Genomic DNA, 72,089 nt, shown 5'->3' with positions numbered 1-72,089 from the left:
GGAACACATGGGACTGAAGGAGAGTGGACAAATTAACATGAGAATAATAATAAAGAATATAAACAAATAAATAAGCACTAACAGGTGACCTCACCCGTCTCAGCCACAGGCCCCAGCGTCCTCGGGCTGGCACATTCGTCGTCATAAGCTGTGATGTAGACGGTCAAGTGCTGTCCACACTGGACGCCCTTTATAGCGCAGCTGTTGGACATGGAGCTGCAGTTGTAGTAGCTGTTGTTCCCCATGTTGCCGAACGCCTCCACAGTGTAACGTAGAGCCCCCTCGGCGAGGTCCCACTTGCTGAGCAGAACATCGGAGTTGCAGTCGGCTGAAGTTTGCAAATTCTGGGGAATACAGGGTGCTGGAGGCAGGCAAAGGCATATTTTAGTCTTATTTATAATTCATAAAAGACAACTGAAAAATACAAGCTAAGATTGCTGAAATAATGTTGTCATTCTGAAATAGTACAGCATATGGAAAAGAGGCCACCAGAGGGCACTCACAAGATAACAAACAACTGTGAGTCTGTGTTTTAAACTGTTATACAAACGTTGCAGCCATTTAAAAAAAAAAAAAAATTATTTCTCTTTGCTTGTTTTATTTTAACACTTTTTGAGGGCTTGAAATAAAATGATAAAATAACTCCAGATAAAACAAAATTTTATTTAAATAGAAAAACTCTGAGTGAGTGGCTGAGTGGTTGAAGCAGTCGCCCCATGTAAAGAGGCTGGGGGTCCTTCAGGCAGCAGCCGCAGGTTCAACTCTGACCTGCGGCCTCCCTCTTTCCCCATCTCTCTCTCACCCCATTTCCTGTCTGTCCCATGTAATAAAGGCTTGGAAAAGTGCCAAAAAAACAACTTGTATTGTTTTATATAAACTGATATTTGTTTGTGTGTGCTGTAGAGATAATGTAGCCACACCTGTGCGGATGTCAACCGTAGAGCTAATCTGGCTCTTGCACTGCCCTGCGATGGAGTAGACTGTGAAGGAATAGTGTCGTCCGCACACTGTTTGTGTGAAATAACAGTTGTTGTCTTCAGTCAGACACTCGTGGACCAAGCCCTGCAGAGAAATCATTATTACAGACTGGTCATACCTCTTTAAAGTATAATTCAACATTTTGAGACATGTGCTTATTTGCCAACAGTTGGATGAAGTGTAGCTGAGTAGCTTAATATGTAAAATACAAACAGTAGATTGGTATCAATCATCTCATCTAACTCTCAGTAAGAAATTGCCAAAATTACATGTTGAAAATATTTTCTTTCATATAATTGACTTTACATAGCAAATTGTTCCTGCAAACATCTTTAGTCATGTACAGTACCTGAGAGTCCACAGCCCGGGCCATGTAGTGGTCTGTGTTGTTTGTGTGCTCCCAGGAAAAGACGACGACTTCACTGGAACAATCTCGCAACAACTCCAGGTTCTTGGGAGGACAGGGGACTTGAAGGAAATACATATTTGTACAGTTATTAAAACTGTAAATGATAGATGGATGGATGGATGGATTACATTATAAAGGACAAGTTAGGTAAAGAGTAAATGAGGTAAATGTCAACATCAAAGGCGAGCGTCTTAAATCCCAGGATAAAACGCCCTGATATTGAATATTATTCTCCAGTGTTGCTTTTCACTGTAAGAGGTTTCATGTTTAACGCGAACACAGGCTCATTCTTAGCAGCATGAAGACGACACAATATGATAGAGACAGCGGAGCTCAATGGGAGACCCAGTTTTCAAAGGAGATGCACACAAATAAACGTGTGAATTAAGACACCAAACAGAACTAGGAGGGTTGAGTTGTCAACAGCTATTCCCAAATGACCCCTGACTGAAATGACCTCCATAATCCTTATTCTGAGGTTAAACAAATAGGTGAAAGGTGTAGTGTTATTGTAAACAGTTGTAAAGAAGAAACATCCAGAACTTTCCAATATAATCTTGAACCAGTTCAGTGTCATTTAAGTTAATCAGAATTCAACTATTCAATCTTTGTGTCATATCCTGTGAATCAAAATGAATTAACTATTAAAGCCCAATAATTGTTGTATTACTACAAAACAAAGTCAAAATGTTAAGATGACGCCGTTTCCTTTCGCTTGTGCCTTTAGGCGTTTTCCAAAAAAAGGGTTTCATGTCACCGGATTAAGTTTTTTAATCTTTTCTCTCAAGTACTAAATGCCCGTATACTTGTAACAATTAACTGTCATAAAATCATATTCAGCGTCATCCAAGTCACAACAGTTTAGCAGCGCACAATGTGGCTCCAGGGGTGGGGTCAGATTGGACGGAGTAGTGAAATGTGAGATGACAGGATTAAATGCCTGCGACAAAATAGACGGCAGGGTGGAGTTGTAATAAATGTGCGTCAGCCCCAATAATTGAATAGACGCAGAGCCATTCAGTCGGTTGACTGGATCTGACGGGTTGGTTACTGTTTTGTTTGGAGCTGAGTTTCGTCAGTGCACCTGTTTTGGGGGCGGCAGTAGCTCAGTACATAGGTGACTTGGCTGGGAGCCGTAGGGTTGCTGGTTCAAGTCCCTGTGTGGACCATGAATGGAGCGTGGACTGGTGGCTGGAGAGGTGCCAGTTCATCTCCTGGGCACTGCCGAGGTGCTGTTGAGCAAGGCCCCGAACCCCCAACTGCTCGGGGCGCCAGTCACTGGCAGCACCCTCGCTCTAACATCTCTCCTTAATTGCATGTATAGGTCCTGTTTGTGCATGTGTGTGTATTTTGGGCCTGTGTGTGTAACATGATTAATAATAAGTGAAAAAATTAAATTTCCCCGTTGCGGGATAAATAAAGTAATTCTTCTTCTTCTTTTGCACATTATCACCTTTATTGGTTCTGTCCAAGAACCTGGATTTTTCCGCAATAACTTTATCCACCACTTAAACACAATAATTTAATCTTACTGCTCATTTCTGTCATATACAGTCAAACATATTTTATCTGATACATTTCCTCTACATTAAACTTATCTGATTTAACTTTCTGTGAATTTTATTTTACCTGTATTCTTACATCTACAGTACCTCATTTATATTTGACTAAGAGTTTATTGCTTCTGTATTTATTTAGCTAAGAGTTTATTAGTCTAGGTCTAAGTCTCTAAGTCTTATTTGCTCTTTTCTCTGCTCCATATTGAATGACATGCTGTTCATTTCAATTTGTAACCTACATTGCTATAAATTTGTCTTTTGGTAAACAGAGATGAACCAATAATAACAATCGTTTTAAGGGGATAGAGATGAAACCGTACGTTAAAGTCACCTGAATTATCACGGTTATCAGCATCATCATTATTGAAATGTGTTGAAATTGTTCGAAAACTACTGAGATGCACCAAGTTTTAGATTGAAAACCTCCAATAAAATTAGCAGCACTATAGTCTTTTTGTTTACATAAACATTAAAAAAATCGTCCAACAGCACATTGAAAAACTAAATACGACCACGCTTCAGACTTGAACTCTCTGATCAGACAGTGTGATGCCAGCTGCGTTTTTTTGATATTCTTCCTACTTGACAACCACTAAAATGAGTTAAAGCTTTTTAACTTCAGGTGTCCAGGGCGCTCCTGCAAAAGCCCCAGGTGCTCAGCAACGCAAAACAGGCGCGCAAAACGCTTCACTCTCATTAAACTAAATTACAAAAAGTTTGCCACAGTTTTGTTAAAACGCGTTGTGTCTGTAAAAGGCTAAACGATGTCTGGAGTCCTCCATTATGTTTTCATTTAAGCAAAACAAACCCACGTTGCTCCACCTGCGTCTGGGAGACTGTTGCCAACTTTGGTTGATGCTGGACCGTAGTAACCGTGAGTTTTTCAAAGTACTTTAATCAAACATGGTTTTAATAAATACAATTTAAAACAGTAATACTAACTAATTTAGCATCGAAAGGGTAATCGTTTCATTCCTGCAAAGGTACTGCAGATCGTACAGGTAACACTGCTGTGTATCAATCAGCTATAAACTTAAAACTCTTTTTCAGATGTCAGGCTGATAGTTTGAACATCTCATAATTAAAGAGCCACTGCTTTTGGGGAGCGGCTGGTGGCTGGGTGGTTGGGTTCGACTCCGGCCCGCGGCCCTTACTGCGTGTCTCCCCCTCTCAACCTGTTTCCTGTCTGCCCTGTATAATAGAGGCTTGGAAAACTTCCAAAAAATAATCTTAAAAGAAAAAAAGAGCCATTGCTTTTGCACATAGGGTTGAGTTTACTTGTAGTGAGGAGAGTTCTGCCTATAAAACTGTTTAACATCCTCTGTTTACTTGCAGAGGAAGCCGAATTCTCGCCACAACACAAGATCACGTCCACGAAAATCCTTCCTGTCAGGGTCCAAGTAATGCGTTTGTGTTTTGGATAGAATTTATCCAACCAATCAGCATCCTGAAAGGAGCTACTGGCAGTTGAGGGGTGAGCAGGGGATGACGACCGCTCGCCAAAACAACAATGGTGGACCCTCAAGAGGTTAGCTTAGATGCTATAATAACATCAGTTTGTATCAGAACTGGAGTTTTTCTTCATTGAGAGAGGAGAACGGCACAGGATGCGTTCTTCTCCTAATTGACTTTAGTAAGAATTTGATTGACAGATGTTTCATCCAATCACCTGCCAGGTATGTTTTTGAAATCTCAAGGTTTTCTCAGGGTTTGGGCTGGGTGTTTATCAGACAGTGAGGGTTTAATGAAAAACGCAATTTCTTAAAATCCTTTTTAGAGTATTCAACAATTGTCTGTCCCAATTTTCCCAGTTTTGTGGAAGCACAGTACTGAACTACTGGAGTACCACTTTAAAGCAACTTTACCCAGATGGTTGGAACTTTTTTTTGTCTCTTTTTCTTTGACTCAGTTCAAAAATAAATGGCAGATCATCATCTTGCTGGTACAAACATTTCAATACTGACATGAGTATGATGCCTCGATTGAACATAACATACTTTGGACTTTACTTTTAAAGTCTTCTGGAATAATATGCCGCTGGTTGTTGTTGAATACCTAATCTTATTATTCTGACTCTTGTGATTTTTTGCTCAGATATAGCCGAGTCACTGTAGGAGAAGGCAAACACACCTGTATGAAGGAACAAAGGCTAAGCTGAGATATTATGAGAGGGTCACGAACTTTCTATTGAACGAATTTCAACAAAACGGACTTGAAGATGTGTTTTTGTCTCGTCCAGTTTTTGTATGAGGTGTTTATGTCTGAGTAAGTCAAGTGATCCTTGTTGTTTTCTCACCAGTCTGAAAAGTAGCCGAGGTGGTGTTGATCATGTGACGGCAGTTCTCTGACATCGGCGTTACATTAACCACGTAGCTCTGGCCGCAGGTCAGTCCGCTGATCTGACAGCTGGTGCTCTGGCTGGTGCACATCAGCTGCGTCCCATTATCGGCCATCGCCGTCGCTTTGTAGGACTCGGCCCCAAACACGGTCGACCAGCGCACCATGGCAGAGTTGGTGGCACAGGTGTAGTCCACGGAGACGGATGAAACCGGTCTCAGCTCTGAAAGTTACAAAGGACATTATCTTTTTGTTTTATCGTGAGAAAACAACGTGGCAAAAAAAGAAAGTTCAAAGTAGTGGATATGGATATGGATATGGATATATAGTGGATTACGAGTAAAGGTGTTGTTTTAATCACCTCATCTGTGATAGGGGAAATTGATTGTTAAAGTTGTACATAGCATGTCTAATCTTCTGTAAGACTAAAACACTTTAAGTTTCTGTTTTTCTTAGCGTCACAAGTAGGTTTTCAGGGCATCCGAATCCCCTTTCCCCTGAGGATCATATTCTGTATGTCTGAAAGGAACGCCTCAGAGAGAATAGCTGACCTAGATCATAATCACAGAGTTATTGATATTGGTTTCGGCTCTGTCGACTCACTGTTGGTGGTGTAGGTGTACTCTGTGGGCTCGCTCGGCACCAGAAATGTGTTGTACGAGTGCACTGATATCAGATAGGTGGAACACGGGAGGATGTCTTTAACATTGAGCTGAGTTTCTGAGATGTTGTACACAGAGGGCGGGCTGTCGGGTTCATCGATGTCCTGGATGGTGACTTTGTATAACAGAACGTCCTCCACGGCCTGCCACGTCACCCTCGCCATGTCCCGGCCGGTTTGTACTGCAGTTACGTCTATCGGAGGCTGTTTCACTACAGACAGACAGAAGCATATCGTTCAAACTGAATTATTTTTGATGCATTAGTTTAAACAACTTCTTTAAACTTAAGAACAAAACAGGGGTCACTGTTACCGTTTTACTTATGAATTCATATTACAGCCAGTGACAAGTTCAGATTCCAGAACTTTAAGCACTAAAATCAAACTAAATCCAATCAAGGTGGACTGTATTGAGCTGAAGGAAAAAGTCTCTGAGACAGAAATCTCAAAACCTAAAGGAAATAAACTATTTTTATTTATATTTATTTTGATTTAGGTGTACTGGACCTTAAGCTAACATGAACTATGTAACTTTTACTAAATTAAGAAACAGAAACTTGAATGTTTTACCCACAAATTCATCTATCATATCATATTTGTGATTTTCGGATATATGAATAAAGTTGTCTTTTTTTGGCTGTATTTGAAAATGTACTCCCACCTTTTGAGAAACCTTATTTAACAGTCAATTCAATCAACATGACTAAATGGAGAGTTTTGGCACTTTGAGTACTTGTTACTTTGGCTAGACGTGTAGCTTCATTCAGTTTAAAGAAAACATAGGAATAATAATAATAATAATAAAATCATGTGAATGACAACTTTGGATGCTTATATGTTCTCTTGGTCAATATCCACAAGTGCACATTATCAAGGTTATAGGTTCTTCATGTCTACATGCAGAGACATGTCTTCAGATCAACTGACTCTGTATAAACATCCACATTTCCTTTTAAAGAAGCTTTTCTAGGCTCCAAATGCACAAAAACTGGTCACTCACAGGTCGCGATGGTCCTCACTTTGCTCCTGCTCCCCTCGCCGGCCTCGTTAGCTGTAACGACGTAGTAGTCGTAGTTGTTGGAGGGCTGCAGGTTTTCCACCACAGCGGAGGAGCCTGTGTAGGTCAGGTTGAGCATCTGTCCGGTGGCCTGAGAATACACCAGCAGGTAGTAGTGCGTCGCCGAGGGTACCTCAGTCCACTTTACCATAACTGAAGTACTCGACAGTCCACGACCAACGACTATCTGCGATGTATCGGGGACTAGGAGGAAAGAGAAGGGGAGAAAGCGTCAATTAGGATGCTACGAGGCTGCGCTGTACCTGTGCGTAATGGCGCGTTTTTGAGCGTAAAGATGCAGTCTGCATTTACTATCATTTGACACAGCTCATATTATACTTTTCATTTTTGATGTATTTATAGTTTGGGAGATAATTTTATACCTATTCTTGAATAAATATGTATATTTATGTATAACTGTATGTCACAATTGAACAAAAATAACAACATTCTCAATAACTATCACATTTTTAAGTGTTACAACTATTCGTAAATAGTCATAAGTAATTTCTTTACCTGTGAAGGCCACATCTGTAGTCACACACACCACATAGTAGAACTCAAAGACTTTGAGAGTCACAATGTACTCGGTTCCTGGTCTCAGACCCCTGACATCCTTCTTTGTGGAGGATGCCGGCAGAGTCACCACCACCGGTGCAAACTTTGTACTGTTTTTCACCCGTAGGTCCAAAAAATAGTTTGTTGCCCCAGTATATTTTTCCCATTTTACAAAAATCGATGAGGGGCCCGAAGACGTTACCGATGAGATGGTGCACCCTGGAAGAGACGGAAATACAGGAGCTTGGTTACTGAGCAACAGCATCACAAATACACACAGTTACAGTTATCCATTAAGTTACATATTGATAATAAAGTGCTGATATGTATTTTAAAAAAGTGTTTCTTTGTTACTTACCTTCACCTGCACTGAATGGTACCTGTAAATAACACAAATAATGCAATCAGTAACTGGCTTTAAAATACTTGAACACTAAATTAAATCCATCCTGTCGAGTTTCACAGGTATTAAAAATTATATTTACCTGAGTTAGAGATACCACTGCTAAAGAAAACACTATGGCTCCCAACAATCCCATCTTTGACTTTGAGCGTGGGATTACAATTAGTTTAGTATTCAAGGGAGTCAAACACAAAAGGTGTTCTCGATTCTTTTGAGCTTCAGCCCAGCGTGTGTGGGAGCCAATCAGGTGGCCCCGAATGGGGACAGGCTGTCCCACCAACAGCCCCGGGCAGTCAGGAGGGAGGGATGGATGAGAGTTTGGGGAAGATACCTGAATTCATGAGAAGAAGCTCTGCCCTCCACACACACTGTCTCTCACGCATCTATCAGTTTGCATAACCTCCATCAACTCTCATAACTGATCAGTCAGTGTTTAGTTGGATGTAAATTTCCAGCAGCACTAATTTGTTCAGGAGTGTTACTCTTATATCTGAAATTAGTAAACTTGAACGAGTCTCGCCTTTGTTTTTGTTTTTTCCCACAGTAGTCTTAGACGTCTCTAATGAGACTAAAGTCTTCACACTTTCATGTGTTTTTACTGATGCTGTGTGGGTTCAGGGGATCCTATCCCTTTTAATAGCTCAAGAAAAACATTGTTTTATTGGCTTGACACTTCATGACCGTTTTTTAGTTTCATGAGAATGTTTCATAAACTGGCGACAGAAAAAGTACATGTTTGTTCTATTTGGGGTCTTTGAGAGTAAAACTGTGGATTTTCACATTCTCCAGATCAGCGATTGGGTGTTTACATACCTTGTTATTCAGCAGCACTGTAGGTAAAAGAAAAAACATGTACACTGTAGTTTATTTGGATTTCTGTTGGAGTTTTATAACAGTTTTTTCTAAAAAAAAAGTCTGTTTTTGGCTCCAGTTGACCCCAAACATAAGTAGTTTAATTTAATGATTATTTGATTTTATCCACAGAGAAGACAAACAGTCCAAGAGATAACATGTCAAATGAAAAAACGTATTTCCAATGTGGTCCCTGAAAACAGGACAACACACGTAACGCGCACAAAACCCATGAAACACTGAGCAAACCAAGCCCAACCATGAAATGTCAAAACTTGGTCCTAGCATCGTCCTTTTCTTTCAGTCTATTTGTCCTAAAAATATTTACAAACACCTAAAGGCACTAAAATAGAACCACTAAAAGTGTACAATTAAAGGGAAAATACACAATGATGTCCATAAATGACCTCTTGGCAAACAGAAAGAATACATATTTGTTGATGTGCGGCCCAAATAGCCTAGAACATGTGAATATTTTCTTTTTTTGGTGTAGTATCAGTGCTTTATGGTAATTTCTCCATTTTGTCTCCATCAAATGTGACAAAAGGAAGGGTTACTGTTGTGATGCTTTTCTATATATTGGATTCAGTAAGGTCAGAACAATATTATATTTTTCAATTGTTATTACCTTTAAACAGATTCTGTATAGGAATGTAGTATTTGTAGGCAAAGGGACAATATTTGGTTTGTGGGAGTGTTTGAAAGTCTGTTTGTAGTCTTGAGTTGTTTTTACTTATCATGTTTGAGAACGCTCTGGTAAAAGGAAGGAGCAGTGTGTAGGATTTAGAGGGATCTATTGGCAGAAATATAATATAATATTCATAGTTATGTTTTCGTTAATCACCTGAAACTAAGCATCAGGGAGCACGTCGTCTTCCACAGAGCCCACCATTTTGCACCGTGTTTCTACAGGAGCCCTGAACGGACAAACCAAACACTCGCTCTAGACGGCTTTTCATATTTTTACGTTCACTGAATGTCGCTGTATCTCGACACGCTTGGAAAGAAGGGTTTGAGGGAAGGGGGTATTCAGTTGGCTGCAATCTGCAACCTCACTGTAGATGCCACTAAGTCCCCTTACTGGCTTTTAATCCGGCTTTCAACCTTCATCCGCTAGTTAAGGCTGAAATAAAGTACATGTATTACATATTGACGACGCTGTCGTTTGGGGTACAGTTCTCCCTGTAGGTATATGAGCAGTAAATAAAACAGTTTGACATCTTGATTTCAACAAAGTGTGTTGAGTTAAGAATAATTGTCATTAATTTACTGGTCACGATGAAAATTCATGTGACCTATCAATCCAGACTCCAGTTCTATAAACTAATGATTAATGAATGCAACAGCAGCGACAACAACAAGAGGACTCAAGGGAACAAATAATGAGGTGATCCACTTTAAAGTTAAGTGAGTCAGTTTAATCTGACCAACTTTGATCTTATCGCAGCAATGTCGTAACTTTTGTTTTCAGAGGTCGCACTTTACGTGAACATTCATGACCTACTGACACAGCCCAGCCCCTTTGAATAGAAACAAGCTATCACTCATAACATCAACCCAAGCAAGAGAGTGTTGTATAAAAGCTCCACAGCCATTATACGTATAAACATATATATATATATATATATATACTGTCTCTCTGTGTCTCTCAGTCTGAGGTCTACATTTTGTTTGTCTCTTTCCGTCCTTCCCTGCCTCCAAGTTACAGTAAATGTATTGAATCTGAAGGCATGCTGTGACTTCACACATAGCCATGTTTCTGTGTTAAGTGCTTTATTTTCTTCATCCCTGTGAACAATCCATGAGAACACAGTGAATGACCTGAAGCAGAGAGATAAAGGCTTGGGAGGGGCCGTCGAGCAAAGGAGACAAGTGCCACTGAAACCGAAGTCAAGAATGCAAACTTGGGAAGTGGGACTCCATCGAAATGGGATGTGCCGACAAAACACACCATGCAGGGAACTGTGCCTAAGTCGTGTCTTTCTTATACTGATAGCTTTTGATGGTTTTGAGGCGTTTAGTAATGGATTTAAATGAAAAATCAAGTTGATTTCCTTCGAGATGGTCTAATCCCTGAACTAACTTTATGTAGGCTACATGCCAGGCTGAAAAGGATCTTTTATCACAGGAGAATAAAGGGCCGTCGCCTCCTAGTTGCTCTTCGTGTATTAGAAAAAAAAGGAAGTCAACATGAAAGTGGATACGGGCCATAAACACGCCAGGAAACTTTAGCTGCCCCGCTTAAACAATAGCGCAATCTTGAAGGATGCTGAAAAGGAATAAGTGCTGTGAACAACCTTGATATTTCTTTGTTTTTTTATGACTGTGATATTGTCCTGAAGTAGACACTGTTACAGGTCACAGGTGTTGAGCATCTTACAATGCAACTTAACACAAAGTCTAAAGAGTTATTATGAATCAAATAGAGTCAGTCGGGTGTTCAGTCAGCTGCACATATTAAAGTGCTCTTGAGGATTAAAAAAAAGAACGTTTGCCACTGACGTTTGACTCAAAGAAGAGAAAAACACTGATTTGGTGTTCCGCACATAAAAAGAAGTGTTTTTGGTCCTGTTTGTTGCTGTGGCCTCTCAGGTCTTAAGGCCTATGTGGCACTTTTTGGGGTTTGTCTTGATGTGGTCCTTGTTCCTTTTCCTTTGGCCCCCTCAGGCACGCTTTTCTAGAACAAGCTGTGGGTAGAGGACTTGCTTGGGAAGGCGAGAGTCAGGCATCTGAATCACGTGCTCAGTGCATCTGGGCTGGTGTTGGGCAACGATGGCAGTGATGGAGGAGATGCCAGCCTCCTCCAGGACACTGGTAGTATAGTTGTGATGTCATAACCGTGCAGACCTTGTTTAAAGACACACTTTCTGAATATGGGCTATGTGAATTTCTCTGTGGATTGAGCCTTTCAAACTCTCACACTATTTATATAGCACCTCGACCTGCTTTATAATAAAAAAAGACAAGGAAATCTCACTTTTTACAATAGGGGACCCACTTTTGGAAGCCTTTACTCCATTAGATAGCCATAACCAGCGGTTATAAGCCTCATAGTTATCGGTTAAAATGTGCCTGCTACAATTGTCTGTAGGTTCAGAAGTCTGTTTTCATCTGTTCACACTTACTTGTTTAAGTTAAGGCAATAAAACTATGTGGTGAAGGTTTAGGAAAAGATCACGGTTTGGATGAAAATGCTAAAAAACAAAAGTTAACTTAAAAAGTTGCAGTTTCAGATGAGATGCAAACTCTTGCAAATGTCAGCTGATCCATCCACCACCCCAAACTTTCTTCTTATATGGAATTTTTGGTCTTTTAATATTTTCTACTATCATGGTGGGTGATCCAGCAACTAAGGTAACTAAGAGGTAAAGTAAGACCATACCGCCTCATATCTATGGGAGTGATAAGCAACTGATAACACACATTCACTTGTCTGTCAACAGTCAAATTGGCTGAATATGGGACCTTTAGAGAATCTCACCTGATAGTGTTTCGGACAGTGGGGTGTTACGTAAGCTGCTAAAAGTCACAAAGAAGTGTCGCCTCTTTGGCTGAGTCATGTTGCCTGTTTTCACCGTAAATGGCAACTGCTCCCCACTGAGAGCCAACACAGTATCATTATTGATTCCTTTTGTGTTTTGAAGGACAACTCAAACTTGTGCATTGAAAAGGGGGCAGGGCTGCACATGTTTCTGGGATGAGTGCCATGTGAAGCTGGGTGTGTTTATAAAGGAGAAATCCGTGGAGGAAGAAGTACTCGGATCATTTACTTGAGTAAAAGTATCAATACCATAGAAATACTCTGTTACAAGTAAACATCCTACATTTAAATAAAAGTATTAACTATCTTATGCAGAATGAATACTTGTACAGTGTTACAGTATAATCACGATGGTGTGCATTCATTAGAGGTACTGTAAAAGTCAACCTGTATGCTGATGATCTTCAGCTGTTCACTGTGCACACGATTGCTGATTTATACTTTATATAATAACTATAATAGTCATTACTACTGTTTTAAAGATAGTGCTACTTGTTGCTGCTCATGGAGGAATTGTTGGGTCTCTGTAAATCATGAATAAGAGTGTGATCTTGACCTACTTTATATGTAAAGTGTCTTGAGGTATCCCTTGCGATTTGGCACTGTAAATACAATTTAATTGAATTGGTAGCTATCACTTTAATTTGTTTTATTGATCATTAAATCTGTAGAGATCGCAAACATTTCTGCTTATTTAGAAACTGGTAAATGGCTCTTAAAGAAACAACAAAGAAAAATAAACTTTATTATATTGCTGTTATTACTGAAGCCAGATTCGTCTCCTCTTCCATGTTTGAACAGTTGTTTATCATTCCAGGAGTAGTGATGAATTATAGGATTTACTTTTCCCCTTAAATCAGAAAGTTAAAGTGTTTAAACATCAAGTAAATACCAGAGTGTGTGTCAGGTGATAGAGACTATACAACTACAGTACCTCATGTTTTTCTTTTGAATCATTTGTTAGTTGGTTGTTCTTTTACATAAATAAGACAGAAGTGTGTAAATGTATTCAGTCTCATCAATCCAGTGTATTAAAAATATTGTCACCATCTCAACACAGAATAACAATCAAACAATACAAGGGACATCAATTAAATCAGCTGTACAGCAGTACAGTAACACTGTACCTGAACCAAGATCTAATCAAGAAAATCTGGCTAATTTTAAATTCATTTAAGAACACACACACACACACACACACACACACACACACACACACACACACACACACACACACACACACACACACACACACACACACACACACGTGCATAGCTAAATACACCACAGAACTTTAAATCATGAAATTTGTACCTAATGAATCTGAAAGTTTCATGGGTCTCTTGTCTCTAAAGTACAGGTTTATTATCTTTGTTAGGTTTTCATTTTTTATTTTAGCCTTTTTCTCATCACTTTATTTATTTATGTTATCTCATTCATATAGGACTCAGTTATGACATCAGTACACCCACTTCCATCTCTTCAGTGACATATATCCTGAACTGTTAGCACTGGTGGTTTAACCAAATCAGGATAATGAATAATGATGACCTTTTTTTCACTTAGGTGTCTGAGCGTACAGGCACCTTATGAAGCAGCTATAACAGTGCTGAACACCGCAAACACCTTTACCTATGATGGTACATGATGATCAGGGTCTCTGCAATCTACTGTTTTTTGTTTTGTCTCCTTAAGCTGCTACTGTGTGTGCGTGTGTGTGTGCGTGTGTGTTTGTAAGCTTGTCGTTTTGAATGTGTCTTTTAAAGGTCAAGCCTTTTCTTTTTGATGCTTTTATTTTAAATTATTTCTGCACTTTAAAGGATTGTACTGTACATTTTGCTGTACTGGTACAATGACAATAAAGACAATTAAATTCAAGGAAAGACTAAACACACAGGCACCAAAGGTCCGTCCAGGTGTCTTTCTTTGTAGCAGTAAAATATGTGGTAAGAAAGAAAGAAGGAAGGTTTAAAGAAAGAAAGAAATTTAACAGTATTTCAAATGAGATCTTTGTAAATACCAGCTGATCATAAACAAGGTTGTCCTTTTATTACTGTACTGTATAATTTTCATGGCTAGAGAAGAGAATTTCAGTAGCAAACAAACACATGATAGTCAAGACTTTGGTGAATTAGCATCCTGAACGATGACAAAATGTAACCTTTATTAAGTACACAAGTATTAAGTAATATTGTTAAGTACACATCTATGTACAAAACAAACCACAAAACACAAAATATTGATGATGGGATTTCTTTATTAACTGACATGCGTCTGTTTTTCACAACTGACACATTTTTAAAACAGTTAAATACATCCTGAGAACAAACGGCACAGATCAGCGTCTGCCTCACATCCTCAGGAGGCTTCGTACTTGGGACTGGACCTACGATTTTTTAATTTGGTCAATTCTCCAATTAATAATCCTCAAAGTGAAGGGGCAAAATTGTTTCAAATGCCTGTTGGAGCACTGTTACTGTTTTGTGTGTTATTTTAGGTCAATTAGATCAATTTGGAGTCGTATTTAATGCAAGAACTCAGGGATAGACATGAAATTAATTTGTAATTACCCAAATTAAATCTTTCTTTATACAGCATATTAATTTAGTTCTGGTTGTCTGTGGATCAAATAATTCATCATGAGAATGTATTTTACATTCAACAAATTCCTGCAATGATTTTACTGCATGATTTTGATAATTATGATTGTTTTTTGTCAAATTTAAGCGCTTTGTTGTGTTCGTTGAGGTCACTGGTTTAGTTTGGCTTTGAAACATGAACATCATTTTAAGGCATGCTATCTAAACATTTGTTTCTCTGCATGTTATCACTTAGGTTTCATGGCCTACAGACAAGCATGTTTATAGCTGGTTAATGCGTCTATTGAGCTGTGAGCGAGGCTTTATTCCAGTGGGGCAGGAGTGATGCAGGAGGAAGAGGAGGATGAAGAAGATGGAGGAGTTTGTTGCATCTGTGGAGAAGAGAGAAAGTCACATTCATTTTGCAGGAAATTTATTTGTATTATAGGTCATTTATAGACATCTTGTTATGAAGTTGGACTTTTGTTGCAGAATAGTGTAAATTGCAGGTGATGTTGCATTTTGACCAGCAGGGGGAGACGTTAATACACCTGAACTTATGTAATGGATAATTATTCAATGTATCTTCTCACAGTGGTTCGTATGAAATCTTACGAAAAGTTATGCATTATTATTTGTGCATCGTTCAACAACAAAACTTTATTTGTATGTTTTTAATAATGTTCATACATGCATGGCGTTGGTGAAGTTCATAAGTTACATAACAAGAAAAGTTAAAATGAGACAACGTTGACTTTTCTTTCACACGGGACACGACCAGCCGCCTCTTGGGGGAAAGTCTCGACCCATCCATCGATCCCGACCTCCTCCCTACGCTGACTTTGTCGCTCTTTATGTCACATGACTTCCTCACCTGCACGTCCTGGCTCAGGACTGCATGGGTCATTATTTAAATAGTGCATTACCTGTCGTAGGCATAAGTACGAACAGTGAATGAAACTGAATTATTATCTCTTTAGAAATTAATGCACTTTAGAGTTTGTAGTGGACCTCCCTTCTCACATAATTGTCTTGTCTGTGTTGCTTTAACATTTGTGCTTTTATAAAAGATCGTCTTTGAGCTTGAAAATTGCCTCTCTAGTGAACTGCAATGCTTCAGAATAAGTATGGAAATTATATAAAACAATGGGAGCAAACTTCATACTTTATACTTTCTCTCAGTCACTCACTTTGTGATTAGCATTTTCTGCTAAATCCAGCTTTCACTTCTGTACAGGTCAGACATAATACATTATAATTATTATACATTTACTTACCGTGTGCTAGTCCACACTTCTCTTCCCTCTGTAAATCACTGCAGAGGAACAGGTTAAAGGGACATTAGAGAAGTCATTTTAAATATGTTGCTCGACTTTTTTACCTGTTATTGTTGGGGTGGTTTCAGTGATTTTGACTGAATATTTATGCAGATTAACAGACTCACCTGTGCCAACGTTGCTCCCTGAGCAAGTGACTGAGAGAGCAGAGACAAAAAAAAGAGTACAATTTAGTAAAAATGTTCATTTTTTCATCCTGGAGTCCCTAAAATATCTAGAAAATATAAATTGTTTTACTGCTCTTGTGCTATGTTCTCATCCCAAGTAAAGCTGATATTAAAAATTCCTTAAAATGACTGAAGTAGTGTGTGTTCATGCTGTTCATTTACGTTATAAAACAGCAGGGTTAACTATTATAATGACAAACAAAAGAAGGAAACATTCACTTCTAAACAAAATTCTAATATGTTTCATCCCAGATGTTACAGTGTGATCCTCCCCTACCTGAGTACAGTCTCTGGGGGCAGAACGAGGCTTTGCTGCCCTCTGGTGTGAGCGGAGCCACCACTACTTTATAGACCTCCCCACACTGGATGTTGTCAACATCACAGCTGCTTTCCCCGGGGCCGGCCGTGCAGTTGTAGTTGTTGCTGCTGCCCAACATGTCTGTGATGTAGCTGTGGCTGCTGCCGGCGTTGCGCCAGTGCACCCGTAGAGAGTTCCCAGCATGCCTGTAGAGCCTGACACCTGACGGACAACAGGCACCTGAGAGATAGAGAGAGAGAGAGACAGTGTGTATAGTGTTATAACATATCACCATGAACTGTTTTTCTGTGATTTTTGTATTTAAAGTGAGCACAAAAGCCCATCTTTGCTAGTTTTCTATCTCAGGGATTTCTTTGGTAAATGGACTTGTACTCATATAGCGCCTTTTTAGTCTTCTGACTACTCAAGGCGCTGTCACAGTGTTTGTCACATTCACCCGTTCACACAGACATTCACACTGATGGCAGTGGACATCTACATACCATCTAATCTAACCATTCACACCACATTTACACACCCATGCGCTGCACGGGGAGCTATTCGGGGGTTCAGTGTCTTGCTCAAGGACACTTTGACATGAGGATCGGGGGAGCTTGGGATCGAACTGCTGATCTCTCATATTGGGGATAGCAACTTTAAGTTTAAAGCATAAAAGTGTTACTTTCCTGGTACAGTCTCACTTAAATGGGGAGCTCTTAAATCACTTATATATAATGATTGCTTCCATGTTTTGCAAAGCATACTGTAAAGCTGCAGGAATAAAATGCACATCATTTGGGTCTGAATATCATTTATATTTTATTTCTGTGTGTGTTAAAGCCTCTTTAATGTAGTTCTGAAAGGATTTTTAAGATTTTTGAGGTGAAAGTTAAAAAGTTAACCACTCAAAATAAATGTTTTGGGTGCAGATACTCTTTCTTTCTTTCTGCTAGAAAACATCATCACTCACTGGACGAGAAGCCCTTAAAGGTGCAGTTGGAGCTGAGCCCGCTGTGGCTGAACGCCTCCATGGTGACGGTGTAGTTGGTCCCACAGGTGATGCATCCCATGAGGCAGTGGGAGTCCTGCGTGTGGCAGCGGGCGTGACCACGCGTCGATGTCAGGGAAGAGATGAACGAATGTGCCCCTTTGGCGTGAGACCATGAAACGTTGGTCATTGCCTGCGTCACTTGGTCCACTGTTAGATTCACTGGGCAACAGGGTTCTGTGAGAGAAGAGGAAATATGTAGTAATAATGTCTGTATTTACATCTTTGTCACATTAATATCTATTTACATCTGTTTGTCACATTTTTATCTGTATTTGTATCCATTTATGTCACAATAATATCTGTATTTATATCTGTCACATTAATAACTGTATTTATATCTGTTTATGTTACATTAATAACTGTATTTGTATCCATTTATGTCACAATATCTGTATTTGTGTCTGTTTATGTCGCAATAATATCTGTATTTGTGTCTGTTTATGTCGCAATAATATCTGTATTTGTGTCTTTATGTCACAATAATATCTGTATTTGTGTCTTTATGTCACAATATTATCTGTATTTGGGTCTTTATGTCAGAATAATATCTGTATTTGGGTCTTTATGTCACAATATTATCTGTATTTGTGTCTTTATGTCACAATATTATCTGTATTTGGGTCTTTATGTCAGAATAATATCTGTATTTGTGTCTTTATGTCACAATAATATCTGTATTTGTGTCTTTATGTCACAATATTATCTGTATTTGGGTCTGTTTATGTCACCATAACATCTGTATTTGGGTCTTTATGTCACAATAATATCTGTATTTGTGTCTTTATGTCACAATATTATCTGTATTTGGGTCTTTATGTCAGAATAATATCTGTATTTGTGTCTTTATGTCAGAATAATATCTGTATTTGGGTCTTTATGTCACAATATTATCTGTATTTGTGTCTTTATGTCACAATATTATCTGTATTTGGGTCTTTATGTCAGAATAATATCTGTATTTGTGTCTTTATGTCACAATAATATCTGTATTTGTGTCTTTATGTCACAATATTATCTGTATTTGGGTCTTTATGTCAGAATAATATCTGTATTTGGGTCTTTATGTCACAATATTATCTGTATTTGTGTCTTTATGTCAGAATATTATCTGTATTTGTGTCTTTATGTCAGAATAATATCTGTATTTGGGTCTTTATGTCACAATATTATCTGTATTTGTGTCTGATTATGTCACAATAATATCTGTATTTGTGTCTGTTTATGTCACCATAACATCTGTATTTATATCCGTTTATGTCATAATAATATCTGTATTTATATCTGTCGCATTAATAACTGTATATCTGTTCATGTCACATTAATATCTGTATTTATATCTGTAACATTAATAACTGTATTTGTATCCATTTATCTCACAATATCTGTATTTATATCCATTTAAGTCTCAATAATATCTGTATTTGAGAGGCTCGTGCTGGCCCAACACGTCACTAACATGCTTTTATATTGTTGACAGGTGTCTGTACGTTATGATTGAATGGATCAGTCCAAACCTGTTTCCAGAGACTGAGAGAAGCTGGTTAAACTCTGGCCGAAGGGGCTGTGTGCCGTGGCGCTGACTTCATAGGTGGAGCCGCAGGGAAGGTCAGTGATGACACAGCTGGTTCCGATGGAGGAGCACACGTGTGTGCCGTCGTCTCCGGACGCACTCACATGATAAGTAGCAGCTCTGTTATTTGCTGTCCAGCTCACATTGACGCTGGAGGAGTCTTTCATACTCAGCATCAGGTTCATCGGCGTACAGGGAGCTGATGGGGAAAGAAGGGTTTAAAAGGGTGTTTTTATACCTTTGAGGGTCCTATAACAATTTTTAGATGTGTTACATATTCATCTACATTCCACAACTTGTTATAAACATTCAAAACTGGTGATTTCTGATCATTTTAAGAGGAAATCTGTCGTTAAAACAAAATACAAGCTTTCTTTATCCATGTTTTTTGTTTGTTTCATTACACACTCACCGGCCACTTTAGAAGGTACTGAACGTTATAAGAGTTCTCCCCATTCATTTATGCAAATTAGATGGACAAAATTTTATTATAACAACTTTTTAATATAATGAAGCTATGACCGCAATAACGAGCACAATGTAAAATAATAACTTTTCTGTTTAAACTTGGTAAAAGTAGAATTCACTAAAATACTTCATTGATTTATAACCATTATGTGTCATACTGTCACTGTGGAGCTCAAAAGGCTTAAGGATGGGGTCAAATATAAAGTATTTTATGAGTATTTCTATATAGTATTTTGTGATTTACCACAAATAATTATACGTGCCATTTCAGTCTGCCAGGAAAAAGATTTTACTACTGTTTAACGTCAAATTTATTGATATTTGCTGTGTATAGACTTATCTCTGAAGTTTTCTACCTGTGTTTTTGGTGTGAGCTTTGCATGCACGGTTACAGCCGCTGATGTCGTTGCAGGGCGTCACCACCACACTGTAGGGGCTGTCGCAGCTGAGGTCAGAGAGGGCGCACACCGGTGCCGTGTCGTTACACAGGATGACCTCTGAACCGTCCGCGGCCCGAGTCTCGTACAGCTCTGCTCCCCGTGAGGCCGTCCACGTGATCTCCAGAGTGTCAGTGCTCACCGTCGACAGCGACACGCCCTCTGGACAACAGGGCACTGAGAGACACAGGTGACACACAAGTTTACATTCACATATACAGGAAGAGTATCTTAAAACATGCCGCCAACAGCTGCTACTTACAGGTGGTGTAGTTGAGAATCGGTCCTTGAGGGCTGCTGCCAGCATCATTGATTGCAAACACAGATATCAGGTATGTGTAGCCACACTTGCAGTGGTAGGTACAGTTGTTGCTGGTGGTGTTGCAGGTCTCCTCGGCGCCGTCAGCTGTCTTGATATAGGTCACGTAGCTGTCAGCATGAGGCACCTTGTCCCACGTCAGCATGCAGTTTTCTTCTGTGGGCTCCACAAGAGCCAGAGACTCTGGGGGGCAGGGGACTGAAGGGACAGGACACACAGCAGACTCAGTCACTCTTATCCATAACTACCACTCATGTGTTTGTGTAGTGTCCATTGGCTCCATGGACAAAGATAAAGGAGTTCAACGGCATTAAAACGCAGGCAGAAATGGCTACGTTTCTTTTTGATCGCTAAGCTAACTTTCCTGTTTACTTAGCTGTAACGGCTAACGCTAACTGTCAGTCAAACTCCTCTGCAATACTTGTTTTCATGGTGTGATTTACCGGAGGGAAGGGTTCAAACAGGCTCAAACTGACTCCGGTCTCCTGTAGGCTACTGGACCAGACCTGCCAGACATGGCAACCCGAGTGATGGAATTATCTTTTGTTGTTGCGACTACGATCTTGAGACAAAAGATGGCAGTGTTCTGCTCATTCTCCATATTCAACCTTTAAATAGTCTCCTTAATTTTTGGTGTTTGGTTCCTACATAGACAGAGCAGGGGACCTCTTATAATCTATAATCTGTGCCCTGGGACCCATTGTTTCATCATCCGTTCATGCTTATTGGTTACCCATAATGACAATCAGATAGTATGTATATGTATATGTTTATCTGTTTTTATGTGTTTAAAGTCAAAATCGAGAAGAACAAAACTAGCTAATATAAGTGTGTAGCTCTGATCCCAATCAAATCTCTAATACTCACAGGAAACGAACACCACAGGGCTGGATGGGTGGCTGGGCCCGGCCTGGTTGGAGGCGGTGACCTGGATGGTGTGAACTTCTCCGCAGCCCACTGGCCACAGGGTGCAGGAGCTGGAGGTGGAGTTACAGGTGAGGTTCTGGTCACTTGTCACAACGTACTGGCTGGATCCGTGGAGATCCCAGGACACAGAGAGGCCGGCCACACCGTTACTCTTCACCATAGACACATTGACAGAAGATGGCGATGGTGGTCCTGTAAAACAAAGGAAGAAAACGTAAGATTTCTTTGACACTACTCTGAAGTTCAACACAGTAATAGAGTTATAGATGTCCAAAAATGTTACTGAGTGATGTATCAATGCATCTCCAGCAAATATTAAAATAATAATAGTCTTAATGACATTGTCACATGACTGTTTACTTCCTGGTTGTACCATGAGAAGGAGCAAGCTGGTGGCAACATCACAGCTCCCAAACAAAATGTTTGCAACACAAAGATAGGGAAATTATTTTTGGTACACATCATTTTTAAGGTGTCTGGTAATGAGGTGAGCATTTGCAATCACTCAACTTTGTTCAGTGTGGTCAAAGAATGAGTTGAACATGTTGATCTGCTGAAGTTTAAACGTGGAAAGGTGGTTTAAGTGCATTTCTGAGGAAAATAAAGTAGTCTTAATTCCACTGTCTTCATCAAATAGCTGTAGTTTAGTTTTTAGATTAAGGTTTTATAGAAAATAAGTTGATAAAATATGATAGGCCACATTTCTGTTGTTTTTTTAGGGACTCTAAGGAGGTAGAGTGGGTCGGCGGTTCCTCATGTCCATGTGTCGAAGTGTCCTTTGGTAAGACACTGGACCCCAAATTGTTCCTGATGGTTGGCCAGAGCCTTGAGTGGTACGATGGCCATCGTTGTGTGTGTGTGTGTAGCTATTTTTTGAAAAAAGCATGGTATCCATTTATTGTTGAGATGCACTTTACTGATAAGTAGATAGATAGCTAGAGAGTTGGATGGATAGATGGATGGATGGATGGATGGATGGATGGATGGACGGATGATGGATGGATAGATAGATAGATAGATAGATAGATGGACAGGTACATAGATAGATGGATAGATAGATAGATAGACAGGTAGATAGATAGATGGACAGGTAAATAGATAGATAGACACATAGATACATAGATACATAGATAACTGCATGAAATACATCCATATTTGTATCTATATACGATGTATCATTATATAGAGCAAGTATTTGTAGTCAAATGAAACTGTCTTGGCAAAACTGTAACAACACATTTGTTGCTATCAGCAAATTCGCCAAAAGTTGCGTCCTCATCCTCTGAGGTCATAGTTTAGGTCTCTTTCCATTATGACTACTGGATTGGGATTGTTCTCTAGGACGGGGAACAATGTTGAGGAAGCAAACGAGCCACTTGACACACTTATCCAGTATCACACAAATAAGAGTTCTTAGGCGTTATCATTTTTTTTTATCTGTAAATGTAAAATATTTCTCAGGTATTGGTATAAAGGCATGCGGACTCCTGTTAGAGGATAAAAACACACAGAGAAGTGTCTCACTGCCTCCTCACTTGTTATCTGGGAGTTGTTCCTGCTGCCCTCTCCCTCTCGCCCCTCGACGTCCCAGGCAGACACCTTGATGGTGTAGAGTGCGCCGGCGTTCAGACCAGAGACGCTCATGTTGGTGTTGGTGGTGTTGAGCGTCTCGTAAGTCGTCGCATGAGCGTCTTCCACGTACAGGGAGTAGCGGACAGCGTGAGCGACGGGGGCCCAGGATACAAAGATGCTGTCGTTGGTGGGAGAGGAGGTGGAGATCTGAAGAGGAGGAGGCAAAACTGTGGAGGAGAAGAAAGTCCGACCAGCTTTACATGTGTGATGTTTTAGGGGATGGAGACTTTACTTCAATACTTTGGTTGTTGCTGATTCAGCCATTCATATTTAATGTTTTAAGTCTTTAGTAAGTTGTGATTCTAGTAAGTCAAGTTTCACTTAAGTCCAAGTCTCATGACCTAATTTTTGTGACTTGAGATCTGAAATTTGAGTTCGACTTGAGTTGTCATTTATAGTCGTCACAGATGCCACTGGTGATGTCACAATTTGACCTCTACTGTATGAAAACCACAGTTTTAATGTTGTTTTCTGACTAAAGCTGAGCAGTTTATCTCAGATATGTGAACTTTAATTCACTCAAATTCAGACGTGAAAGCTTTTTAGGCTGTTTATTGTCACGTTCTTTTGATTTCATGTTTATTTTTTTGCCAACAAGTGACTGAGAAGTCTGTTTTTAGATTTTGAACATCTAAGGATATATGAATAAATCCATGTTTAGTTGTATGGTTGATTTAAATGTAACATATTAAGTCTACATTTGTGAAATTACCTTGTTATTATTATTATTATTGTTATTATTATTATAACCTTTACTTAAACTTGGAAATAAATTAAGGAGCAACCTCATTTACAATATAGCCGAGACAAAACACAAAACATTTGAAATATGCTTAAGCAAAACCAAAAATACCAAAAAGCAAAGTGACAAAAATAAATTGCAAACAGAGTCTGGTTAAAACCAGGATCAGTTGGAAGTGAAATAAGATGCAGTTATGGATTGAAATTGTCCTGATGATAAAAGTGTGGTAGGTTTCACATGGTTCTGCAGAGTGTCCCAGGTTGCAGGTGCACAGTAAGCCATGAAATCGAGATGAACACAAAAACATGTTGAAACTGCTTGAAGCATGTTCTTTTTGGCTCATGTGGGTCAGATTTTTCCCTGCAGGATGGAGGTGAGAGGAGACAGCTACACTCTCAGGAAGAGGTCAACCCTTTGTGTTTGACACTGAACAGCCAGGTACAGTTTCCACCGATACAGGAGAGGCCCTGAGGGGGCGCTGATGCATTTGTTGGGTAAGAAAAACCTGGATCTGCACAAACAGCGAAGATGCTGTTTGTATACATTCACTTACAGATATAGTGGCTCCGCTATGGGACAATGAGGCAGATCAAGTGACTTCTGCAGGGCACGGGGGTTGATGAGAACAGTACACATTGTTTCTCAATGAATGTGACTCATTTGGACTCATAAACCAGCCCTTGGGTGCTATTTTTCTTTTTTTACCGGATACATTTACAAGGCTTTTTTTCCCCAGCTGTGGAAGTGGAAAACATAAAAATCTAACAGTCTGCACACAAGTAAAAAATAATGTGACAAAGCTACCTGTCTTTGCAGTCACAGGAGAAGACGGCTGGCTGCGACCTCCACTGTTTGCAGCCATGACGCTGAGCGTGTACTCTGTGTATGGTGCGAGGGATGTGATCACGGCGGGGGAGGACGACACGGTGTCTTCCCTGAAGAAGCCGTTGGCGTTCTGGATCCGTACGATGTAGTGAGTCGCCCCGGTCTTCGAGCTGAAGCTGGCCGTCAAGGTGGTGCTATCCTGGGCCTTCACTGTCTGGATGGGATCCATCATCTCAGGGGCTGAAATAGTCACAGTTCAGATCCGAGATGGGGTTTAAGAATAGGATGCTGACTGTAAAACTTCAAACTTCACTTCAAAAAGAGAGATTTTGGTTGTGAGACATGAGGGAGGGCTTCTGAGAAATAGCTGGCGGGGGGAATTGACATGTTAACCTAAACATTTCAGGGATTGAGTGAGGGGAAACAACACTTAATTTTGTCCCATCTCCCTGTGTACAACGACAACAAAAATCCTGGAAAGATATTTTCATCGCAATTCTGAGGTCACTGTCAGCTGCCGATCATCAAAGTAACATTTAGGTGTTTACATTTACGATGTAATAGCTGTTATACTGGATCCACTCTTTCTTCAGACTGTTTTCTATGTTGACAGATAATCAGTGTGTCTGAATATGGCAGAATAAAGCTGCGCTATACACATTTTAAAAGGTATTTTCAGACAAAGACACACATGCAACACCAGAAAATGCACTAAAACAGCTTTTTTCATGTAAAATTAAACAGCAGAAAAGCGCTAAATAGTATATTTTGATATTAATTGCTCAAACATCACAGGTATGGGCAGACGTGTACCTCACCTGTGGATGAGTCAATAGTTGCGGTGCTAAGTACTTGGGAATTATCCAGGGCTTCAACTGTGAATGTGTACAGGATGTTGGAGGACAGAGAGTTGACGGAGCCCAGCACCGTGTTTGGACCAAACGTGGCAAAAGCGATGGGGTTGCTTGGTGAGTCCTTGGGGGCGACGGTGATCTTGTATGAGCTGGCTCCGGAGTACCTGGTCCATTTGAGAATGGCGTTCTTGGATGATATTGAGAACACGGATACTTGTATATCTGATGAGAGGGATGAAAGAAGAGGTGATCACTACAGCTAGTGTTTAGCACCCTGAGACGTGGATTATTTTACGCGTAAATGCGTGATATAATCAAGGCTTTGTGGCTTATATATCAAAATGATATGAAAATCAAAAGTGGATTTAACGGAGACCATACATTACCTTGAGCTGCAGCCTGGAAATTAAAATGGGAAAAAAATATTAATAGCAATAGTTTCATGTAATCATTTAAAGTGGTGACATAGCGCTGTGCTCCTCAAACAAATGTTATTCCATCACTGTACCTGTGAGCATATGCACAGCAAAAAAGAAGCCCCCAGCCACCTCATCGCGCCCATTCTTCACGTCTGTCTCTTAAAAACACTTCTTTTTTAATGTAAATGCTTCACTCTTAACTGTTTTGTCTTTTCTGAAACACACCTGGGGTCCGTGCTGGTTGAAATACCTGCACCTGGTCCCTCCCACTGAAGGCAAACGTCCACTCGTAGTGCAGCAGAGAGACGCACCTCTGGGGCAGGTGCAGGTTCAGGAGCACGACAAGGAAACACCTTTGTAGCTACAGGCGCGATATTCTATATCCAAGGATGCAGTCAAGACAACACCAAACGTGGCATGATAGAGGTCTGACAAAGTAATAGGACGACCGTAGCTTAAGGTCTCAGGTCACTCCCTTTTACACTGAGGTGGGAAAGATTTTCTAAATATATGATTTGACTTCACAACCATAGAAGTTTATTTCAGCCAGAGAATGGAAAATAGATGACATTCAGAATAAAGACGGTTAACATTATGATATAGTCAAAACATCAGACTCTATTAGACATTATTATAAGATTGTCAAACTCAAATCCACACAGCTGTGACTCAATATGTAATAAGTATGACTTAATATTTCATCATTTTGGATTTAGTAAATCAGAGATTGACTTATTCTTTCATACTTATTTTCTAATTATTTAAATATTTTGACATAGAATCTCATAATTTTGATTTAAAATGTCAAAAAAAACTTTTTATGTCATATTTACAACTTTAAAACTTTGTTTAATTGAACTTAATATACTTTTTTAATTATCACAAGTACATTCATTGTTGCCTTTCAGTTTCCCCTGGTTCCCATAAATTGTAAACAAAAATACAAAACTTTTTGCAGATTTCGATTATAAATCCTGAATAGAAGTGTAATATAATAGTATAGTATAATATAAATATATTGGTGTATGTCAATGCAGTTTATTAAGTACTTAAAATGAGCTCCACCTTTACCAGCTCCAACATTATTGCATCACTGATTATAATACAATAATGTAATATAATTCTGAAATGGGTCACTCTGCATAATGAGTACTTAGCAAATACTTTTGCACTGATACTTAAGTATCCATAGTTTTGAATGCAGGACTTTTACATGTAACCAGTTATTTTTAAATTGTTTCTACTTTAGTAAAAGGTCTGAGTCCGTTACTTCTTTCACATCTGCTCTGTTTTCTCTTATCTTTGCATCAGACCAGTAGGAACAGGTGCACACCATTTATGGCAATGAATGAATACATGAATGTGTCTTCTTTGCAGATCCTACACCCAGGTTCCACTTTTTTACTTTTGATTTGTGTGGGTTTATACAAAATTTTTCCAAGAATAGTAATGTGTAGCTTAACAGGAAACAAGGTAAGTTTAAAAACAAACAAACTGGGTCTTTACAGGTAGTTTTACACAGTAGGTCAGTCCAAACAATGCAACAATACTAGACAGGGAGCAGGTGAAGACACCGGGAAACGAGGCATAAAGTCCAAAAAAGAGAGACCCACACAAACGACTTGGGACTTGATCCAGTGATTCTCTGGTTCCCATGCCAGGTCCCTGCAGACTGAGCTACTGCCAAAGGATGAATCTCATTTTCTTTTTGTGAAGCGAACCAGGGCGATGCTAACTTCTAGGTCGGCCTACAAAAATATGTCATGTGGGTATCGGCAAACAAACAAGGACAGGAACTGATACAACAAGAACGTTACACAATGTTATCCAGAAAATCCTCTTCTATTCTCCATGACCGGTCCATGAACCATTTCAAATGACGATCTGATGCAAAGCCAAATATCCAGCCATAAAAGCTCCAGAATACAAAGGCTACCCTGCAAAAAAGGCCAGTATCATTATCGAGTACACAATCACAGTGACATGCACAGACTTTTTGAAAGGCAGGGGTGAAAAGGGAAAAAGGGCACATAAAGCGCGTTCTAGCCACTGAAGAGGGCACTTTAGCACATACGTTTTGGCTCCAAGAGGGCACTTTAGCATGCGTTTTGGCTCCAGAGCGCACATTAGTACACGTTTTTGGCTCCTGGAGGACACTTTAGCACATGTGTTGGCTTATAGAGGGCGCTTTAGCACACATTTTGGCTTCTAGGGGGCACTTTAGCACACGTTTTGGCACCCAAGAGGGCACTTTAGTGCACGTTTTGGCTCCTAGAGGGCACTTTAGCGCACGTTTTGGCTCCAGAGAGCACTTTAGCACACGTTTAGACTCCTAGAGACCACTTTAGCAAGTGTTTTGGCTCCAGAGGACACTTAAGCACATGTTTTGGCTCCTAGATGACACATTAGCACACATTTTGGCTTCTAGAGGGCACATTAGCATGTGTTTTGGGTCTCAGAGGGCACATTACCACACATTTTGGCTCCTAGAGGGCACATTAGCACACGTTTTGGCTCCTAGAGGGCACATTAGCACACGTTTTGGCTCCTAGAGGGCACATTAGCACACGTTTTGGCTCCTAGAGGGCACTTTGGCATGTGTTTTGGAACCCAAAAGTGCACTTTAGCACACATATTTCTGATTGTTTAGTTTGGGATGTTGACTTTATTACTTTAATTAGGCGTATACCAAACCCATTCTAATTGTGTCCCAGTTTATTGTTTAATTTGTTTCAGTGTGTGTATGAGAATGACATCTGCTGACAGGAAGTACACAACAACCCAGGCTGTTGCCTAGCAATGGAATTCCATTGAAAAGGTTGATGAATGCCAGTTGACCCAATATATTTATTATTTTATTTTATAATAATTATTAAAACCTGTTTGATTGAATCATAAGGCAGACATTCTCATATAACAGGATTATATATTTATACAGAGATGACACAGCCAAAGTCAGCTGTATGCGGTAGCAGTTTATGGCGGTAATCGGTGGTAATAGATAAAAACTACAGCCGCGCTCCGTCGCACACTTATTGACGCAGATGACGTCAGAGTGCGCGGACACGGGACAGGAAGAGGCGCAGAGGAATTAAAAAAAACAAAAAAAAACAAGATGGCAGCGGGCTCGGACCACGGGCTAAAGAGAATAGTTTGGAAAAGTAAGTTCGCCTCAAAGTGTGGAGAGTGTTTTCGTTGTACGTGTGAAACAGACTAACACTTTGTGTCTTTAACTGTGAACGCGGTTAAAGTACCTGCTGTTTTTACTAACTGCTTCTTCCTTTGCGTCTCGGAGGAATGACAGTTGAGTTTCCTTTCTGCTGTTTTATCCCAACGGAAGTTGACAAACTTGAACCTAACAGCGAAGTGCCCTTGTGTTAACACTTGTTTTAGCACAACGTTACTATGACGACGACTCTTTATTAACTTTGGGAGAGAGTCTGGTCGGACTGAGGTCACTGTCTGTCGCATGTAGCCCCACCTCACATCAACAGGCTGAAGTTAGCAAACACAACACTTCAGCTAATGTTAACGGGCACTACATTTTCAAAGGTGTTGTGGGTAAATATGTGTCTCACCCACCACCCCCAAAAACCAACAATAAGGTGTGTTTCCTGTCCGCGCTGCCCTCCTTGGTTGTGTTAGGTCACGGATAAGATGTCGCAGGGGTGAGTGTTTGTGTTTGGGGGTAAATAAGGGAAATCATAACGTTACACTTAGTTGTCGGGTTGGGGGGCAACGTTAAATGTAATATGAGCTAAAACGGGTCTAATATAACGATAAACAGCTAAGCTAGCAGTACTGATGCTCAGTTAATATTCAGTTACTGTTGATGTTGAAGTGTTGATTCATCTTTATACAAATCACAGTCACTGAAATTACCATAAAGTTGAATTAACATCTTTCTAGAATAAATTGAATATTATATACTGTCACTAGTCTTATACATTATAAAATGTGTAGCCATAAAAACACCATCAGTGGTGTGTCTAGCTGTACCATAGCTGCTATTGTCCCTACTCATCATTGATCATGTTTGTCATAATTATTATTATTTTCATATTCTGTCACCTTAGATGTGCTTGTTCCTACTATTCTGCTGTATTAACCGATATAACATATACGTCATATTCACATTACTATAGATATTATTATAGTTACTGTTACAGTTTGTTTGCTTGCATCTCTGGAAGTGTGTCTGTCTCTCTGTCTTTGTCTTTCTCTCTCATTTTCTTCCTCCCCAACCGGTGCAGACAGATGTTCGTCCTCCACAGAGCTGGGTCTGTCTGACGTTCCTGTCTGTTATAGTGAAGGTTTTCGTCTCCACCGTACTCTACTGGGGAATTGTTGGGTCTCTGTAAATCATAAATAAGTCATAGAGTGTGGTCTTTACCTACTCTGTAAAGTGTCCTGAGATAACTTTTGTTATGATTTGGCACTATAGATAAAATTGAATAGAATTGAAAATTAAAGCCTTCATGAAGGAAACTTGAGGATTCAATTAAATTTAATTTATAATGCCTTATCAATAGTTATCTTAAGACACTTCACACAAAGACCTTTTCAAAGATGTAAACATAAACAATCTAAATGTGTCCATGTTTGATTCCTGTTCGAGTGAATGTGAATGACATCTAGTCCAGCTATTTCAAGACAAAATAGGGGTCAACGTTGTACACATTGCGACAGAGGCAAACTCAACTGATTTTGTATCCTCAGTATGTGCTGAGTAAGGAAAAAAGCTCAGAAGAATCCCAATAGGGGAAAGTTTCAGGGAAAAGACCCAAATATTCACTGTGCATTCTCACACAAATCGGAAAATAAATGACCTTCAGATATCACCATTAAAATGACTGAGTTGATTACTTACATCAAGACAAACAAAGAATGTATTACAAGATTGTTTTTTAAATTCTTTGTTCACATGAGCAAATGGGGCATAATCTAATTACATATGTGCTGATTTTCATAACTAACACAACGGATTTAAACACTGGGTAAAGCCAGGTGGAAAAGTCTTGTTGACATAAAACAGTAAGAGCGCACTCACACTGTCCTTCCGCACCGCGCCCCGGGCTTTAGGGTACTTGTCCCCCCTCCCTCTCCCCCCGCGCCCCAGGCCCGTTTGTACTCACACTGCCTGGGCCTCGCACAAATGCTTCCCGCTGTCCATACGTCATCACGCCGTAACACGTCACACGCATTGATTGACATCATGGCGATGCGTCTCTTTGTTTACAAATCTTTCCATAGACCTCCGTAGACTTGGTGTTAAGGTGTGAAAACAACCTATTTAGTCTACTCATTTTTAATGAATGGAGACAGGAAGAAGTCCTTTTTTATTAATCATTATAGCAGATATGGGTTTTGGGGCTGGGTCTGTGGGACTGTTTACTGGGGATGAGTCTGAGATAAAAACAGGAGAATGCAGAAGACAAAGGGAGCTAAAACAGTTTCTGTGTTTATTGTGTAATTTTGTATCTTTTGCAGGATCCAGTTCTAGTTCTCAGTCGTCTACAGGAGTGAAATCCATTCAGCAGTGACTGAGTCCCTGCTTTAAAGTCCTTCTTACTGCCTCCATTAATCAATGCTCATGGGTCGACTAAATGGGTTCATTCAGACCTGAACATTAAGTATTTTACTGTTATATGAGATTCAACAAGACATTTTTACCCGGCTTTACCCAATGTTTGGATCTGTTCTGGTACGCTGTTCGATTCTGTCCCGTTTGCACATGTGAACAAACTATTTTTAAAAAACTGGTAATACATTTTTTGTTTGTCTTGATGTAAGTAATCCACTCAGAAGTTGTCATCTATCTTGGGTCTTTTTCAAAACTTTCCCCCTCTGGGCTTTTTTCCCCTTACTCAGGACGCAGTGAGGATACAAAATCAGTTGAGTTTGCTTCTGTTGCAATTTGTTCAACTTTTTCTCATAAAATGACTAGACTAATCAGCTGACAGGAAGTCAACAAGGACCCAGGCTGTTGCCTAGCAATGGAATTCTGTTGAAAAGGTCTATAGATTAGGTCTAGACCACTGTGACTTATTTATGATTTACAGAGACCCAACAATTCCTCCATGAGCAGCAACAAGTCGCGATATCGATAATATCTATATGACCTTTTTAAAGATGTAAACAAAAACATTCTAAATGTGTCTCAGTTCATTTCCTGTTGCAGTGAACGTGAATAACATCCACTGACAGGAAGTTAACAAGGACCAAGGCTGTTGCCTAGCAATCAAATTCCATTAAAAAGGCCTATACAGCATTTAAACAGCATCTTGTGCAAACAGTGGGAACAAAACCCTTCCTTTAGGTAGGAACGTTGAGACGGACGGACGTATTACAGTGTAGTTTTAATAGCTAACTGCCTTGTTTTTATACTCTTTTATTTCATAAACTAAACACTAACTAGAATGACTTTTTTGAGTTTTTGCACACGCACACATATCTCTAACATGGTAGACATATCATACACGTCTCGTGAGTTTCCATTCATGCTGTGGACCGATTTTTCATCATACCAAAAAAATGGCCACAACACATTTGAAGAGCAAGAGCAAGTTCTGTAAACAGGCTGTTTATTTGAGCAACGACTGATGTATGTAATGGATTATTTGAGTTATGATCACTTGAGGTTGTGTCCAGCACGAGAACAGTGTGGTCGTGAACAGTGGGTTTTCCTGGTGTCAGTCATGTTCTTCACATGTCATGTTCTGTGTCTCTCACAGGAATAAAAGACACAATTATCGCAGACTGCAGTAAATCTGAAGTATGGAAGGTAGGGGGACCCTCCAAATATTTAACTTTTAACTGATTTATTCCATTCGTGCATTGTGACTCAAAGCAGATTTGTAATTTCTAGCAACGTATTACAGTGTGGTGCATTATTTGACCGACCACTACTGATTTATATGTTTCACAGATACTGATTCTGGACCAGTTCACCACCAAGCTCCTCTCATCATGCTGCAAAATGTCCGATCTGATGTCAGAGAAAATAACAAGTAGGTTTCCTCTACAGTGAATCATTTTTTTATATGATACTAGTTACAGGCTCATTTAGCTGCAGTCTGGATGTGGATGTCTGTAGCTACTCTGTCAAACTAAACATTTTGTGTCTTTAGTTGTAGAGGACCTGTTCAAAAGCAGAGAGCCTGTTCCAGAAATGAAGGCCATCTACTTCATGTCACCAACCGCTAAGGTCTGCCATTATAACCCTTTCATTTCTGCTAAGCTAGTTTTCATTCTTTTTTTCTGCCAAACTGATTAAATTTCATTTCATTTCATAGTGTGTGGAGGCCTTCATTGCCGACTTCAAGTCCAAACCTAAATATAAAGCAGCATATGTTTATTTCACTGACTGTAAGTAACTTAAAAATACGACTTTACTTCTCTGTGTTTTATCCAACACGATCAAAATGATGTTTGGATGATTTCTTCCTTGTTAAACAGATACAAACTAAACGCGTTTTGGTCCCACAGATTGTCCTGATGACCTGTTCAACAACATGAAGCTGTACTGTGCGAAGTACATACGAGTCTGTAAAGAAATAAACATGTCCTTCATGCCACAAGAGGCACAAGTGAGTGGGTTTGCAGAGTGTGTTGTTTTAGGTTATTTTGTAAGGCTCCATTTCCTCTTTTTACCCAGACTGTTGCTTGGTAACTGAGGGAAGATTAAGCTGCAGTTTAGTGTCACGTTGCTACTGGAAGGAAGAGTTTTGGAGTGTTTGCGTGAAGCTCATGGGTGTTGGCTGCTTTGACCTATGATGTAATGATTTCACAAACCGTATCATACCAATGGCTTGGAAACTGTAACTGGCGGTTCTCTGTATTTAAAAAAACAAAAAGGTCAGAAGGTTCTGATTTGTTTTATAGAGCTGTTTATTCTTGTTGATATGAAGGTATTTAGAGTTTGAAGAAAAGCTCCACGGATGCTTTATTTTATGATTACATGCAAATTTTGAATGCTTTTCAGGTGTTCACATGTGAAAATCCAGGGGCTTTCCAAAGCATCTACAGTCCCAACAGTCAGGACAAAAAGAAGACACTGGAGACACTCGCAGACCAGCTCGTCACGCTCTGTGCCACGTTGGACGAGTACCCAGGGGTCCGATACAAGAAGTAAGCCAGAGAAGATATAGTTTCTCAGCTTACAACACACCTCAGCCCCCGAGCAGAGTGAGAGCTTTTACGAGAAACACTGGAACTGAGACCGTTGAATTTGTTACTGAACTGTGTCAGGACAGAAATGAAGCTTAAATACAGTTACAGACAGATGTTAAATGACTTTGTCCTGGCTTAACAAACCCTAAAACTTAAATGTAAATCCAAACAAGAGCAGTGTGGCTTCATTATCTTAAGTATCATTTTATTTTTACCACAATATCCATTTTTCTACAAATCAGTACACTGCCTCTAACTGATAGTGGTATCAGTGCTGCCTTGCTCTGTGTTAACCGGCCCGTGATAACTCCTGGAAAACTATTTCTATCATAACTAGAGACCCCAACATGGAGAACGCCAAGACCTTTGCAGAGCTGGTGGACAACAAACTGGCCAAACACTACGAGCTGGATGACAGTGGCAAGAAAAAGGTGAGACACCGGCTGAACAAAAAGTGTTAATAGAATAAACAAGATCTGAGCTCAGGGAGCGAATGTGGACCTGAAAATACGGTGTCATTTTTTAGAGTAACGTTGCTCTTCACAAGAAATTCAAAAAGAGAAAAGCTTGCAGTGGTTTCAGCAAAGCGCCATCTCAGAAGTCGAGAAAAAGTCACTATTAACGTTTCTGTTGTATTTCAACTTTATGTAACTTTAAGTAAGTTAACTTGAACTTCTTTGTATCCTCCCTGCCCGTCAAAAGGCAAAGACCCAGGCCCAGCTGCTTATAGTGGAGAGAGGTTTCGACCCCGTCAGCCCCATCCTGCATGAGCTGACCTACCAGGCCATGGCTTACGACCTCATTGATGTCCAGAACGACACCTACACGTAATACAAGCTCTTCCTACTGACTCACTGTGTTCACACATACAGAATATCCTTATTTAGGGGGAGAAGTTCAGCATCCGTGAGGAACTCGGAGTAGAGCCGCTGCTCCTTTGTGTTGAAAGTTGCCAGTTGAGGTGGTTCGGGCATCTAGTAAGGAGGCCCCCTGGGCGCCTCCCTAGGGAGGTGTTCCAGGCACGTCCAGCTGGGAGGAGGCCTCGGGGAAGACCCAGGACCAGGTGGAGAGATTATATCTCCTCACTGGCCTGGGAACGCCTCGGGATCCCCCATTTAGAGCTGGTTAATGTGGCCCCGGAAAGGGAAGTTTGGGGTCCCCTGCTAAAGCTGCTGCCCCCACGACCCGACCCTGGATAAGTGGTTGAAGATCAGATGAGATAATATCCTTATTGCACCATATCATTTTTTTCTATTTAGATAATAGAGTGGTCCAGGAATGACTCCTAAAAGATGCTAAGATGCATGAAATAAGGTCTGTTGTTAACACAGGCCCGAGAGATTTTAACGTTTTGTTCAACAGGAACAGTCGGAGCACCTTTAGCCAGTAAAACAAATCATAAAGGTTGTGTTCATGTATGAAGATGAAGGAAACGTGGCAGTTTCAAACTTTTGTTCCCTGCAGAAGCCAATGGAAAAACCCCACTGGTTTTTTAACGATGGAACCTGGGCGATGCTAACCTTTGGGTCGGCCTACAAAAATATGTCACCCCCGCAGCACTCTATACATTTCTAGCTTAAATCAATTATCTGGTTATTGTTGTGGCCAGGTACAAGGCTAAAGACGGCTCGGAGAAGCAGGCCCTGCTCAACGAGGACGACCTTCTCTGGGTTAAGCTGAGACACCAGCACATCGCTGACGTCTCAGAGTAAGTGTGCACGATCCAAAAGACCAAAGTGTCCCATTCCTGTCTTCCTCACCACGATGCTAACTCCAATTTCTTTTCTTACAATAGACAAATCCGCAAGTTGGTAAAGGAGATGTCTGCAAACAAGAAGCAGCCAGATGGGAAGGTAAAGTACCGTGGTCTCTTTAAATCAGGGAATCCTCAAATTCATACTTAAAAGGCTTATATCTTAACTTAACAACTCCTTTTTTTTCAGATCACTATTAGCAATTTGGCCCAGATGATGAAGAAGATGCCTGCGTTCCGTAAACAGGTGACGGAGGTATGTGTTGCCAGTATCAATTACATAGCTTTTGGAGGGATATCTGTAATTATAGAGCTAGCTCATCATTATGTTGGGGTTGGGTGTGGCGCCTGCTATCATGTGGGGTTGACTTCATCATAGCATAATAGAACAAAAGTCATCATTTCTGGCCTCTGATTAATATTTTGTCTTCCAATAAAGGAAATCACAACTCCAGTGTCAATACTTGTATATAAGTGTTCAGTTCATATTGTTACTTAACTTTTCTCTTTGGTCTGAATTGTAGAAAACCGTTCACCTGCAGTTGGCAGAGGACTGCATGAAACACTTCTCAAACAACGTGGAGAAACTCTGCAAAGCTGAACAGGTCTGTCTATGCCCAACATTTACCATTTAAACCTGCTTGGACAGGTTAATGGATGGGTGGTGGTTTTAAGGAGAAGGATTAATTGTTGCCAGGTAAAACGCTTCATGAGCGCAAGTATCAGCCCTGTTGAAGTTTCCTCGAACAAGAAGCTGACCTCCAACCAGCCGTGTTCTGACCTCTGACTACCTCCTAAGCAGAGATTTAGTAGAAGTCTGTTAGTTGAACTGATCAGTGAGAAATAAGTAGAGCTTCATGAGTAAATACGTCTTAAAAAGTGCAAACATTCACAATATCCCCAGCCTAAATGAAAGATAAAAATATAACGTTTGTCTCGGTGTAGGACCTCGCAGTGGGCTTGGATGTGGAGGGGGTAAAGGTGAGAGATCCCATGAGGACCCTGCTGCCCGTGCTGCTCCACCCATACAGCACCCACGACAAGATCAGAGCTGTGCTGCTCTACATCTTCAGCGTCAGCGGTACACCAGTCTTTAGTTTCACTGTCGGTTCTCCAGCATTCTGTAAAGTGGCATTTTTACAGTTTTACAGCTGTTTAGTTCCAGGAACTGTTCAGAGGCACCAAGATCTAAAGAACAGTATAAAGCTGCTCCTGCTGCAGGTTTTTTCAGTATTTAATGGAGATCATTACATGAAAATACCACAGCCTATTTGTGAATACTGTAGATGCCGAGGATGTGGATGAACTAATTTCCAGTTATTGAAAATTCCCTCTAAAAGATCATAAAATGGGCATAAAACCTAACGTTTTCCTTCTTGATCAAGACCTTTCATGGCTTTGACTTCATAGGATGCAGCCCGGATTCTCCGTCACCAGCTTTTCACACTGGTTTGTTTGCGTGTAAACAGGAACGACAGACGAGAACTTAAGCAAACTCATCCAGCATGTAAAGATCGAGGACGATCGAGAGTTTATTCTGAACTGGAAAGAACTGGGAGTCCCTATCATCACATCGGTATGTGCAGCAGAGGATCATTCATTTGATGCCTTTGATTGCGATTTATGTAGTCGAGTGTTCCTGCGATGCACTCTGACTTTTATTTTGTTCTGGTGTCATTGTTTGTCTATTCAGTTTTGTCACTCTGATTACTGTTTCTTGTACTTTTTGTTTCTAGCCTAGTTTCTTTTCGCGCAAACCAACCAGACGGGATCGTTCCCAGGATCAGACTTACAACCTTTCCAGATGGACTCCTGTCATAAAAGATGTGATGGAGGTCAGTGGGAGCAGATTACAATTTTCTGTCATGTATTATATTTAATAAATAACTAATAATAATAATCCTATTAGCAGCTATTAATTCTGCACGATCACATAGCATTTATTTAATGTTAATTATTTCCTTTCCAGGAAGTTTAGCAACTATAGATACCATAATGGATGAAGTAGCATAACTCCAGAGAAAAGGATTTGGGTGCAGCTAGGAGACAGTGATTTAAAGCGGGTGTAGATGGGATGTAGGATAGGAATGAGAAACTAAAAGAACGTGAGTTATGTCTTATAAAGGATGTCGTATGTCTAGCTCGATCTAGGTCACTGTGCTAACCCCAGTCCCCCCTCTGAAAGGCATTCATAAAAAAGGGACGATCAGATCTGTGAGAGCGCCACAAAACGAGGTCATCAGATCCAGGTCATCTGATAGGCAGTGTCACATATATGTTTGCGTTGTGCTGCACGGCTTCAACCATTTGTGAGAGCCGTCCTCTCAGCATCTGCGGGGCTCAATAATGCGCCACTTATGTGCTGATCCCTGGAGACGGTCCTTCTGTTTCAGCAACAATCCCTCAAAAATGTTTTTACAGTATGAAATGAGGTTGTTTTAGTGAGCTGAGATGTTTTGTGTTAAAACAGAGGTAGGATGTCACGGTCACCTGCTGCCCTGTATACGTTTGTACTGTGAAGAGACACATGTCATACACACTAGGGACGCCACGGTGAGGACATTTTCCCACGTTATAAACTTGTGACAACACCGGTGTTACAGATGACACTGGACATTTTACATGAAAAGATGTTCGTCGATGATGCTCGATATCTGTAGAGCGCTTACCGTGCTTTGATCTCTGGCCTCTCCAGTCAAGCTTTGGCTTTGGTGTTCAACGTTTACAGATTGCAGCATTTGCGTTATCATGTTCTATGTCAGCATTGGGTTTAACTCTGAACCAAATCCTCTGCCGTCGTCTTGTTGTGGGTAAACTCTCCTTTCTCCTATCACCTGACTCCTGCTGTACGGAGCAGACACTTTCAGTCAGAACTGCAACGTCTGTTGTATGAAGAAGAAGACGAATTACTTTATTTATCCCGCAACGGGGAAATTGAATTTTTTCACTCTTATTATTAATCATGTTACACACACAGGCCCGAAATACACACATGTACAAACAGGACCTATACATGCAATGAAGGAGAGATGTTAGAGCTAGTTATGATTGAATATTTTACGTTCATACTATTTTACAAATAGATTTTTTTGTATTTGATGAACATAGGTGCTGATGCGCGAAATTTAACTAAATGGGTTTTATTTCCATTTGTTTTGTTTTTCTTTGTTGTTTTTATTGCAGTTCTTGTTTCCATTCAACAAAACAGTGTCTACAAAAACTAGACAAATAACAAAACAAACAAAAAACGTACACAGCACCTCTTACATGAGAAACGAACATATGACATAAAACAAGAGCTGGCGGTTCAGTCTTACGGTACCCGAAGGTCGTTCAAGTCCCTTCAACAGAATGGAGGAAAGGTCCAAACTGATGTAGTCCAGAAATGGGCGCCACACTCTGTAGAACGGATCTTCTCAACTCCAAAAGTTCAAACATTAATTTACGTTATTTCTATTAAAAAAAAAAGAAAAACCATGGTGGTGGCGTTGGGCAAATACACCGGTAACACCTACTACCGTGGCAAACCTAATGCACACAGCACTCTAACTTACCTTTTAACTTTGTTTTGTGTAGTTGGCTTGTGGCCGGTTGTTTTGAGTCCGATAAGTTATATGAACTGTGAGCCATAAATAATGTATCAGCTCTGAGGCAGTTACATTTAATACTCTGCTGATGAGTCTGAAATAGACGGGGAACTGAAAGGGAGAGTTACTCCGTTGCCCTTTGGTCATAAAATAATAAGGTTATTTCTAAAACCTGATTTACTGAATCTCAGTTCTGTAATTCCACAGAACTGAAACTCCACAGTTTGGTGTCTCATGGATGCTGCTGAGGAAAGTGGTCACATAGAAAGTTGAGATTGTCTTTTTAGAAACATAAGTCTGTGGTTCCCCAGGTGAGGTATTAAAAAGTGGTTACATAAGATTGAAACATATTCCAAAAAGGAGGAACTATAGATGAACTGTAGCCTAATAAGTTCTTTAGTGTCTTCTCCTCATCGTCACTTCCCTTTCCTGTTATTACCTGAAGAGCCTTTTCTGAGCAGTCTTCACCACCAGAGCACCTGGTTTCCTGTAAAATGTGGTTCTTTGTTTCCTCTTGTCAGCAGAACGTATGGCAGCATATTCAATTCAATTCAATTCAGACAACTTTATTTATCCCCACAGGGCAATTCAGTTTGCAGCCTCAGTCACATAGAAACAAGAAACAAAAACTAAAACAAAGACACGTACAGCATCCACTCTGTCAGTCCTGCAGGTTGGCAGAGGCAACCGGAGCTAGCAGCGTGTAACAGGAACAGGAAATAAATAAGGAATAAATATACACATTAGACTCTCAAGTGTACAATGCCTGGCCTGTGTTCATGAGCTGTCAGCAGCATTTAAAAGCCTGATGGCTGAAGGAATAAATGAATTTGCAAATCTGTTTGTCTTTCTCGGGGGGGCAAGGTAACGCCGCCCTGAGGGCATCGAACAGAATTCCTGACCGAGGATGTGGTCAGGATGACTAATGACCTTTCTGGCTTTCTGGATAACTCGTTTTCTCCAGATCGAGTTTAAGTCTGTTAGCTTCATTTCATTGATCTTGGAGCAGACTTTGATAATGCCTCTGAGACAGTTCTTCTCCCTCACAGATAAACCATAAAACCGACAAATAAAAGAAAATGTCAACAAGCTTTCCAATAAAAGAATGATAGAAATTACATAAAATGCTCTTAGAAACATTAAAATAATCTGGTTGAAATTAGTTAAAACCAATCTGTTGATTTAAAAAAAGAAATCTATATTTTTCAGTGAAATGCCAGAAATGACGAACCTTATGAGTTTAGATCCACAGCTACAGTTTGAAGTGTCTGAGATGTTTGACAGCAGATTGTTTCTCTATCTTCAGCTGTAATTTGTCATCCTCTGATGCAGCTCGTAGTTAGCCGCAGAATTTGTCACAGGGTTTTTTTTGGTTGTCCAAGTATTACCCGTAAACGTACTTCAGAGTTTGGTTCGTGGTAACAGAGGGGTCTTCTGCTAATGGAAGAAGTTTCACAGACTGCGTGTTTTCACTTCATTAACGAAAAGGTCAAACTTGTAAGATTGCAAATGTAAAAAGAAGTGTTTTTATGTTAAGTGTTTGGCCTGCCCAAAAAAATTTGGTCTCTATGGGACTTAACTTCCACAAATGTCCGATAACGTTAAAAATCGGTCACTTTCAGGACGCCGTGGAGAACAAACTGGACACCAAAGAGTGGCCGCACCAGTCTGAGTGTCCTGCTGCCTGGAATGGCTCCGGGGCCGTCAGGTACAGTGGATTTTTTTTGTTTGTGATCACACTCGACCTGGGTCAATAGTGTCTGGACATAATTATGAATTCTGCTAGAGATGCTTTGATGAAGATGCTGATCCTGTTTACCAACTTAATGTCGAATGCACCTGCCTTGTTTCCAAGAACACTACTTAAAAGTATCAGTGTCTATAATGTCAGTAACTCAAAAAGAACGTTTTCCACACATACGGTCTCAGTTTGCTTTTACAGACAAATGCAGACAGTAAGAAGGTGATAAGTTGGGGCCCTCTAGTGATGATTTGTGCTACTGCTTTCAGCTCCTGTGTGAACTTTGACTACCACCGTGTTTACCAGTGTTAGATCCATCACCCTCTCCTTAACTTTCTGGCTGGGATGTTGAGTTTGTGGTTTCTTCACAGGATTTGGACCTGCAGCTCCGAATTTTTTGTCTTTTGAAACTGTCTAATGCCCCCCCCTCTGCTCCACAGTGCCCGTCAGAAACACAAAGCCAGCACTCAGGACGAACGCCGGACCGGCTCGCGTCTCATCGTATTTGTTCTCGGAGGAATCAGCTTCTCTGAGATGCGCTGTGCCTACGAGGTCACGCAGGCAGTGAAATCCTGCGAGGTCATCATAGGTGAGCGTTAGTACAAGATCACTCTGGTTATTTCTCTGGGTATGTTAAGTATTTTAGTCTGTACTCACTGACTATGTGGGAAGAAAATTCTGTAGATCTTTTTATTTCCAGCTGTTTTACACCACCTGCTGGAGCCAGTCTGAATTGTGAGGGGGTTTATGCCAGGGGTGGGCAATTCCGGTCCTGGAGAGCCACTGTCCTGCATGTTTTGGGTTTCTCCCTACCCTAACACACCTGAGTCTAACAGCAATCAAACTGTGACAAGCTTCAGCTGCTTGATAACGAGCAAATCATTAGACTCAGGCGTGTTGGAGCAGAGAGAAACCTAAAACATGGACAGAGGCTCTCCAGGACCGGAATTGCCCACCCCTGGTTTATTCTCTAGCTTGAGACGTAATAGTTCTTCTTCTTCGTTTCAGGGTCGTCCCACATTTTGACCCCGACTCGTCTCCTGAACGACATCAAGGCTCTGAGCAAAGGCCCCATGGAGACTTTTACAATAGAGGAAAGGAGCAACGCCTGAGAGGTGTCCCAGCGAACACCTTCCCCAAACTCCCCCAGCTTCTCTACATCTCATGTCACTCTGCACTGTGCACTCGACTCAACTTCCTGAACGGAAGACTGAAGGGAATTTATCTTATACGTATCTTTATATTTTAATACTCTTTTCAAACCTGGTGCACATTCACAGTGGGCATGAGAGCAAGTTCTCTTTTAACTTGGTCAAAAAACGAAAAACGTGGCCTGCTTACGGCATTTATAGTTCATCATATTAAAAGAGAATTGACCTCATCCCACTGTAAACATTTATAACATAAGTTTAAAAAACAAAAAACAATCTAATCTGCCTAACTGCCTTGTCCATAAAAGAGATCCTGATTATGTTACACGCTGAAAGACCTCTGAGAAACGTCCAGAGACCGAATGGTGGTGGAAAGTAGCACCGAGCTGATGTATATACTGTATGTAAGCACTTAGTCCCTGCTGTGTCATTCTGACGTTTTCAGTCACACTTTATGTAATTTTGAAGAGTGTTTTTAACAAAAGAGTATTTACGTTTTTTTCTTGAACTGAACGACTAATAAACGGATAATGTGGTTCAAATCTGATCTGAGTTCTGTTTGCGGTTAATGTTGTTGTGTTTGTCGACTGAGATGCAGCCGAGGATATAAGAGAATGACTTAAAGTGTAATTCCTGCGCAAAATCATCCCATGGTCTTTTTCGGCGCTTACATACATCAAATAGCCATCGACACAGTTTTTTCGTGAAACAACTATTAACAGAAATCTGGGAGAGTTGCTAACAGCCGGATGTGGCTAACTGATTAGCTCGAGGCATTACAGTGAAGACTTTAAAACGTCTTTTTTATCCACTAATACTGCTCAAAATAACACCAAACCTCTGCAGTAGCATGAGAAGAGTCTCTACACATAAAACAAAGCACCAACAACGTAGTTAGAGAACCCAGAGTTTATCAAAAGAGGCCCCTGTACCAGCTCCTCTCATAGTAAAGTCCATTCAAGTCGATCCCAAAGGAAAGAGCCAAGTGGTGCTTTGTTTTAAGTGTAGGGACTCTTCTCATGCTACTGCAGAGGTTTGCTGTTATTTTGAGCAGCATTAGTGGTTAAAAAAGACGCTTTAATGCATTCATCGTACCGCCCTTAGCTAATCAGTGTTAGCCACGTCCAACTGTTAGCGACTCTCCCGGTTTTCTCTGTTAATAGCTGTTACACGAAAAAAAACTGTCTCCATGGCTATTTGATGTGTGTAAGTGCAAAAAAAGACCATGGGATGATTTTGCGCCTGAATTACACTTTAAGTACCTGGATGAGCAGAAAACTTATTATCAGACTAACTTTTTAACGGCAAATTCGTCTCCATCAGTCAAACAGGACAAAGGATCTTTGGGAGGTTATTTATGTGCTTGTTTGACTCTGACATGGCTCGTTGTTACGCTACATATGCTTGAAAAAAGTTTGCACGGGGGTGAACAATTTGTTGAAAGGATTTAATCACTGTGATCCATCAAAACGGCAGTAACTTAATACTCCTAACACAGAAAAAAGCCCTTTTATAAACAGAAAAGCTCAATAGACGAGCCTGCTGGAGCGCACATGGACGGATAATAGGTGACCCGACGACATTATGAAGCGTCTGTGACGTTATAGATCAAATCTGCCCTACTTCTACTGTCGCTGTGCTTCAGTTACACAGATGCTTAACTACTTTTGTACACGATACAGAAAAGTGCACATATTTCCTGTGTTACTGAAAGAAGCAAACATGAGAGGGATGTTGGGTCTTTAAGTGGTGAGGAGGGTTTTTATGAAGGTAATGTTACAAACACTAAACTGTGCAGTAGATTGGATTTATAGAAAATGAATGCAGGGACGTTTTCCTGCAATTTGTTTTTAACTGAATATCAACAATAGAAAGATGAGTGAACATTTTTATCTGGTTGGTGGAAGTTGAATAAAATGCACGAAGGTGGCTTTGAACTCACATTCTTAATAATTTAATCACAACTAACCCTGTTTTTAATGGTGCAGTCCCAGATTTAAAGCAGAGATGTGTTAAAGTAACTATAGAAGGTGTTCATATGTGGATAGTTTAGGAAATTAGGAAAGTAGAAGCAGTAGCAAAACCAAAACGGATTAATGTTTTGGTTAAATTGATGGTGGAGCGACAAGGATGGACACAAAACATGATCGGATTTCCTGATTCTTCGAAACCCAAACATGATTCGTGTGAGGGCATCGTGTTTGAGGGAAGGAGAGCATCTCAGAGCTCATCAGATGGGATTAAACCTGAGGAGAGGGCTCTTTTACAGCGACCTTTAAATCAGAATCACATCAAATTCATTAGTGTGTACACTTGAAGTAATAAACCAGTTATTATTTTATTATTTTATTGTGAATGCAGGATTAATTCAGCATTTGTTGTGTATTGTATATAAATATAACAGCGACTGTCAGGGTACGACATCTTATTCTTTGACATGCTGCATCAAAACAACAGTATAGTTATAGATTTTTGGACTGTGAGCCTGATTATTAATGATAGTAATAATTAAATATCTAATATAATGAGTTCCTAACACAGCTCTAATGATGTTATAAAGATCTCCACCTCCAAATTACTGCAGCATACTGTAACTGTACTGCACTGAAACCAACTTGTGCAGTGTCGGTTACAGGTGTCAGGTGACACACACACACACACACACACACGGTGGTCCCGCTTCATTGACGCTGTATAGAGGACCACTTAGACTTGACAAGGATAACCCTGTTCTCTGACAATGACCTACTTTTATATGTCACAACTATCTATATTTAATAATCTCTCTCTTCAGTCTGTAAGGGGACACACAAACCTCTAAACCCTTTATTTCCTGGGGGCAAAACTCTTTAAATTACTAAATTACTAAATAAAAGGTCACCAAACAAGGGTGATTGGAAGAAAGTTGTATGTATTTCACCCAAAAACACAAATAAAAAGGCATTACACTTATTTAATAGTCTACAAATCTGTTAATGAATGAATTCCTAATATAGAAATGATATTGATCCTTACTTTTTTAAAGCACTTGCATCTTTTATGAATTATTATTCTTAACTAATTTGAGAAAATTGTTCAATTTAGAATAGAATAGAATAGAATGACTTTAATGATCCTAGACTGGGAAATTATTCTGTAACAGCAGTAGTGGGTCAGCAAATAAACACTTTGTACATAACATAAATAGATTCCAATATATACATAGTGTATATATACAGTGCACAGTGTGCTATAAACAATAATAATATATACAACAAAATATGCAAAATATACTATAACAATAATAATATATACAAAAAAACAGAGAGAGCAGAGGTCTCTGTCAGGAAATGATATTGATCCTTACTTTTTTAAAGCAATTGCATCTTTTATGAATTATTATTCTTAACTAATTTGAGAAAATTGTTTAAATTTAAGGGATGAAACAGAGTGGTGTTATTTGTAGCCTATGGTGCTTTAATTGTTGTCTTTATTGGTGGATAAAAAAGACTTTAAGCTTTAGTAATAGAGTTAAAATATAGTTTTAATGAGACTAAAAATGCAATGTTTGTTTACCTTTAACCTTCTGTCTGCGCATGCGTGAGCCCCCTGCTCCACCTCTGCTGTTGTCATGGCAACCGCTGCTTACAGGAAAGGCCAAACTCAAATCTGACTAAAAACAGCTAAAGTTTACTCCGGCTCGTTCCTGTAACTCTAAACTAAAGAAAAAAATGCATTCAGGTGAATTATCTTCGGAAAGAACACGTAAAAAAATAAAATAATAAATGCCGTCGACTTGCGAAGGTGTTGTTGCGGCAGCCCCGGGGCGAGAAGGTGCGGAGCCGGGGCCGGGGGCAGGGAGACGAAGCAACCGCCACGGAGGAGCTCAAAGCGGGGAAGAGAGACGACGAGGGCTCGGTGTTCAGGAGTGGCCCGACGGGTCCAGATATGAGGGAGAATTTGTGAACGGGTTCAAACACGGCAAAGGGAGGTACACCTGGAGGAATGGAGAGGTAATGTGACATCTACACATGGACGGATCATCAGACAAAGGGCCCCTGGGCACAGACATGCAAGAGGCCCCCCACTAGGAACAGGACACCCACATTCAAGAGCCTACTTTTAGTCGTTTTGGTCATTTTAGTCACTTTTTAGTTGTTTTGTAGTCGTTTTGAATCTCATCCTGGTCATTTTAGTCACTTTCTTGTTGTTTTGTAGTCGTTTTGGATCTCATCCTGGTCATTTTAGTCACTTTTTAGTTGTTTTGTAGTCGTTTTGGATCTCTTTCCGGTCATTTTAGTCACTTTTTAGTTGTTTTGTAGTCGTTTTGGATCTCTTTCTGGTCATTTTAGTCACTTTTTAGTTGTTTGGTAGTCGTTTTGGATCTCATCCTGGTCATTTTAGTCACTTTCTTGTTGTTTTGTAGTCGTTTTGGATCTCATCCTGGTCATTTTAGTCACTTTTTAGTTGTTTTGTAGTCGTTTTGGATCTCATCCTGGTCATTTTAGTCACTTTTTAGTTGTTTTGTAGTCGTTTTGGATCTCATCCTGGTCATTTTAGTCACTTTTTAGTTGTTTTGTAGTCGTTTTGGATCTCATCCTGGTCATTTTAGTCACTTTTTAGTGGTTTTGCAGTCGTTTTGGATCTCATCCTGGTCATTTTAGTCACTTTTTAGTTGTTTTGTAGTCATTTTGGATCTCTTTCTATTCATTTTAGTCACTTTTTAATTGTTTTGTAAGTCTTTGGTTGTTTTGCATCTATTTTTAGACATTTTACATTTCTTTGCCGTCATTTTGTTTCACTCTCTGCTCATTTTACCTCTATTTTTAATCATTTTGCATGTCTTTGTTGTCATTTTGCTCTCCTTTGTGTCTGTTTTCAGTAATTTAGCATCTCTATGTGGTGGTTTTTGCATCCCTGTAGTCATTTTTCTCTCTCTTTGGGGTATTTTTGTTTAAACTTGTGGTCATTTAGCATCTCTTTGTGATCATTTTGTGTTTTTTTCAGCAACATTTCATAAGTCAGGGCCCCTGGGCCTGGGCCCGGTAGGCACATACAGTGATCCATCCATGCATTTACACGAGAGAGAATCAGGCAAAATCAATTTAAGTAGGCTAGCTAATGTTAGCTCAGTTCCTTTTATGAATTTAGCTAGCTTTGCAAAAGTAGTGCAATGGTGAGGTTGTTCTGTACGGGTAACTAGCCTGCATATTTTGTTGTGTGTGGGAATGTCAGAAACCTCTTGCATGAAACATAATGACATTTCTTTACTGTCTCCTGTCAGTTTCTCCATAACCAAGTCACTGTTTGATTTCCCTGTCTGCTCCTTTGTCCAGTTCTACGAGGGCTTTTTCTACAAAGACTACAGGCATGGGGATGGACTGTACAGCTGGCCCACAGGCCATACGTTCACTGGCAAGTTCTACCTCAACAGAAAGGAAGGATACGGACAACAACTGTTCCCTGACGGAGCCACTTTTCAGGTAAACCAGATGGATCACAGGCATTTTTTTTAAAGTTTATAAATATCAGCAAATATCAATGAACCTCTCTCCACCTTGCAGGGTTTGTACCATGCTGACCAGAGGTTTGGTCCAGGTGTGGTGAGTTATCCAGATGGGCGTGAGGATGTTGGCCTGTGGCTCCGGGAGCGCCTGCTAAGGCTCTGTACGTCTTTGAAAGAGGGCTTTAGCCTGAAAAACTTTCCTGAATATGCTGCCTACATGGACCCAGCTACCATCACAGATTCCCTGACTCAGGTACGTGCTGACCACGGTCTCACCCACAGGTTTGTTTGTTTGTTTGTTAGGATCCCCTTTACCTTCCGCATAGCTAGAAGCTATTCTTCAAGGGGTCCTGCAATTTTGTGTTGTGACAATACAATTTACACAATCACATTAAACACAATACTCAAACATTAAACTTTACATCAAATTACACAGAATACAACTCAAAAAGTGACAGAATTATAACTGATGCAATCAAACAAAAAGCCCAAAAACAGACATCACACGACTCCGAATGAATCTATATCTAAAGAATGAGTGATAAGAAAAGCCCTACGCCGGTTCTGACGTCATTTTATGTGCGCCTGACATAGAAAAAAGAAGGAGGGACCATGCGCGGACATTTCAAACAATGGCGGTGAAAGGTTCACGTTGGTGTGATGTGGAGGTGGAGTGTTTACTGCAGATTTGGTCGATGAAAAGATTCAAAAACAGTCGACAAGACGCACAAAAACTCAAAGGTCTATGGAAAGATTTGTAAACAAAGTGACGCATCGCGATGACGTCAGTCAATGCGTGTGACGTGTTACGGCGTGGGGGGGAGAGGGAGTGACAAGTACCCTAAAGCACAGGGCACGGAACGGATGGACAGTGTGAGTGTGCCCTTAATTGACCACTCTGCTCCTCTCTTCTCCTTACAGCTTCCCACTGTTGCTCCATGTACAGGATCCAGGACAGACTCTGAGGTGAAGTGCTGCTACGATGAATAACTATATGAGCTTGGTGACTTCACTCAAAACAGATCAATTAACTCCCCATCCTCCTCAGGTGGACACACAGAGCGATCTGCTGTCAGATGATCATTTTATCCTTCCCCCCGGCATGGAGAGCTACTCCACAGATGGTGACCACTTGCCGTTGCCTCCTGGCCGAAGAAGAGAGCTGGATCAACACTTCTATGGCGAGCTGTGGGAGCCAGACGCTTATCCACACAAAGGCTATGAGCGAGACCCACTCTCCGCCCTGCCCTTACAGGCCCGTATGCAGGCTCACATACACAAACACAGGTCGGGCGTACATGAAAATGTAGTGTTTGAGTGTCAAAATTCATATTTCTTGCATCAGTATTGAGTAAAAGAAACATGTATTTGTGTCTCAGACTACAGGCTGAAAATGTGGGCTGGGATGTGGCAGCTGTTCTCTCTCTGAACAGGGACACTTTCGGTCCTAAAGGGCCTTTGGAAGTCAGTTCAGAGTTGTTGATCCAGCACGCCTCCCGAGGGGAACTGCAGGCCGTGTCACAAATCCTCCAGACCGGTTTGGTCCACCCTGATGTAGCAGATTCACAGGGACACACTGCACTGATCACTGCCACAGTAACATTTTATTCATTTATTTGAACAATTTGTTGATTCATACAGCGGCCATTCTCTCTCTCTCTCTCTCTCTGTCTCTCTCTCTATGTCTCTCTCTCTATGTCTCTCTCTCTCCCTTTCTCTCTCTATGTCTGTCTCTCTCTCTCCCTCCCCCCCTTTCCTATCCATCTAAATAAAGGTAAAAAGGCCAAAAATAGTAGCTGTAGTTGTAATATATTCAAGAGTTAATAAGTATATAAGTATTCAACTGTTTCTTTGTTGATTTTGGTCTCATGTTTGTCTTTCTGGCTGTGTCCTTTTGTTTCTTGTACCCGTCAGGTAAACTGCCATAATGATGTGATCCAGCTGTTGTTGGACATGGGTGCAGATGTTGACAAGTTGAATTGTGAAGGCATGTCTGCGCTCGCCGTGTGCCATGTCCTCTACTACCCTTTTCAGTCATTGTACACCACTTTGGCTGAGACACCCGCCAAAGTTCAAGTAAGATTCTCCCTTATGAACTTTTTCTTTATGTTTCCTCATAACTTCTAGATCTGTCGGTCACTTGTATGAAACTGTGTTCTGTACAATTGAAATGAAACAACTTGCACTGTAATGTGTCTTTAGGTGTCGAGGTCTCCATCTGCCTGTGGGAGCAGTCTCCAGATCAGCCAAGTGGACTTCACTACTGACACACCCAGGTTTAACAACAGACCTCCGACCACTAACACCAACCACACTCCCTGAGCAGTAGGAGTGTAGCAGATATCACCTGTCTCACATAGTTATCAGGGGAAGGGTTGATGATTTCACTGATAATGGTCTTGAAAATGTTTTATATATACATTTGTCACTCCCTGCAGTGTTACCACCGTCTGACCAGTTATGTCTCTAAAACATGCTCATGTATTAATTTACGTCCCCTGTTTGTTTTAGTATTTTTAGGACGGCTGACGAAGTGACAGAGCACATCGTACATCACAGCAGTGAAGCCTCTCATAACAATGAGCTCGTGACTGAGCGCTGGCCTGCCCTGAATGAACCTGAGACCCCTGCAGACACTGAACGCCTACAGGAGGAGGAGAGGAAAGAGAAAGAGGGAGAAAGAGAGGAAAGATACCGCAAGGTGACGGAGAGGAAGGGAAGGGTTATGGAGAGAGAACAGAGCGGCAGGGAGGATGACAGTGAGCGCAAAGGGGATGAAAGAGAGATAGAGAGCAGATGTGATCAGATGTGGCAAAATGGAAAAAGCGAGGTAAAAGGGGAGAAGAGAGAAGAAGACGGTGAGCTTGGTGAGAGGAGAGACACAGAGTTGAGAACAGAGAATGCGGAGGTGAGGGAGGAGGATGACGACGATGGGGCGAAGAGAATAAGGAATAATCCTGAAGAGGATATAAAGGAGAGGGAAGAGAGAGGAAGTGAGGATGTGGCCGGTGTGGAGCGCTTCATTCAGGTGCTGGATGGTCACATTGCATTGGGCAGCGTGCCGTGGAAGGAACGTCGAGCTAAGGCAGCAGGAAGAGTTCAGGTATAAAGCACAGAGATCCCGTCCTATAATCGATTTTAATGGATTGAACTCACTGTTGTCTTTTCAACTCTCTGTCTGCAGCAGGGCAAAGACAAAGAACTGACCCAACAACCAACCTTTGACTCTGCCTGCTCCGTCAGCAGCTATAAAATCACGGTCACAGAGGAGGCGATGCAGCGCTCTGCAGAGGCGTTGAGTCGCACAGGGATCCCTCAGCCCTCGGACACACAGGAGACCGTGCGCAAAATGGCTGCCATGAAAACTGAGTCAGTTCCGTTTCCCTCTGTCCTCTCTGTCCCTGTGCTCTTCTGTTGTCATTACACTGATTTTGTTTGTCTGTAAATGTTATGTGTTGTGTGCCTGTCCAACCAGGCACCGCATGCGTTTGAGCACCCTGAAGCTGTTACTGGAGCGGGGAGCTGACCCCAACACATCCAGGGTCCCCATGCCTGTCCTCTTTTTAGCCATTATGGCGGCTGACACTGAGGCCGTCAGGAGACTGTTGCTGTGTGGAGCTCACACTGACATTCCCCTTCCACCTGAGGTAGAAAATTATTACATTTTGATTATGGAAACATCCTTCATCCATCATTTCCATAAACCATAAAACTCCCCTCATCCTCTGATCCCTTTTGCAGAGGAAAGGTCTGTATCCCCTGCATGTAGCTGCAGCACTGCCAGGTCCAGCAGGTCCTAGAATCACAGAGTTGCTGCTCCATGCTCTCGCTGACCCAGACGCACAGGCGTGTGACCAGAACGAGATCTATGAACCGGATAAGGTGAGTGTATTTTTGTCCTTTCAGCCTAAATCCTTAGAAGTTATTGTTACTGTGTTGAGTAGTTGATCTGATATTTTTCTTTTATAGATCTTCATGAAGGCCCGGGAACCACTGAGCACCAACGAGAACCCAGATCTGAAAGAAGGCGGCCGAACAGCCCTGCACGTGGCCTGTCAGAGAGACAGTGATCACCAAGTCCGTACATAGTGCACATGCACATGCTCACACCTTTGTTCATCACTGATTAAACATGATGCTATTGACATTTCAAACATGATAAATGATTAAATGATAAAAAGGATTAACTTGGTTAAGAGGGAACTGTTGCCACTTCAAAAGGTGAACAACTGAAGGATATTTATTGAAGAAAAAACACAAATATCAGAAGTTTTGCTCACAATAATATTATGTTCCATTTAAAGGATCTCTGTGTTTGCTTGTTTTTGCAGAATGCCAGCAAAGTGGTAGCCCTTCTGCTCTCCCACAGAGCCAGCACAGACCTCCTCTGGAGTGGACACTCACCTCTCTCCCTGGCTATAGCAAATGGGAATGACCTGGTACACCGCACACAGACTCACACATAGACACATATACTGTACATGCCTACAAAACCTCACTTTGTCCTGAACCTGTTACTTTTCCTCTCCAAGGCAGTGGAGGAGCTGTTGAAGGGCGGAGCAGATCCTAACATCCCTCTGGGCAGCAGGGTGGGCAGCGCCCTCTGTGCTCTCGCCAACATCAACTACCACTTAGGTGGCAACAGAGCTAAGCTGGTACACACACAAACACACACACACACACACTGACATATATTTAGATGAAACAGATGATTGGTATCCATCCTAAAGACATACAATAGAGAGCAATTTAATTTCACTGAACTCTTTTAGACATAACAAAAAAATAAGCTCCCGCAGGTTTTCATCACATACAGTCACTTTATTAAACAGGGCGGTGGAACCTGATTTTCAGTGATGCTGACATTACATATTTACTTATTCTATGAATCCGAAACACAGAATCTAAGGGCGCACTCACACTTGGCCCAGATGATCCATGCTGTGCTTTAACGTGATCGTCCCCCCTCCCTCTTCCGGGCCTCGGTTCGATTGCTTCTTGCATATAAATGTCATCACACCTCTGAGGTTTTTTTTTTTTTGTCGTCCAACTGCTTTTTGAATATTTTCATCTGACATAATCAGTTAGAGCTGGTTAATGTGGAAGTTTGGGGTCCCCTGCTAAAGCTGCTGCCCCCGCAACCCGACCCCGGATAAGAGGTTGAAGATGAGATGAGATGAGATAATCTGCAGTAAACACTCCACAATCAGACCACTGCGAACCCTCACACGGGTCAAACGAACTAGACTTTAGCCGTGATTCATGCTTGCTTGTATGAATGGTAAGATCCTACGTCAGTCTTTTTGCGTTCAGTATTGACCTGAGGAACATGTCAAGTCCCAAGTGTGCTATAATCAATATTCTTGGCTCTTGTGAATAGCATAAACTTTGTTTTATCAGCATTTGAAATCAAATCAATGAAGTGGCCGCAGTGTTTACATTGTTTAGGCGTTGCTCCCTCTGCGATCTTGTTTTTGAAATGGAATGTTAAACACCCACATCCAAAGTCATTTTTTTCACGTTACATCCAAAAAACAATACATTTAACTGTGATCGTAGCGAATTCAAATAAGTGACATTTAATTTAACTCAAAACCATTTGGAACGGTATCCCTCAATATTAGTTTCCACAAAGGCAAACAATTTAGTTATTTGTACTTGGATCTTGGTGGGAAAACAATTCCCGCGTTGAGTGATTTAAAAATGTGCGTCTGTGTCTTTGATGTAGTTGGACATGTTGGCTAAAGCTGGTGCCGACATCTTGATGCCAGTTGAGGTGGGCGATGTTGTTGGAACTGCAGTCGACTACGCACACTACTCCTTCAACCAGGTAACACACCACTGTACAGGATGTAGATGAATTCAGTCGAACACTAAAATCTTGCAATAGATCATATTTCTTTTAAACATTATAAGGATTTGCTTTTGCAGAGAATGTGTCGGAAAAGTTGTAGATTGAACTTTGTGGTTCTTTTATCGTCACAGTTAGTAGTAGAGTTGTTCTAGACTGAATTATATGGACAGGTTTTTTAATATTTCCCCCTCATCTATGCAAACAGTGTGAGACTTAGAGGAGTTGTCTCTGAGAAATTTTAAACAAAGATGAACTAATCTGTTCTTGCACTCATACACAGAGAAAACCCTTTGAGTAGTTTGTTTTCATTACTTCTTTGCTGCATTATTTCATCTGAATTACCGCCTGTATGTTATATGATACTATCCAGGACGTGCGCATTGCCAACACTCCCTTCCACGCTCTGAACATGCGGGAGAGGGAAACATTCAAAGCACGGCGCCAACTCCTGAGCATGATGGGAGATCTGCTGAGACAGACCGCTGGCCGGAGAGAGAGAGAACAACAGCTTACGCTCAATGGTCAGTACATTGTATTTGTGTTTTTTAAAGGCAAAGAAATGTAACTATTATATGTGTGAGTATGGCTGTAACTCATAGTGTGTGTCTGTGTGCGTGTGCGTGTGTGTGTGTGTGTGTACTTTGGGTACACAGGGGCAGGTGCCATTTCCTCAAACGTGCCCCTGTCCAGCTGTGAAAGTCCATCACCCTTAACAGAGAAACACAGGTACATATTCACACACAGTCATGTTCATATTGTCCCTTTGATTTTTCTCTTCCCTGTAATTTGAGCTTCTACTTTGTCCAACTTAGAATCGAACTTCATTCTAAGGGCGCACTCACACTGTCCATCCGTACCGCGCCCCGGACTTTAGGGTACTCCCCCCCCCCTCCCTCTCCCCCCGCGGCCCAGGCCCGTTTGTACTCACACTACCTGGGCCTCGGTGAATGCTTCTTGCTGCATATACGTCATCACGCCGTAACACGTTACACGCATTGATGACGTCATCGCGATGCGTCGCTTTGTTTACAAATTTTTCCATAGACCTCGGAGTTTTTGTGCGTCTTGTCGACTGTTTTTGAATATTTTCATCGACTGCAGTAAACACTCCACCTCCGCATCACACCAACGTGAACCTTTCACCGCCATTGTTTTAAATGTCCGCGCATGGTCCCTCCTTCTTTTTTCTACGTCCCAACAGGCGCGCATAAAATGACGTCAGAACCGCCGTAGGCCTCGCGCTCGTACACGTGCACACGCTCGTGCTTGTACATGTGCAGACGTGCTTTACCAAAGCCCACCTCTCCCAAACGGCCCTTGGCCGGCAAGCGTGCCGCAGCTAGGCGCAATGCGGTTGCACTCACACTGGTCAAACGTACTAGACTTTACCCGTAAAACCTGTTTGGGCACGGTACGGACAGACATTGTGAGTGCGACCTAAGACATTAGAAGCATAGAGAGCCTGTTTTCAACTGTGTGTGAATCTTTCCTCAGGAAACCAGCGTTCAGCTTCTGCTATCACTGCGGTCGCTCTGTGTCCGTGAAGCTGACCGCGTGTAACCGCTGCCACAAGGTCTCCTACTGCTCCCGGACCTGCAAATTGAAAGCCTGGGATGAAAGACACAAGGAAGAGTGTACCCGGCCGTCAGGTGGGAATCAGGGCGCCTCCAACAGTAACAACCCAGCAAATCAAACAACACCAGCCCCCAAACCCTACCGAAGCTCAAACCAGAAACACCACTGAATAAGCTTTTAATAAAATGACAACGTGTAACTTTGTCATAGTGTTTTGAATCTGTGATATCTGTAGGACGAAGTCAGGATGACGCACAATATCTTGGAAATACAGAACAGAACCTGTAAATACTTTGTCTGTCTGTCTCTTTCACTCCAGCCTCTGCTGATGGCATCCAGAAGAGTGTTGTGTTAAAATCCCCAAGAGGCTCCGGGCCCCTGACTGCCACGCTGAAACCCAAAACAGTCCCCGGGCCCCTGACTGCCACGCTGAAACCCAAAACAGTCCCCGGGCCCCTGACTGCCACGCTGAAACCCAAAACAGTCCCCGGGCCCCTGACTGCCACGCTGAAACCCAAAACAGTCCCCGGGCCCCTGACTGCCACGCTGAAACCCAAAACAGTCCCCGGGCCCCTGACTGCCACGCTGAAACCCAAAACAGTCCCCGGGCCCCTGACTGCCACGCTGAAACCCAAAACAGTCCCCAGGCCCTTGAGTGTCAAGTTAAAACCCCACAGAGCCCCCGAGCCCCTGAGCATGGCAGAGAAGGTGCTGGAGAGCCAAGTCAACCTGAAGGAAAACTACAGCTGCAACTGACGGATACGAACATTTCCCACAATTACATCTGAAGTACAGCTTTATTTACCTTACGTTGCAATGCACGTCTGTTACGCATCATTCCTCTCTCTAACTTTAGATTTGGTTGAATATTTTGTGCCATAATCATTTCTCATAGTTATATGTTGGTTTCCAATCTGCTATGGTGTCGTAATAATAATGTTTATTTTATATAGAAACCTTCTGACTAACTCATTTTTATAATATCCTCTGGTCTCTAAAAGGACTTGTTCTGCAGAGAACTGACTGATATATTATTAAATAACATTATTAGATTAATACTGATACAACAATCTGCAAGCAGCATCTTTCTGTTGCAGCTGATCGAGGTGTAGCGAGTTTTAACCACTTTATAAACTGTCACATATACCTGGAGATGAGTCCGTCCAAAGGGACACGGGGGAAATATGAGACGTTGTGAGATGATTAATGGGGAGAGAAGAAGAAATTAGCGTCTCACATTTGTATTAATATTTAAATTAACTTAACATAACTTTTTTAATCCAATCTTTACGTTTTTTGTGAACTGTTGGATCATTTTACGTCTTTTCGCCTCCAAATGAAACTGTCTGAGAAGTCGAGAGTGGATGAGCAATGGGTCAAAAGGGGTTTCATTTTAAATAATACATTGGTAATGTGGTTTTTTTTAATAATCAGAAGAGTAACGGACCCCAGATGTTCCCCCCTGATGCTTAGAGACAGTGGGGATTAGGCAGAGAAAGGTCCAACGGGCGGTTTGACGGGTCGACCAGCCCGAAGTGGGATATTGTTTGGATTTTGTTTCCTGAGGTTTTCACACGTATTTACTTAAACTATATCTCCAGCTAAATGGTTAAGATTTCCTTTTTAATTGAGTGGGAGTACTGTGTGTGGTCGCCTCGGGCCGAATTTTCCTGTCTTGATTGATTGAGGGAAACTTTCAGGGGGACAGCTGCCAGATAGGTTTTTCACTCAGACTCCATAAAGGTGTATGAAGGTTATGCTGTAAGAAGCAGGAACCGTTATTTCTGTCATAATATTAAATATGCATGTTTTACTCTATTGTTTTTTGAGACATTTGGAGTCTTGAAGGGGGGAAATATGAAGTATCTTAATATATATTTACTAATATGATGTTTTGGGTCAAGAGGCCACAGAGCGTCTCCAGGTCACCTGGGGTCTCGCAGATGCAGTTCTTTTTGTATAAACCTTTTTTATATACAACAAGATGTGTCGGCAGACTGTTTCTACATTACATCTTTATCATCTACAACAATACAACTCACTGGAAACAACAACGGTCAAATACATATAGCGGGGTAAACAGCAAACAAAGCAATGTTTTCAATACTTGGTTATATTCCACCACTGTGTATTTTACAGCACTCATCTGTTACATTTTTTTTAATATCTGGACATTTAATTAAATGCACAGATCAAATACATGTCTTACTTCTGTTCGGATGTAGATCTATCACCCAGATCTTCATAACAACATCTTATTTGGTCATTTGTGCAAAGAAAGGTGCGTTTAACACGAGTACCGTAAATGACCTAATGTTGACCTGTCGCGCTGTCAACAGCAGGAATAGGTGGAAGTTATTGCTGCTGTTGTCCTGCGCCTTGCATCAGACACCATGAGTCCACAGAGGGGCGGACCGGGAAGAGACTGGCACACGGACTGGCACACAGACTGGCACCGAGCACCGGCGAATTAACGAGTATTTTGAACGTTTCACTTCAGACTCATTGTTTACGGAGACAAAGTCTACTTTTGTGCTCCAACAGGAAACCAACTAATCTAAAGAATACTTTTTTTTGTCTTCACAAAGTGGATTAAAGCCATGAATGCGGACACGGAGGAGCAGGAAGACGAACTGCTCGCCTTCCAGAGTATCTTTGATTCGGAGGAGTTCGTCCGGAAAGAGCCGAAGTCCGCCGGAGAAATCCGAGTGTGTGTGGAGCTGCCTGCAGACTTCACTGTGGCTCTGAGAGAAGGTAAAGACAACAGCATGTTACCTGTGCGTCAGTTCGCTTTGCATCATGGGAAACCAAATGAAACATTACAATACAATTATTACAATATATTATTTTATAAAAGGGCGATGATTCGACATAATTGAATGATTGATTGGTTAATTTCGTGGTACACAATTATGACATCTAAATACTCACAACTCAAATCTTCTTAAAGTCTGATTTTAGATATTTTGAGTTCCTGTTTTTGCACTGAAGTTCTTCATAAAATGAGAAAACTACTACACTATAATATCTCCTTTGTTTTATACACAAATAGGCTTTACCATGTGGTTATTTTCATTTCTTTTTAAACCTTTACTTATTGAATTTAATGTTATATAAAGTATAATATAAATCATCATCAAGATATGAAATAACCTCTATCAGAACAGAAGATTTGGGCTTTATCGTCCACTACTATTTTATAATAATACTAATACTACTACTAATAATAATAATTATATTTATACTTTATATAAAAATGTATATATATTTTTAGGGAGGACTGAACCGACCAAAATATAAAATAAATACATAAGTAAAATTCTCCTCATTATATTATTATATTTTTTATTATTGTCGTTTGATGTCATATCCATTGGATTGTATTTCAGCACATATTTCAAATCAATACATTTTGAAGTTCAGTTCAATTTTATTTATAGTGCCAAATCATAACAAAATTTATCTCAGGAAACTTTAAAAACTAGGTAAAGACCACACTCTACGATTTACATAGACCCAACAATTCCCCCGTAGAGTACGGTGGTGTTGAAAACCTTCCCTATAACAGACAGGAACGTCAGACAGACCCAGCTCTGTGGAGGACGGACATCTGTCTGCACCGGTTGGGGAGGAAGAAAAGGAGAGAGAAAGAGAGGAAAGACGGATAGATGGACAGAGAGAGACAGAGACAGACACACTTCCAGTAACTATAATAGTATCTATAGTAACGTGAATATGACTTATATGTTATGGCGGTTAATAAGTAAGTAATATAAGGAAGTGTAAATAGAAATGTGGTGAGGATTCGTCCACGTCTTTACCAAGACAAAGAACCTCAAACCTTCAGAGTAAAGTTCTCTGGGAAAACACTTTTAACTGAAATATCTTTGTTCTATAGTTTATGATGTAATATTATTATTATTATCAGTGACACTTGATACTGGCGTCTGAGTGTTATTTCTGGATAAGTTCAGTGTCCGCGCACCACCAGGCTGTTGAAATGAGAACTAATGTGGAGACCAGTGATGTGTCTTCAAGTATTGAATATTTTACGTGTGTAATGTACTTTGGTCATGCTGTCTTACTGTTTTGTTTTCTTCCTCAGGGGAAACGCTGAGGCAGTATGAGATATCATTTCTCCCACCTCTGCTTCTGACCTTTGCACTCCCTGAGGACTACCCGTCCTGCTCCCCTCCCTCCTTCACACTCACCTGCAGCTGGCTGACACACACACAGGTAATCAGGAGTAATGTGGGTCAGTTAAAACTCCATTGGTCACATTTATGGCTGTAATCTCTATTGGTGAATACAGATTGCAGAGAGTCAACAGAGATTACATCAGTGTGTTTGCCCTCCACTCCCACAGCTCTCTGCACTGGCTGCTCAGCTCACTGATCTCTACCGGGCCACTGGAGGCGCTGTGGTGCTCTTCTCCTGGGTTCAGTTTCTTAAAGAAGAGACCCTCCAGTTCCTGGACATCCAAACTCTGCTGGAGCTTCCCTCTGATGAACACAGCACCCAGAGATGTAGCCAGGACTCCTTAGATGCTGCACTCTCAGAAAAAAATCAACACACTCCAAAGCCAGGACCCACAGAGAGCCAGGGTTGTAATGTCTCAGATCCATGTGAACCGGACCTCTCTGCACCATCGTTGGAAGTTGAGCAGCCGATTGTTGCTGATGGCCAAGATCCTGCAACCTCAGACTCTCAGGGAGATCATTGTACCTATATTGCACACGCCTCAGATGCAAGGGAGGCTGAAGAAAACGTCCAAACATCAGAGTTTGAGGTCGACTACCAGAGGGATCTGTCCTCGGCTGCAGGCAAGTTGCAGCTTCTTCCATTTGCTCAGTCTGATCAACGTGGCGAGGAAGATTACCTAAATGAAGGGGATGTTTCTGCCTCATCATTGCTTCCCTCTAACTCCTCAGACCCACTCGATGAAAGTGAACAGGGGGCTGCTTCTCTGCCAATCCACCCCACCAGAGAATCCCCTCAGGATGAAGACCCGACCCCCTCTGGTCTGTCGCTAACTGCATCACAGACCCTCCTGTCCCAGATCTTGATCTATAATGCGGCCCAAAAACAGAAAGAGTTTGCCACCACCGTGTTTGACTGCGGTGTGTGTTTTGGGAGCTGGCTCGGTTCGGACTGCGTGCAGTTGCCAGATTGCGGCCACATCTTCTGCCAGGCCTGTCTCGCAGCGCTATGCAAGCTCCGGATAAAAGAAGGGAACGTCCGCGGTGTCACCTGTCCTGAGACAGACTGCGCCGCAACCCCTACACCTGCACAGGTAAAATCCTGACCCGTCTTACTGTTCTCTCTGCTACTTCTTGGGTTTGAGGCTCTGCGATGCTTTATGCTAGAGCAGGGCTGGGAGAAGTATTTAGATCCTTTAATTGAAGGCTGAATATCTAGAATCTTCATAAAAAGCTATATTAAAAAATAATAATAATAATACACCCATGGGGCATTTGAGGGGTACAGAATGAAAGTATTGCGTTTCCATTAAAAAGAAATATATTTAGAAGGAATTAATTAAAAAAAAATTTGAGGGGTTTGATAATGACTTTCTATCACGTTCTGTTGTACCAGCCAATAGAGGCCGGCATTGCGGGTTGCCAGGGTTGTCTGTTGTTCGGCGCAGCTACTGTAGGCAGCGAAGGGAGCGATATTTGTGCCAGCACCTGAGTGATCGGAGACGGACAAAAACCAGAGTCAATATAGGCCAAGCATTCACTCCATGAACTGAGATAAAGGAGTTCAACGACATTAAAGTGCACACCGAAATGGCTACGTTTCTCCTTGATTGATAAGCTAATTTTCATGTTCACTTAGCTGTAACAGCTAACAGTAACCTGTCAGTCAAACTCCTCTGCAGTACTTGAGGAAATGGGTTCAAACAGGCTCAGACAGACTCCGGTCTCCTGTCTCCTCACTTGACACACTTAGCAACAAACCTGGCAACCCGACTGCTGGATTTATATGTTGTTGCGACTACGATCTTGAGACACTAGACGGCGCTGTTCTGCTCATTCTCCATATTCAACCTTTAAGTAAAAGCTATACTGCAATATTGAAAATTCATTACAAGTAAAAGGCCTGAATTAAAAAATGTACTCAAGTAAGAGTCACTGTGTTACTTAAATGTTCTTAAAGTATCAAAAGTAAATGTACTTAATATGCAAATCAAGTTTATATTATTATATTCAGTATTAGTATTGATGAATGTAAGTAGTCAGTGTTTAAATGCCGTAGGAGTCTGAGCTAAATCACATTTTAGCCACTTTATATATAGTTTTGGGCATTTTCATCTTTGATAAAACATCATATTTTGTAAGATGATGTGTTTTGTATAAACCCTCATCCATCAACTATAGCTGGACAAATAAATGAAGTGGACTAAAAGGCTAAAGGAGTATAAAGTAGAAATGCTCAAGTAAAGTACAAGTACCTCATAATTGTACAGTACCAAGTAAAATGTGCCAAGTTATTTTCCACCACTGGAGATGTGGCCATGATGTGAATACATAGTTTGGTGGACAAACTATGTAACAGAAGTACTTTTTCTAATTGTTTTGCATGCGTATCTTTATAGTTTTCCACCTATAGATGAAATAAACAATATACTTTTATTGACAAAAGAAATGGCCTGCATTTTAATTGAAATTATCTGCATTATAATTTAGATAATTGAGACATATTCTCAGTCTTTGCTTCTCTTTCTGCCCTGACTGGCAGGTGAAGCGTTTGGTAGGGGAGGAGCTGTTCAGCCGCTACGACCGCCTCCTGCTACAGTCTACTCTGGACTGCATGGCTGGTGTGTTTCCCTTCTTTTCTTCTTAAACAGATATATATAAATATAAATATATATATATATATATAAATCAGAACGAAGAGGGAAGTCATATTATATTTTGAAATCTCAAGCATGTGGTGCTGTAAAAACAAGACTAATTAATTAATAAATAAACATTTTAGCACCTTCTCAATCATTCATTTTACACTTGGTTCGTGCTCGCATCTCCTCTTTCCTCCCCTCCTCATAGATGTGGTGTACTGCCCTCGCCGTTCCTGTGGCTCGGCCGTCATCGTGGAGAAATCCAGCTCCGCGGCCCTGTGCTTTGTGTGTGGCTTTGCCTTCTGTGTCACCTGCAGAAAGACCTATCATGGAGCAGATGCCTGTCAGACAAAGAGCAACACAAACATGAACAGGAAAATACAGGAAGCACAGCAAGTCAACGCAGATCTGCCAGAGTCAGTAGGTACGTGCACTTCTGTATATTTGTTTTTCATTTGTAACACAACTCTTTGTATGTGTTTCATGCAAAAATATGTAAGGTAACAGGTGACTGAAGATGTCAAGTGACTGCAGTGAAGTAAAGAGTAGAGTCTATGAAGCAGAAGTCTTAATGCGTATAAAAAGAAAATTTCCATGTAAAGCTGGGATTTGTACGCAAGTACAGTACTTGAGTAGAAATATGTACCAGTTACATTCATACAATCACCGGCCACTTAATTACACCTGTCCAACTGCTCGTTAACGCAAGTTTCTAATCAGCCAATCACACGGCAGCAACCACATGCATTTAGGCGTGTAGACATGGTCAAGACGATGTGCTGCAGTTCAAAGCGAGCATCAGAACGGGGAAGAAAGGTGATTAAAGTGACTTTGAACGTGGCGTGGTTGTTGGTGCCAGACGGGCTGCTCTGAGTGTTTCACAAACTGCTGATCTACTGGGATTTTCACACACAACCATCTCTAGGGTTTACAGAGAATGGTCCTAAAAAGAGAGAAAAGATCCAGTGAGCAGCAGTTCTGTGGGCGCAAATGCCTTGTTGATGCCAGAGGTCAGAGGAGAATGGCCAGACTGGTTGGAGCTGATAGAAAGAAGAAGAAGAATTACTTTATTCATCCCGCAACGGGGAAATTGAATTTTTTCACTCTTATTATTAATCATGTTACACACACAGGCCCGAAATACACACACATGCACAGACAGGACCTATACATGCAATTAATGGAGAGATGTTAGAGCGAGGGGGCTGCCAGTGACCGGTGCCCTGAGCACCGAACGCCTTGTGTGATGTACTGGCACCTCTCCATCCACCAGTCCACGCTCCATACATGGTCCACACGGGGAATTGAACCAGCGACCCTACGGTTCCTAGCCAACTCTCCTATGGACTGAGCTACTGCCGCCCCAAAGACAATGGTAACTCAACAGTAACTCAAATATCCACCGGTTACAACAGAGGAATGCAGGAGATACAACACGACCTACTTTCTAACAGCAGCAGAAGACCACACTGACACTTTATTAAGCACCAGGTGTGCCTAATAAAGTGGCCGCTGAGCGTACATGGGTGCAGTTGTGTCTGGATGTGTCTCTAAATCAGTGCTCTGTGTTGCTGCGTGTGTCTCAGAGGGATTGAAGGCTCTGTGGGACGACTATGCCAGTGGCAGTAAGCTGAGGCAGAGACTCCTGGAGAGCAGATACGGCCGCAGTATGATGCGGGGCACTGTGACGGACTGCTTGAGTGAAGACTGGATAGTGTTCAACAGTAAGAACTGTCCTCACTGCTTCTGCAGAATACAGGTATTCAGTGATTCACACTTTATTGCAGTGTAAAGTTCTGACTGTTGTAGACCACCGTGTCTTAGCTAACGCTTGTGTTGTTGTGTTCTTTGTTGTAGAAGAACCAAGGGTGTAACGTGATGACGTGCTCTCAGTGTAGACAGAGATTCTGCTGGACCTGCCTCACCGGACTGACCAGTCTTTCACACAATCACTTTGCGGAAAGTTCCTGCACTCATTACGACTACAACCGGGCTTAACTCTACGCATGTCGCAGCCTACGCTGTGCTCACATCGGTTTCACTTTTAAGGACACTTTTAAGAAATACTTGACAATGCACACTAATGCTGATTTATGAGAAAAAATGCAAAGAAGTAAAAATAATAATAATAATAACATAATATATGTTCAGAAACATTCAACCTTTATTTATACTAAATTATTGAGGGGCGACCCTCATTTACACTGACATCAAGTTAAAGAAGCATCACCATAAAAATAACAGGACGCCATTAAAATATCCTGATTTGGGAAATAGTTTGAAAGTTAAATTCAAGATAAAAAAAATAATACAGGACTGTAAAACAGTGATAATTTAGAGTTTGTCTAAATTGTCATAAAGGTACAAGTGACTTCACTTTAAGGACGTGCTTTATTTAGTTCCAGGAGTCAATTGCACTAACATTTAAATACAGTTTATTACATTTATATTATATATATTTTATATTTATATTATGTTTATTGGGGGGGGGGAGGTTTCAATTATTTGTGATGCATTAATGTGCAGACATGTTGAAGCTAGTAACAATGGGGCTAATTTTAACTTCTTTATTTACTGCTTGTAATAGGGAGACAAGTATGTTAGCATGGAAATGACTGCATTAACTATCTCGTGGTCACGCATTAACTATATCGTGGTCACGCATTACTATATCGTGGTCACTAAATAACTATATCGTGGTCACGCATTAACTATATCGTGGTCACGCATTAGCTATATCGTGGTCACGCAATAACTATATCGTGGTAACGACTCACTATCTCTTGGTCACGCATCTACTATATCGAGGTCACGCATTACTATATCGTGGTCACGGATTACTATATCGTGGTCACGGATTACTATATCGTGGTCACGGATTACTATATCGTGGTCACGGATTACTATCTCGTGGTCACGCAATAACTATATCGTGGCCACACATGAGTATCTGGCGGCCACGCTTTACTATCACGCAATGACTATCTTGTCGTCACGCATTACCTATCTCGTGGTCACGCAATAACTATCTCGTGGTCACGCAATAACTATCTCGTGGTCACGCCTTACTATCTCGTGGTCACGCAATAACTATATCGTGGTCACGCCTTACTATCTCGTGGTCACGCAATAACTATATCGTGGTCACACATTACTATCTCGTTGTCACGCATTACTATATCGTGGTCACGGATTACTATATCGTGGTCACACATGAGTATCTGGCGGCCACGCTTTACTATCACGCAATGACTATCTTGTCGTCACGCATTACCTATCTCGTGGTCACGCAATAACTATCTCGTGGTCACGCAATAACTATCTCGTGGTCATGCAATAACTATCTGGCTGCCACGCCTTACTATCTGGCGGCCACGATTTACCTATCTCATGGTCAAGCATTAACTATCTTGTGGTCACGCATTAACTATTTGTGGTCACGCAATAACTATTTCGTGGTCACGCATTACTATTTCGTGGTCACGCAATAACTATTTCGTGGTCACGCATTACTATATGGTGGTCACGCGATAACTAGCTCGTGGGGGGCTTCGTAGACGTCTCCCCGGTACGAATCTCGGTGACATACGGGGTTTCCTCAGGGTCAAAGTAGCTAACTGCTGCTACACGTTAGCCGTTAGTTAGCCACAGTTAGCTCCGTTGGCCGGGCGCTAACGCTAACTAACTACTGGAGTACTTGGGGCTCATGATGGCGGGGAGCGGCGCCGGTGTCGGGCCAGAGCAGGGGCCGGGCGAGCGGGCAACAGCACCGGGTTCAACAGCAGCCTCTACGGACGTAACAGCTTAGCGGAGAAGCGGAAGAGGACGTTGATGGAGGAAGTCAGAGGCGCCGAGTTGGACTTTTTGTTGTTGGACTAACGTTAGTAAGTAATATTAGCTTGCTTGGTGTGTCTTGTGTTATATTTGTTTGATGTCTGCCTACGTAAAGCAGAGTTATTGACCCGCTATTTTTTTTAAACATAACGCTAAGTAATGTAACCACAAATGCACTGTTGAGTTGTCATGGTAACTTAGTTAATTGCGCAGTAGTACTGTAGGGGCGCGGGCTGGAAATAATACGAATCTACCAAACGCATGTTTCATATTCCCAGTGTTGCTTTAAGCCACAATAATACAAAATAGTAGTTGCGGGAAAATGAAGACGAACAACTTCTATTTTCGACTACACAACAAGTGTGTCTGTTATTTTTGTACCAGTTCAAAAACAACTCAACAACCGTTAGAGACGCGCCGTTAAAACCCGAACCTCCTCCGTTGCTATAGAGACACACTGACGCTCTAAACCAGGGGTGTCAAACTCAGGCCCGTGGACCACATCTGGCCCCCGGTGTAATTACATTTGGCCCGCAAGATCATATCACGGTTCTCTGAGAGCTGGCCCATGAGTATAAAGCACATACACGTCTACTTTTCTGTTGACAAACATGAGCATCCATGCTCCCAGTCTCTGCAGACAAGGGCGCACTCACACTGTCCTTCCGCACCGCGCCCTGGGCTTTAGGGTACTTGTCCCCCCCCTCCCTCTCCCCCCGCGCCCCAGGCCCGTTTGTACTCACACTGCCTAGGCCTCGCTTAATCCACCCCTCCCCAAAAACGACCCAAAGAAAGATGGAGAACAGGAGCTTTCAGCAGCGGTGGGAGGCAGATGATCTGTATGTGAAGGTAAAGAGCTGTTTGTCTCGTCTGCAGAGCCACCGTGGCTGTAACCAAAGAATCAAACATAAGAAACACCACGACAAGAACAAGGACCTGCACTGAAAAGGTTCAACATTACACATCTGGAGAGAAGGGAACACATGCACATTTGCAGTCTTTTTTAATTTTTTAATTTTTTAAGTAAATAGTAGTAGTAGTAAATAGAGTTTGGCCCACAACTTTGTCCCAGTTTTTAAATTTGGCCCACTGTGAATTGGAGTTTGACACCCCTGCTCTAATCTGTCAATGTATAAATCATTCTGCGTGTATATCTTGAGATTATAATTATAATCTTGAGTAATTAATATTCTGAATATACAAAGTAACTGATGTAAAAAAAAATAATATCTGTGGAATAAAAAGTATCATATTAAGTTCCATAATATAGTGGGGTAGAAGAATAAATGAAAATAAAATGTAAATAGTTAAATAAAGTACCTCAAAACATTATGCAAGTGCAGTATTTGAGTAAATGAATGCACTGGAATCTGTCCACTAAAACATAGACTCTATGGTATTTTGCTGCACAGGGGTCAAGTTAATTATTAAGTCATAATTCTTTAAAAGAAATCCAGAAACGTATATAAAACTAAATATTTAACATCATTGATTTCTACTGAAGCTCTACAGCCATTCACAAAATCACATCATGTCATACTGTGTCATGACCAGTAGAGGGCGACGAATGACCAATATTGTCAAAACAGGTAGTGCACAGTCAAGTACATGGGATCCCTATGCACTTTTTATTAATAAATATGCTTTATCATTCAGTATTTTATAAGCAAACAGTGTATTAGTGAAAGGTGTTATTGAACGTACATGTTTGCAGCTCAGGATGCAAAGATGAATCATCTATGAAAGGAAATCCCCCAGTTTGCTTTTTTAACCAAGTCAGAGTGTTGCGTGTTTATACTAAAGCCTTACATCCTCCCTAGTTATAATTATTGAACCTATTGATTATCCAACTGATTTTTTTTTATCAATCCACCAATTATTTATTTGATTAATTGTTTGGTTTATAAGATCCACAATTTGTGGTTGTCAGAGGTCTGATTTTGTCTTACCAAACCATTCAAAACTGTTCTGTTTACGGTCATATATACATTCTCATTTTAGAGGCTGAAACAAAATTGTTGCAGTTTACTTTTCTGTTCTAATTGGTTAAACATAAAAAATCATTGCCGCTCCGATAGCGGGAGTCACTTTTCAGACCATTTCAGCTTCCTGTAATGTACCTGTACCGAGACAACAGTGTGAGCAATAATGTAAAAGCATAATATTTTAAATAAAGGGTTCCTGTCAAAGCCAGTTGACAACTTTTCTACACGATCTTCTTGCACTATTGCAGTTAAGTATGCATGCACATGTTTGAATGTGAATACTTCACTTTTACGTTAGAACTTGCAGCAATGTCTCTCCTACTGTTTCAAAGTCTCACTTCACTTTCATTTAAGATTGTTACAGTAATCCCTAAACAAGCTGTCTCTTTATTTCACTTTTTTGCATGATTGCATGCCATGTCCTTAAGATAATAATCTAATTATTAGGCTTTAGATCTGATACATGGTGTTTTTAGAATCTAAAAGAACTAGAAAAAACAACCAAACCGTGACCCCAAAACCGTGATATGAACCGAACAGTGGATTTTGTGAACCGCACCACCCCTAGCTTACATTTTCATGCCTCCCCTGCAGGTAGTTCTTGGGCGTTTTGCATCTACTCACTGATTAACTTCCTGTTTTTTAAATGTCACCCTCCCTTCCTCCACTGTTCTGTCACAACAGTGGAACAAAGACGTGTGTGTGTGTGTGTGTGTGTGTGTGTGTGTGTGTGTGTGTGTGTGTGTGTGTGTGTGTGTGTGTGTGTGTGTGTGTGTGTGTGTGTGTGTGTGTGTGTGTGTGTGTGTGTGTGTGTGTGTGTGTGTGTGTGTGTGTGTGTGTGTGTGTGTGTGTGTGTGTGTGTGTGTGTGTGTGTGTGTGTGTGTGTGCGTGCGCGTGCAGCCTCTTTTTGGTCCATGTAACACATAAAATACAAAGGAAAAGAAAAGGCACTGTTCAAAACGTCATTTCTGACATCCTTAGAAAACAAAAAGCACCAAGAAAAAAAAGTTAAAATGGGATTAAAAGAAAGTGTTGGCGTGCGAATTTAATCAGCTCTACAGAAAAGCTTCAAATTGATGTCTGAGTGAGGAAGGTGAAAAAAATCCCATTTAATAGGAAGTATTAATAGAACTTCATGTGCATAAATCATTTTTAAATGTCTCCAGATAGGAGAGCATTTATGAAAAGAGTGTTTTGAAGACCGACAGGCTGGCAGACTCGTACGCCAGTTCATCATGGAGAACGGTGCCAATACTACCTACTGGTGATTAATGCGTGGCCCTATTCGAACACAGATTTCATAGTTGCCAATAAGAACAAGCCATCCAGTGACAGAAATACCAACTTAAACCTGAGGCCAGTACACCACATTTCAGGCAATCTGTTCACGAGGTCCGGGAGATATCCCACTGACAGGCAAACAAACAAACTACCAGGGGCGCGATAACAGCTTTCTTGGTCGAAGTAATATCCAGAATAACGAGTAAATCCTGGCTATCAGTGTGGTGGAAACTAGGCTGCGGAGAGCGTCTCCTCCCTGCGAGCCAATAACGGCATCGGCTAACGCAACGGTTATTTCCCCTGGAGCAGCATGAGCCGAGGAAGAAAACACAAGACACATATTCACTGTAATGAGCAGCAACTCGGCTTGGTTATTAATATCATCTGCACGTTTATTCATCCGTCAGAAAACACACAGCCTCAGAAATCAGTTTATCAGGCATCCATCCAGTCAGTCAGTCAGTGGTATATTGGCAACATTGTTCAGAGGCACTGGAAGTGTGCTGAGGTTTCCAAAGAATACAGGAGTATATGTCGTCCTGCGAGGGGCTCTGCTAGGAGGTTTTCACGGCCCCTGACAGTAGATGGAGGTGAGGGGTCCTGAATTCTGTCAGTGTCCAAGACCAGGATACATGGGCTTTCGTGTGAGGCAAGTATAACTGATTCTATATGTTGTGATTGAGTAACATTATAAATCAATACGGCTGAAGTGGACAGGCACAATTTAGTACACGCATGCATGAATAGTGTGACATTTTGGGAGATATGTTCTTTCTGTTGGAGAGTTAGACGAGGGGATTGACACCTCTCTTATGTCTGCATGCTAAGTATGGAGCTGGAGCCTGGAGGTTATTAGCTTAGCTTAGCATGAAGACTGGAAGAGAAGCAGGGGTGGAAACTAAGCCTAGGCTGCTTCCCACAGGCTTCTTCTTTTCAATGTTTTGGCCTCTTTTCTGTGAACTTTGTCCAATACTTGATCGTGGGGAAGTGGAGGAGGTTTATTGTTGACCTTGGAAGCACATTTTCATGACCAACACTAGAAGGACAAAGCTTTTCTTGAAGATTTTGGCTGAAAGCTTCATACCTATCCCCAGGTCAAGAATGAACCTCCATGGTCAACTATTTATGGGGAATTACGTGTGGTGACCATTTCTTGGCGAGCAAAAACAGAGAGCAGCGACTTCCCAGAGTCTTGTTGTCACCTAAGGCTGCAACATAACTCCACAAGTGAGACTATAAACAAACACGATTTGTTTCCATTAATAAGCGTTAGATGTTTTGGTAGGCAGATTTTTAAACTTCGGACAGAGCCAAGGTAGTTGTTTCCTTGTTTCCAGCACTAAGCTAAGCTAAGCTAATCATCTCCAGCCTATACTTCCATACTATCCGTGTTTCCGTTCTTTTGCTGAATACGTTCTGACGCAGAAAACTTTTAACTTGCATGACTGATCAGCTGTTTCCACTGTTGCTATGGTTTCCTGAATATTTCCACGTGTGTTTGAGGCCAATACTAGCCAACATGATAGAATAATTGAAACTTGCCCAATCTAACAAAATTCCTGAGAACCTCTATTTTTCTCTCGTAGCTGAGTCGTATGGCAGAGACGTCTTTTTCTGTTCTTGGTAAGCAACCTCAACTTCTTCTTCTCTGTTTACTGGTGGAGTACAGCTATGCATGCCAATTTCCGACTACGTTGTAGCCAGGTTTATTTGCTCCAAACCAGTCAAAAAGCTGCAAAATATTCGCCCAATACAACTGAATGGAAACACGGCTACTTGCTCTTCTTAAACTGCATTTAACAAAATGCTACTTTGCAGATATTGCTATAAGACAAATCACATAATGTAAAGGTTATTCTTTATCATCCAGGTGGTGCGATGTTTTGAGGAAATCTATCTAGAGTTTTCACTGAAGACATGTCACTGTCCAAAGAGCCTGTTCAGTTCAGATTGTTTTGGGTACGTGATTGTAACCAAGGATTCTCGCGTGCTCTCATTTTAACGGTGGATGGTCCCAATACTGGTGAGCATGGTCATCTGATACCACTGTTCCCAACTACACTTGGACTGAAGAAGCCTTTCAGATGAACAGAAAAGTGATAACCCAATATTTAACTTTCTCTAGACAACTGATTCAAAAATGAACTATTGCCTATTCGTCAGTCCTTTTAAAGTGTTTTTGATGCAAAGTTTGTGCCGAACACTTTATAAACATTAAAATTGTGGCTGTTAATCTCGTTTATGGAAGTAATGGGTAAACATCTTTTGATATAATAATTTGTAGCGGCGCTAAAGTAGCTTATAGGTTACAGATTAAATTGTTTTTTTCTAAGTAACCTCACAGTGTTGCCCATCTGCCTTGGCCTGATCATCCAACAATGCAACACATGGATAAACACACAGAATCACAAATATGATACACATCCATAACAGCTTCTCACCTTGTAAACATTAGGATACAAATTATTGAGAGTCAAACAATGACGATGGTAGCAAAGTCTTCACTTGAACTAAACAACATATGATAGGTTACTTTTTTTTTACAAGTGTCTTCTTATGTTCAGTGCAAAATCCTGATTCTTTCCAATGCCCTTTTGTAGAATCAGCACACACATTTCCAACCAACCAATCATGCATGAACCTAAAAAATAACACATCGTTGAGCAGCATCCTCCCTGTCACGTTTTCTCTCATCGTAGAAACATCTCACAGTTATTAAATATGTCTTTACTCATGCACAGAATAAACCAGATACAATTCATATAGTGCAATATGTAACACTTCTCTGTCATTTACAATGAAGCACTGAAGTTCACCTCATAAGTGATCGGGCGCTGAAACACATCAGCT

At 41.1% G+C, this 72,089-nt stretch overlaps 4 protein-coding genes across 4 annotated transcripts; 3 read left to right on the top strand and 1 right to left on the bottom strand.

Moving 5' to 3' along the window:
* Positions 1–15,162: 15,162 nt before the first annotated feature.
* Positions 15,163–26,114, bottom strand: LOC310966868 (fibronectin type III domain-containing protein 7-like; the record flags this gene model as incomplete). The annotated part of the gene is made up of 14 exons (XM_083940798.1): positions 15,163–15,326; positions 16,212–16,249; positions 16,379–16,408; positions 16,716–16,976; positions 17,707–17,961; positions 19,302–19,556; positions 20,182–20,439; positions 20,525–20,779; positions 21,449–21,700; positions 23,044–23,307; positions 24,687–24,947; positions 25,526–25,783; positions 25,948–25,960; positions 26,070–26,114. The coding sequence occupies 13 exons, from the start codon at positions 26,112–26,114 to the stop codon at positions 16,218–16,220; spliced, it is 2,439 nt and encodes an 812-aa protein (XP_083796924.1). The 3' UTR covers positions 15,163–15,326; positions 16,212–16,217.
* Positions 26,115–29,094: 2,980 nt separating this feature from the next.
* stxbp3 (syntaxin binding protein 3) lies at positions 29,095–42,920 on the top strand. The gene is made up of 19 exons (XM_083939259.1): positions 29,095–29,141; positions 32,715–32,764; positions 32,909–32,990; positions 33,111–33,187; positions 33,276–33,348; positions 33,469–33,569; positions 33,965–34,110; positions 34,490–34,583; positions 34,855–34,979; positions 35,762–35,860; positions 35,948–36,005; positions 36,096–36,161; positions 36,430–36,510; positions 36,851–36,986; positions 37,375–37,481; positions 37,642–37,740; positions 41,115–41,200; positions 41,674–41,822; positions 42,242–42,920. The coding sequence occupies exons 1-19, from the start codon at positions 29,096–29,098 to the stop codon at positions 42,343–42,345; spliced, it is 1,779 nt and encodes a 592-aa protein (XP_083795385.1). The 5' UTR covers position 29,095; the 3' UTR covers positions 42,346–42,920.
* Positions 42,921–46,148: 3,228 nt separating this feature from the next.
* ankmy1 (ankyrin repeat and MYND domain containing 1) lies at positions 46,149–56,054 on the top strand (the record flags this gene model as incomplete). The annotated part of the gene is made up of 20 exons (XM_083940797.1): positions 46,149–46,376; positions 47,700–47,846; positions 47,928–48,122; positions 48,791–48,835; positions 48,918–49,156; positions 49,249–49,465; positions 49,784–49,945; positions 50,072–50,145; positions 50,381–50,972; positions 51,054–51,238; positions 51,345–51,516; positions 51,611–51,751; positions 51,839–51,946; positions 52,201–52,308; positions 52,402–52,524; positions 53,598–53,699; positions 54,094–54,244; positions 54,377–54,449; positions 55,218–55,372; positions 55,618–56,054. The coding sequence occupies 20 exons, from the start codon at positions 46,149–46,151 to the stop codon at positions 56,052–56,054; spliced, it is 3,654 nt and encodes a 1,217-aa protein (XP_083796923.1).
* Positions 56,055–57,733: 1,679 nt separating this feature from the next.
* On the top strand, positions 57,734–64,169 carry LOC310966866 (E3 ubiquitin-protein ligase RNF14-like). Its single transcript, XM_083940796.1, has 8 exons — positions 57,734–57,775; positions 57,887–58,052; positions 59,404–59,534; positions 59,665–60,591; positions 62,040–62,118; positions 62,348–62,563; positions 63,726–63,898; positions 63,997–64,169. Exons 2-8 carry the CDS (start codon positions 57,899–57,901, stop codon positions 64,135–64,137), a joined length of 1,821 nt encoding a protein of 606 aa, XP_083796922.1. The 5' UTR covers positions 57,734–57,775; positions 57,887–57,898; the 3' UTR covers positions 64,138–64,169.
* The last annotated feature ends 7,920 nt before the right edge of the window (positions 64,170–72,089 follow it).

This window comes from Echiichthys vipera, assembly GCF_963691815.1.
Source record: "Echiichthys vipera genome assembly, chromosome: 3".
Classification (NCBI taxonomy): domain Eukaryota; kingdom Metazoa; phylum Chordata; class Actinopteri; order Perciformes; family Trachinidae; genus Echiichthys; species Echiichthys vipera.
This window is presented reverse-complemented; position numbering and strand designations above follow the sequence as displayed.

What these genes read in the sequence shown, in the direction of transcription:
- LOC310966866 (XM_083940796.1), top strand. Translation starts at nt 57,899, where the DNA reads ATGAATGCGGACACGGAGGAGCAGGAAGACGAACTGCTCGCCTTCCAG. An exon ending in CACTGTGGCTCTGAGAGAAG is followed by an intron (nt 58,053 to 59,403) that starts GTAAAGACAACA and finishes TTTCTTCCTCAG; the next exon opens with GGGAAACGCTGAGGCAGTAT. An exon ending in CAACCCCTACACCTGCACAG is followed by an intron (nt 60,592 to 62,039) that starts GTAAAATCCTGA and finishes CCTGACTGGCAG; the next exon opens with GTGAAGCGTTTGGTAGGGGA.
- stxbp3 (XM_083939259.1), top strand. Translation starts at nt 29,096, where the DNA reads ATGGCAGCGGGCTCGGACCACGGGCTAAAGAGAATAGTTTGGAAAA. An exon ending in ATGACAGTGGCAAGAAAAAG is followed by an intron (nt 34,584 to 34,854) that starts GTGAGACACCGG and finishes GCCCGTCAAAAG; the next exon opens with GCAAAGACCCAGGCCCAGCT. An exon ending in CTACATCTTCAGCGTCAGCG is followed by an intron (nt 36,987 to 37,374) that starts GTACACCAGTCT and finishes GCGTGTAAACAG; the next exon opens with GAACGACAGACGAGAACTTA.